This window comes from Manis pentadactyla, chromosome 11 (genome assembly GCF_030020395.1).
Source record: "Manis pentadactyla isolate mManPen7 chromosome 11, mManPen7.hap1, whole genome shotgun sequence".
Lineage (NCBI taxonomy): Eukaryota > Metazoa > Chordata > Mammalia > Pholidota > Manidae > Manis > Manis pentadactyla.
Genome location: NC_080029.1, coordinates 117,705,474 through 117,775,222, shown reverse-complemented (window position 1 = coordinate 117,775,222; position 69,749 = coordinate 117,705,474). Strand labels below are relative to the sequence as shown.

The window sequence follows — 69,749 nt, the reverse complement described above, 5'->3', positions numbered from 1 at the left end:
AATGTGTTATTTGTTTTCTTATTGTTGAATTTTAAGAATTCCTTGTACATTTAGGGTAACATTCCTTTATCATATACGTCTGTTGCAAATATTTTCTCCCAGTCTGTGGCTATCTTCTCATTTTCTTGATGAGTTCCTTTTTTCATTATTATAACACCTATTGTATGTATAACATGTTGATAATGGAAATCAAAATGAAAGGAAAAATTTTCTTGACTCTGTTCTTCTAAGGATGACCATAATGACAATAGTGACAAACATTCCCATTTTTGGAACACGTGCTGTGTTCTGGGTCCTTAGCAAATGTGTCAGGTCGCCTCACCACAGGAGCACTTGGGGGTAGATATTATTATCCCCATTTTACAGATGCTAAAATGGAGGCCCAGAGACATGAAGTGGCTAGATCCAGATCGCACACTAGTAATTAGTGGAGCCGATAAGCAACCCCAGCTCTATCGGTCCCTGAGTCCTTGTTCCAAACCCAAATCAGTCAGAGGCTTAGACAGTACATGTCTCTCCTGCCCCCAGGCCCCCTTAATTTATATCATCTTCCTTCAACTTCAGGAGATAGGCATCCCTGGGAGATGGGCATCCTTACAGAAGAACAAATGAGACTCTTGAGAGTTTAAGTGACTTGCCCAAAGTCACACAGGCAGCTGGTGTGCAACCTTGACAAGATGCTTCACAAGGATTCATACCTTGTGCTTTCAGATCCTGCAGTCCAACTCTTCCTGTTATTCCAGTGGCCTCTGAAAAGTTCTCCCTGGACTGGATTGCTGCTGTCCTATCTTGCTCTCTCTTTCCCCTGCCCACATACTTCTGTGGCTTCTAGAGGGATCATTCTAACCTGCCAATCCAATCACGGCCCTCCCCAGGGACAGTCACTCTGTGGTTTCCATCTGTTTTCTGGAGGACTCCCACTCCCCCAGGCTGCCAGCGTCCTATCTTCTGCCTCTGCACCATCACCCCTCACCCTCCACATGTATCGTCGGCTGAGTCAAGCCACCTGCATCTGTACTCTCTTGCGCCTCCAGGATTCTGCCCACCTTGTTCCTCCGCCTGGCACACCTCTCTTCCCTTTCACACACTGACTCCACCCGAGCCCAGAAGAGGTAGAGATGGCTCCTCAATCCAGCAGTGTGTGGAGGAGCTGGATTTTATGGCTCTCATCAAGGGTAGTGCCAAGTGCTTTGTTCAGATTTTATTTAAATCTCATAATAATTCTGTGGCAAGCATCACTAGTCTCATTTTACCAAGAAGCAAGCTGAGCCTCAAGAGACATTCAGTTACTTGGCTAAGGCCACCTACATGATGGGTATGCGGTAAAGGCAGGATTTGAAACGCTATCTAACTTCACATGCAACGGCCTTGACCCCGTCACTGACTCTGACCTCCCATGCCCTCCCCACCCTCTGCCCAAATTGCTCCCACTGCACCCATGCACTTCTCCATGCCCACACTTCATGGTGCTCTTTTCTTTCCTCTTTTTTTTTTTTTTTTAGCAGTCTCAGGTTTATAGAAAAATTAAGCAGAAAATGCATAGCATTTCCATACACCCTGCAAACTCCCCACCCAGTTTCCTCTATTGTTAATATCTTGCATTACTGCAGCATATATGTTATGGTTGATGAACCTACGATACGTTTTTAAAAGTTGGTAATTTGCACTAGGTTCCCTCTTGGTATTGCACATGCTACGGCTTTGGACAAATGTCTAATGCCATGCACCCACCTATTATGCAGAAGGGTGCCACTGTCCTAAAAATTCCCTCTGCTCCATCTATTCATCCCTCCCCCTTCTCCCCACCAACTCCTGGCAAGCACAGATCTTTTCACTGCCTCCATAGTTTTGTCTTCCCTGGAATGTCATATTGTTGGAATCCAACAGTATGTAGCACTTTGAGCTTGGCTTCTTTCCCTCAACAATATGCATTTAAGTTTCCTCCCTGTCTTTTCATGGCTTGATAGCTCTTGTTTATTTAATCACTGAATACTACTCCATCGTATGGGCATACCACAGTTTGGTGATCCATTGACCTACTGAAAGACATTTTAGTTATTTCAAGTTTTGGCAATTATGAATGAAGGAGCTATAAACATTCACGTGCAGGTTTCTGGGTAGATGCAAGCTTTCAGCTCCTCTGCATCAGTACTAGAAAACGAGGGCTGGGTCATCACAGTGCTCTTTCACCCGGTCCCTGAGCCTCTCCCAACCAGAACTGGAGAACTCTTGGAAGACAAAGAACATATCTTGTGTTTCTCTGTCTCCAGTATTTACACATAATATTTCCTCAATAAATATTTGTTGAAAGGAAAAATGTAAGTAGACAATCACCTGTCTCAGATTTTCCAGGACACTTTAAATTCCATGTCATTTTACTCTTTGCAACAAAGGTTATTTATTATAAACACAACCAAATGAAGATTGAAAATGCCTGGGTAAGGCTTTCTGTGTTAAAACATTTTACACTCTGGTCTCTTAAAAGGTCCTTTGCCAGACACTTACTGACTTCTGCCTTGGGATTCCAGTTATGGTGAGAGGGTCGCAGAGTGGGCACCAGACACGTTCTCTCTGGTCTTGGCCTGGGCGCTTCCCCAAACCGGGCATTCATGTTCCCTTTTAACACAAACAGGGCCTGACATAGCTGACCTCCGAGTTTCTTCAAGCAGGGCTGTTCTAGGGTTCCCCACCAGATGAGTGGCCCACTGCCTCCCTCCGGGGAGGACAGGGACTGAGAAAGCAGCTGTGGGGAAGATGACCCAGGTCTCTGTCAACCAGGGTTCCACTCACACAAAGGGGCCCCATGCCCCAGCAACAGGAAGGACAAGGAGCACGTTTCTCCCTTTCATGGGCACCCCTTTGTGCACCTTTCCTCTTTCTGAACCATTCGTTTAAGCATATTAATCATGAGCACATTCACTGAGCACTTACCATGTGCCAAGCACTGTGCTAAGTGTTCGTAATAGACTGGTTTAATAGTGACATAGCCCAGTGATACTGGGACTATTATCATTCACATCTATTGATTCAGTCCAATCCACAGATATGTACTGAGGGCAAATCGCCTGTGAGGCTCTATTTTAGGGCTATAGGAGTGAGCAATGTAGGTAGAGTCCCTGGCCTCATGGAGTTGACATTCGAGGACAGGAGACAGAAAGTAAACCATCAGTACAAGTGAGCTTTTATGTAATACTTTTATGTATTACCATACAAAGAAGCAGCAGAGCAGGAAGGGGTCAGGAGTGCTGGGGAGCAGAGCAGTGCCAACTTCAGTGCTGAAAAGGTAGCCAACTAGTACTAAAAAGGTGGGCTTTATTGAGAAGGTGGGGCTCTTAGCAACCATTTGGAGGAGACAGAGTTAACCAAGTGGATTTCTAGGGAAGAATCTTCCAGGCACAGGGACCAGCCAGCGTGAAGGCCCAGATACAGGAATGTGAGTGTGTCCGGCACAAAGGAATATCTGAGGGAGTGAGCAGGGTCGAGGGGCAGGGGGACAGCTCATGGAGGGCCTGCTGAGCCACTGGAAGGACTTGGGCTTTTCTCAGAGAGAAAGGGAAGCTGGGCATGGTTCTGAGCAGCAGAGTGTGACATGATCTCCTGACCTCTCTGTTAAGGATAGACTGTGGGGAGGGGCGGAACAGTAGAGACACAGAGGCCTTCTGGGGGCTGCTACAGTCAGCCAGCAGAGACAGGATGGCCTCTGGGACCTTCTGGTGGCAGTGGGGGGGGTGACAAGAGTTGGGACTTGGGATCTACTTGGAAGATGGAGCTCTCGTGATTCCCTGAGGAAGCTGTTCCTTCGTAAGACTGGAGGTGGAAGCCCTTCCCCGGGCCCTGTCCAGTGAGAGGTGGGAAACTGCAGGTCTGCTTCTTTCCCAGGTAGGCTGGAGATGCTGGGGCCACCCAGAAGTGGAAAGCACCCCCCACACCTCCCTCTCCCCGGACTTCAGGGGCCCCAATCCCAGTTCCGCTTGGTGTTACCATCGATGACACAACCATACTGCTTCCTGTTGCACTCCCCAGAAGCTGACCTCCCAGCCACCCGGGCCCAGCATTCCAGTTAAAGAGGAAGGGGCAGAACCAGAATCGGAACCCCTACCCTAGGGTCCCCAGACTCGAACTGGGAGGGAGCTGGGGGCTGAGGAGGTGAGGGGAGTAGGAGGAGGGGTTCCTCTCAGTGTTACTGTAGCCATTAGACATCTCCAAATTTTTGCAAAATCTCTGCTTCACTGCAGTCATTTGGCATTTAAGGAGCTCGTACTGTGTACCTACCCCCTAAACTAGGTGCAGTTTGCATATAAGATCATGAGTCCAGCGTTGGTGGAAACAGCAGTGGCTTTTGACTCAGAAGACCTGGGTGGTTGAGTCCTGTGCTGCAGGTACTAGCTACCCGACCACCATCACGCCAGACCTCTGCTATTGCATTCACTTTAAAAGGGGGACAGTGAAGAGAGCTTGAGGGCGCATGAATGTGAAAACAACTTTATAAACGACGGGACCCTGCACAAAGGTCAGGTGAATGCTCACTGGCTAGAGGGAAAGGCGCGTCCAAGCCCAGCTAATGGTAGGGAAGGACTCCCCAGGGTGAGGGTATCATGCACAAATAAGGATGCCATGGGAGCCCAGAGGGGGAATGACTCATTCAAGAGGGTACAGCAAAGGCTTCATAGGAGAAAGGGCCTTGAAGAATGGGTGGGATTCCATTAGCCTGAAGAGAGAAGAAAGGGCATTCCAGGTCGAGGGAACACGCGGGCGAGGCCAGAGGAAGGAACACACACCACACAGGGCTACCGGAGCTATGGGAGGGGCTTGGGCAGCGGAGTGGCAGAACCAGATTTGCCTTAGAGGTCACCCTGGCTCCTAGAGAGGGATGAAGTGAAACTGCGTGGCTCAGCTGCACAGTACCAGGCAGGAGCCAGCTGCGCTCCCCAGAGGAGAGAGGAAGCCTGCTGAGGCCCCTGGGTAGTTGGTATCTGCCAGGGAGAGGCAGATGGAAGTAGGAGGCCAGGGAGGGGGGGATGCTGGGCCGGCCTGAGCCAGCTGGCCGCCCCAGCCTGCTCCCCCTGCCTTGCCTACCTCCCCCCGCTGGGAGGCTCAAGACCTGTTTGTTTTCCTTGTAAAGAGGGGAGTCCTGCCCTTTGTGAGATTTCTGCCTGGGAAGGAGCGAAATGTCTACTTGTGCTGCTGCCTGGATTTCCAGCTATTGACACAGACTCTGACAAGGAAAGCAAAGGCCAAGAGAGGCAGAGACAAGGTGGCAGATTAAAAAGTTCTTCCCGGGTGGTTCAGCCCTGCCCAGGGAAGGCTGGCTGGAAAACCCGGAGAGGGACTCTCTCGTCCAGAGCTGCAGGCCCAGTTAGCAGTGGTGCTTTGAAAATGGTTGGGGAGTTTCTGCACCCCACCCCAATTCAGCCTCTCCAACTCCTGAATTCACTGCTTTTGTTCACTCCTTCCTTAATAACCAGGGCCACTTACTGGGACTGTAACTTCTTTGAGGCTCAGTTTGATTCCTAAACAGGGCACTCATTCTACCTGCTTCCTGGGCTTTGTTATAGGTCAGATTCCCCAAAGAACTGACACTGTGATGGAGCAGGGTTGTCAGATAAAATATCCAATACCCAGTTCAATTTGAATTTCAGATAAACAATGAAGGTTTTTGGGTGTTTTTTTTAGTATAAATCTGTCTCATGTAATATTGGGGACACACTTATACTAAAACATTATTTGTGGCTTAACTGAAATTCATGTTTAAATGGGTGTCCTGTATTTTTATTTGTTAAATCTTGACAATGGCGAAATGGAGAATGTTCAATGCAGGGAGTTTCCTAAGAGGCGCTCTCCGTGTTGTCAACCTGCCTAGGAGGGAGGGAACCGGAATGGGGCAGAGAGAGAAGTAGGGTTGTTAAGCTGTGATACAAGGGTCTCTGCTTACTACCCACCCTTTTCAGAGCTTCCCCAGACTGAGGCTAGGGCTGTGGGCCATTATACTCCCACGGCCTACCTGTCATTGGATTCTGGCTTTCCCGGAGTGGGTCTGACCTCGGGCGAGGAGGCTTTCCACTGCTGAGGGCTGTTGTAGGAGGGGGACTCAGCTCAGCACTGTCCGCTTGGAAGGCTCTCTGCAGCGGGTGCACGGGGGCTTTGGTCCTGCAGGGAGTGTGAGCAGCAGCCCACAGCAGCCACCATGACCCAGTTGTTACAACACACTTTGAGGAGACAATTGTGTAAACAGCTTATCAACAGCCTGACAACTAGTAATCAGTGATTTTAGCATCCTTCAAATAAAAGCCAAGTCATTAAGCCTGGCGGTCAAGGCGTCACCCGTCCAGGTCCAAGTTATCCTCAGTCCCTCAGCTCTTAAAGAGCTCTTTCCCAAATCAGGCCTGTTGATTTAACACCTGAGGGGGGTGGGGCATGTGCACAGCTGCCTGGCCCCCACCAATCCTCCTGCCCTGCAGCGTATTGATGGTTAAATCTGTTCCAGCCTTCAATTCTGCAGATACCCACCACCAGCATAGTACCTGCATTCTCCCTTTTCCAGGACTCCAAGGCTATGTGACTCACTGACCTCCAGCATTTGGGCCTGATATCCCCAGCTTCTCTTCTTTCTCTGTCTCCCACGAATGTGAGAGACATTTAAGATCTGGGAGCAGGGAATCTGGCTCTGGAAGAAAAATGTCTAAGTTTGGATTTCAATAAAGAGGCTGAGGTTTCTGAGCACATTTCACCAAAATGGTTGATGTGCTGTCCATATGAGGGACAGTCATTCACTCAGAATCACTAATAGTGCTTGAGAGCTTGCTGCCAGCCCACGTTATTCCACTTAATTCTCACAACCACCCTGTCAGGAAGGCACTACTAATATCCCCGTTTACAGATAAGGAAACTGAGGTTTACCAAAAGCAAGTGTCTTAACCAAGGTCCCACAGCAAAAAACCCAGGACAGTCAAGATTCAAAGTCCCCTTTGTCTACCAACATCTCTTGAGCTCTGAATAGTGGAGCGTGCTCACAATAATAGAGTAGATTGTGCAGATTCATCTGTTTATGTTCAGCCGTGATGGCCATGAGTCATTTTTATTTTCAATTGCTATTCTTATGAAACAGGTAAACAGCAAGGAAAAATAAAGCATCCCCAAAGCCCAAGACAGGCTGAAATTGACAGAAGATGTGCTGGTAGAAGAAAGGGTGTGCCAGTCAGGCTTCAGGTACAGAGAAAAGGAGACACTCTAGCAACGTGACACAGGCAACATTCAAAAGAAAGACTTAGCATCTGAGACACCACTGGAAGGGCTAGAAGAGGGGGCTGGGAACTGGGCTCCAGGAACCACGCCTAGAACTCTGCAGAACTCACCTGCCAGAGGGGTTGCCTATTTTTTTTCTTTTTTTTAAATTATGGTGAAAAAACCCAAAAACACATAACATAAAATTTACCATCTCAACCATTTTTAAGTGTACAGTTCAGTACTGTTTAAATATATTCACATTGTTGTGCAACAGACCTCTTGAACTTTTTCATCTTGCAAAACTGAAACTCAGTACCCACTGAACAACAAGTCTCCATTTCCCCCAAACCGAGCCTCTGGCAACCACCCTTTTACTTTCTGTTTCTCTGAGTTTGACTACATACCTAATATAAGCGGAATCATACAGTATTTGTCTTTTTGTGACTAGCTTATTTCACTTAGCATAGTGTCCTCAGGGTTCACCCATATTAATAGCATGTGACAAGATTTCCTTCTTTCTTAAAACTGAGTCATATTCCACTGCATGTATATACCACATTTCTAAAACCCATTCATCCATAGATGGGTTGCATCCACCTTTTAGCTAGTGTAGAAAGGGTGTGCCAGTCAGGCTTCAGGTACAGGGAAAAGGAGACACTAGTGTGAGTGATACTGCAATGAACATGGGTGTGCAAATATCTCTCAAGATCCTGCTTTCAATGTTTTTTGGAATATACCGAGAAGTGCAACTGCTGGATCAAATGGTGTATTTTAATTTTTTAATGAACCTCCATACTGGTTTCCATAGAGGCTTCACCCATTTTGCACAACCACCAACAGTGCACAAGTTTCCAAATTTTTCCGTATCATCACCAACACTTGTTATTTTCTTTCCTTTTTTTTAAAAATAAGTCACCATCCTAATGGAGTTAGGTGATATCTCATTGTGGTTTGATTTCCATTTATTTAATGATTAGTGATGTTGAACATTTTTTTATATGCTTGTTGGCCATGTGTATATCTGCTTTGGAGAAATACTATTTCTGTTCAAATCTTTTGCTTATATTTTAATCCAATTATTTATTTTTTTGTCATTGGGATTTAGGAGTTCTTTATATGTTGTGGATATTGCCTTATCAGATATATGATTTGCAAATATTTTCTGTCATTCCCTAGGTTGCCTTTTCACTCTGTTGATTGTGTCCTATGATGCATGGAAGTTTTGAAATTGCATATAGTCCCATTTGTCTTTTTTTTTTGCTTTTATTGTCTGTTCTTTTGGTGTCATATCCAATAAATCATTGCCAAATCCAGTGTCATGAAGCTTTCCTAAGTTTTCTTCTAGTGAGTCTTGGAGAGAGGGTTTTCTCTTCTGGCACAGCCAGGAGGATGGGAAAATAGATGGGCACCTCTAGGACCTCTAACTTCAAGGATACCTGCTGTCACCAAGATTCAGAGCTTAGAAAGCTGCCGCACTTCCCTCCCACCCCACTCCACCATCACTTACCCCTGGCTTTTAGGAAGCCAGTGACTAGACACTGGAACATGGGTGCAGAAAAACCCACCATCTCCACAAACATGTCACCTGAGAAACAACTAGGGTAGTCAGAAATGGTCTCTACCACACTGTAGATTTCCAGTCTTGCCTAGAAGCACATAATTTTGGAACCATATTTTTGTTCAGAGCCCTAGCAGCAAGGGACTCTAGAAGTGTGATGGTTAGCCATCAGCCTCTGCAGTTCAGGAAAGTGCCCAGTAAGGAGGTTGGAATGGATGATGAGTGACAGGGGGATAAGGTAATAATGGATGATGTATCAAAGTGCCAGGCCCTGCTTAGCAGAGTATGGAGCATTATTATATATTGCTCCCTTTCAGGCATGAAGGTACAGTGGGCTCAGGAGGCAGGGCAGTAATTGGCAGGGCAGTGCAATGGCTATAGGCACCAACTGCAGCTGGGCAGGACGGGTGAAGAATCCCAGATCTCCCATGTATAAGCTGTGTGACTTGGGCAGGTCAGTGAGTCTTCCTGGGTGTCCATTTTCTCCTCTATAAAAGGGAGAGGAGGACAGTGACCCAAAATAATCCCTAACTCTCTCTTGGGCATCTGGCCATTACACTCAGGTCGGCAAGATGTGAGTTTCAGTCAGCTCCCCGACTAACCTGCTCTGGGCCTGTGAGTGTAGACCTCAGCCTCTCTGAGACTCCTTTTCCTCTTCGGCCATTTCACAAGAGCAAATGCTTACTGAGAGCCAAAGGACTGCCTAAGCATGAAGACAACACAAGGTGTTCTGCTGTAAAGCGTCATCTGGACCCCTCCCACCGTGTGGAACTGCTGCCGCCCCCTTTCTCGAAGCAGGAGAAAATTCTGAAGTCACAGCTGAGAATGTCTGCACAGAAATCATGTAGTCCAGTGATTCTAAAACTTCATTTTTAGTCCCCAAATCTCCCCTTCTCCACTCCACTCTGAACAAAACATTTCACAGAACCTAACCTGTAAGACAGAAAAAAATTGAAGCTGTCCCATTTAAAGTCGGGAAGGGGATCCCTGCAGCCATGTGAAGAGTTCATTCCAATGCTGGTCTGAACTCATTAGCTGCTTGTGCCGTGGTGGACAAACCACTTAATTCCCTCTGGCTGTTTCTTCATCTGTCAAATGGGGATCATTTCCCTGCTCGACATGTGTCCTGCCTAGGAGTCCACACATACGACGGTGCTTTAAGCTGAAAGCACAAAAGCAAGGTGGGGTTGGTTTGGTTTGTACCTTGCCTCGTTCTGCAGATGTTTTGCACCGGGTGAGTGGTCAAATAATAAGCCGGACCTTCAGACTTTCAATTTGAGTCTTTTTTGCAATTCTACTCCAACATCAGAATCTGAAATGGCCTCTCTGCTGATCTCCTCCTTTCTTACAACTGAAGCCCCCTCCCTCTTCTGTCCCCGTCTCTCCATGTTCCCACAACTTCTGGGTCTACCTGCAGCCTGGACCTTCAGAGGCTCCCTCACCCTCTTCTCTCTATCCCCGGTCCCTTCCCCAGCCCACCCGTCTTTGGTTGCCCCAATCTCTCTCCTGCAGAACCTCAATTCCAGGAAGGGCAATTCCTCAAAGAGGACAAAGCATATGCCATTCCTGGGCCACCCTCACCCCCCAAACTCCACACAACCTAATCCTGTTTTGCCTTCCACCTTGACATCTTTCAGAGCTGGGCCAACAGCTACTTTTCACTATTTTCCAATGTAGCACAGACACCAAGAGGGCCCAGGCTGTTGTCCACACTTGTAGAAACTACCAGGAGATCCTAGGACCTTGTCTAGAGCCAGCCCTTCATAGAGAGACTTTACTTGAATGACCACATAATTACTAATTTGTAGGGCAACCTTTAAAAATGGCTGAAACTCTACACCAGGTAGGATTCCAGAGCTGGTTGGTTTTAATTACTTTCTAGTAGAGACAGCACAGAGAATAGACGCAAGAAAAGGAAAAGGATCTGAAGACCTGATAAAGGATTTGAAGATAGATGGTCTGAGTTCGACCACCACTCTTTCCCTTCCTGCACACATACTTTCCTTCTTGTGTTATAGTTGCTTATCTGAAAAACAGGGACACAGAAAACTACCCTACTTGGTAAGATTAGATGAGATAGCGTATGTCAGGGTTTTGCAACCTCAGCATTACTGGCACCCAGAAAATGTGTGAGGAGTTCAATCACCCAGCGGCTCTACATCGTGATTACAGCCACCATCATGTTTTAATGCAAAACACCAGTGCAAAACATTTAGCACCACGATTTTTTGTGGTGGGGCCTGTTCTGGGCACTGTAGGTTGGTTACAGGCATCCCTGGCCTCCACCCACTGGATGCCAGTAGCACCCCTCCCATGAGTTGTGACAACCAAAAATGTCTCCAGATATTGCCCAATGTCCCCTTGGGAGCAAAATCACTCATGGTTGAGAAGCACTGGTATATGTGAACATACTAGATAAACAAACTCTTCATTATTATTGCATGTATGTGATAAACACACATTAATATATTCATTTACTGTAAGGACATAAAGTTGACAGCAGATTTGGAAGTGAAGCTTCAGGCAAATACTCTCCCCTCCCTTCACCCCCACCCACCATCAAAGACCGGGTATGCTTGGTGAGAGTCCTGCTTTAATCATGCAGGCTGGCCTACAGCGCTCCCCTCTACTGGCCTGGGTCATTCTTGCAGCATGGGCCTCACCTTGTGAAGCTGATGCATTAATACCAGCAAAATATTTCTTAATCTCCTAAGCCTTAGCTTTGAATCCTTAAAAAGAAAAGAAAGAACCAGCACAAATCTCTTAATTAGGACACCCAATCTCTTCAATAAATATTTACCTGGTTCCAGCAGGAGGCATGCAAACCCTGCGCCATTAGTCAATAGAGGTCAGCAAAGTGCACCCGAGGAACAGTGGGATGCAGTCTTGCTTGGCTGTAGATGGAGTGTTGGGAGACAGTTTCCAGTCCTAAGCTTCTGCTCAAGACAGGTGAACAAACATATTCCCTGCCTACTCTGCACACCTGCTCCCAGCGACGTCCCAGGTGGACATGTGGGTTCACTGACAATCACTGCCTGGCTTCCCTACCTTTTAGAGAGAGGTAGTGGCCTCCTCTGCCAGTTGGGCCACCAAGAAAACCAAATCATCCCCAGTGTTCTCCGGGAGTGTCCTGGCTGGGCAACTGTGCCCTGTCTGGAACGCTCCCCCTTCCTCTCCAGTTAGCCACATTAAGGGTCACCCTCTACAGGGAGCTTCCCTGATTGTCAATCCCCACACTTCTACGCTATACTATTCCCCTGGGTAGACTCTATTTAACAGTTGGGGTCTATGCACAGCCTGGAATTAGAGGCTGTCTGGCTTTGGGTGTGTCCCAAAAGTAAAGGCTTAGGAGTTTGGCACTCAAAGAGATCTTCCACAGACTAGGCTTTCTGTAAGTTCTCACCTGGTAAGCAATCAGGAGCTAATATTTCCATTTTACAGATGTAGAAACCGAGGCTCTGAGAGTTTCAGGGTCCTGCCCAGGATTTTGCTGATCCTCAGACCTCCTGATACCCATGCTGGGGCTGTCACCCAGCACTGATAGGGGGATTCCTCTCTCTCATGACCTTAGGAGCCTTCAGGGACAGATTTCACTTGAGCCTGAAATGGAAGTGGGGATAAGGGCAGGGGCTGCAGGGAAGTGAGGTCTTAGCTCCCTTCTTCAGGGAACAAAAACGCCTTGTCAGGTAGCAAAACACAGGAAGGACCCAAGGAAGCAGCAAGGATGCCTGGTGCAGGTTAAGGGGTTGGGGAGGCCTCCTCTTAGAGGCTTTGGTCTTCCTGGCCCCCTGTACCCACTGCATCTTTGGGCCATGCTCCTGGCTGAGCTCCGGCTCCACCCTTCCAGGAAGTCATCTGAGGAGCCCTCTTCACAACTCCTGCCTGCCCTCAGAATCAGACTACTTTATACTCATCTACTTCACTGTGTGGCTTCTCTTCTAGGAACTCCTATGGGTTTCACTGCTAATCAGATTTCTCTGCCTCCATCCCACCTCCCACCCCTTTCCCAGGGTTTAGTTTTGGATTGCCATGGCCCCCATGCTTTCCTTCCCCTCCCCCACACACCCAGGGGTCCAAGGGCATCTGAGGACCACGGTAAAGAGCAGGAATTGCACAGAGGGAGGGGAAGGCCCCGCAACCTCAGGAGGGCCTTCAGGGAGCTCAGGGGAAGGGAGCTGAGAGTTCCCACTGGGTCTGGCTACCACGCAAGGGCAGGGACATCAGAATTCCTCCACTCTGCAGGCACCCAGAAAATGTGCAAGGAGATGAATCATCCAATGGTTCTACATCATCATTATGGCCACCATTGCTAACTGCTATTGATCACTTAATGTCCCAAGTTCTGTTCTAAGTATATCACATGCATTACCTCCATCGATCCTCAAAACAATTCTCTGAGGTGGACAGGATTGTTATCTCCACTTTACAGATGAGGAAATGGAGGCTTAGCAAGATTAAATAAATTCCCCAAGGTCACATAGCTTAGACCAGCCAGAGAATTGGAAGAGAGGTCCTGGGAAGTCCCTCCACCTCTCAGAGTTTAGTCCCCTTCTCCAAAGGGAGATGGCTCCTGGATGAGCTCTCTGGGACTTCCTGGGGCCCTCAGGTTTCCTGTGGGCTATCCTGCAGCACTGATCTGCATTCCTAGGAAAACCAAGCTTGTAGAGGCAGCAGGGTGTGTTGGTGAAGACAGTGGAGCTGAATTGCCCGGATTCAAGACCATTGAGCCACAGAAGTGACCTTAGGCAAGTCACTGTACCACTGCATTCAATTGTTCCTCAGTAAAACAGGGGTGATACTGATAGTACCCACTTCATCCATTGTGAAAGGATTAAGTGTGTTAATATTTGTCAAGTGCTTACAACAGTATCTGGCACAGAGAAGCACTATGTAAGAGCTTGTTAAATAAATAAAAATTCCCTTTCCTCTTGCTCTGTGGTGAGGTGCTTGCTTGTGGAGGAAGGCCTGGGATGACTGGGGGTGGATGTTGGGAGACAGAATTACCCTAGCAGTGGAGCCAAAGGCCAACAATCAGAGGAGCCTTGCAGAATCCACTAAAGGGGGATGGGTGAGGGAGATTTCTCCTGGGCAGTCCCAAATAAATGCCTCAAAAAAAAAAAAAAATCAAAGCCAACGGAGGCTGTAGGGGAAGGGAGACAGGGAGAGGTCCACAACCCCACCCAAGGTACTGGGATCAGTTCCTCAAATAGAAGGCCACAGCCTGGTGGTGACCTGAGCCAGACCCTTTAATTTCTGGAAAAGGGAGAAAACATATATTAACACTCTATCTCAAGTGTTTGACAATTACTTTTAAAGAACCAGAGGAGCATCTCTTGAAGCTGGCCAACAGCTGCTCACCAATCACCTTGCCCCCTAACTGAGTGGCTGGGAAGCCTCTGTTCTATAAATCCGGGCCGGGCTTTCTGTCTCACCCGGTGACTTTTTTTTTTTTTTTTTAATGTGCCAGGAATTCCTCTCCCACGTGGGGTGGACTCCGAGGTACTCAATTAAGCAGCCAATGAAAAGTCAGCTCTCCGGTAGCAAATGACCCTGACACTTCTTGTAACATAAACAGTTGAAACGTTTCCAATTAGAACTGGAGACAGAGACGTTTGAACTCTTTCTCTCCACTTCCCTCCTTTAAAAAATAATTGTCAAGCGGGTTGGACAGGGTGTTGTATACGTGTTTTTTTCTTTTCTTTTTTCTTTCTCAAGCATATAAGAAACTTATTTGTCTTCTTTTTCCTAATTTGCGTGGTGTCATGGGGGCAAGGGGGGTAGAGCAGTGGTGAGCTCAAAGGGGTGCTGGCCTGGTTACTTTTCCTTCCCAGCCCTCCTTTCTGCTTGGACTCCGGCAGCCCAGGGTTGCTGGAGGTGATGCTGGGTGATGCGAGTGACCCAGAGATGGAAGCCGTGACCCTACGGAGACACTCAAACAGGGTTGATAATGAATGCAAGAGTGAATTAGTATGAATGAATGAATACCTTTCTTTCAGCAAACTGTCGCACGGACCCAGCTCGCGTAAGCAAAAAGGGCCCCGAGGTTGCCTGGGAGCCCGCTGCCCTGCATTCGAAGGCTGACACCTCTGCCCAGCTTGGGGCAAATTATGAGCTTTCTCAGCCTCTCATTTTCACTCTGTAAAATAGGGCTACTAGCCAGGCTGCTTCCGTCGGGAGTGAGGCGAGGATGCTACCAGCCTGGGTTGCGATGCCCATCCCTGTACAGAGCAACTATTACTGACTGTGGGCCAGGGTCCTGCAGCTGGGCCCTGCCGAAGAGGCGGTGCTCTGTAAACCCAAGTCCATCACACGCAGCTCCGGGCGCCTCCAAGGTGCCAGGCCCGGAGTTGGAACAGGGGAAAACAAAGCGTGAGTCGGCCCCGTAGTAGGGCCCTTAGCTCGTGAGGTCCCCAGGAGTGCAGACGTCCGGGCAGGAACAACGCCCAAACCCGAGACAGGCTGCTGCGCTCTTCTGCGTTCAGTCCGCGTAGACCCTGGGGGCCGGAGCTGGTCTGCTGACTGCGGGCGGGCGCCGTCGGGGCCATCCGGAGTAAGACGGACAGAGGGAGGCCCGACGAGGCGTCGCGTCCCGGGCATCTTGAAGGCATTGTGTTTAATAAATCCGGGCGAGACGCGCACCAGCTCTCCCCCTTCTCCTCTCAGCTCCCAAATCGAGACCTGCTGCGGGATTCCCAGTTTACGGGGTCTTAAAAGCCCCTTCACTTTGATTAGCAGCTTCAAAGAGCTGTCTTTAAAGTCCGTACCCTCTGCCCCCCACCCCCTGCCTTCTTACAGGTCGCCCCTCACCCCATCACTACTTCCAGACTTCTGGACAACAAAACACTTAATGCAAGTTTAAGGTGTGTAGTGGAGAGATCTTCAGGCCTCCTGAACGTGGGCCGCGGAAATTACCTGTTTCAAGCTTGCACAGGAATCGGAGAACCGTGGAGTTTTGGGGTTTTTCCTTCTTTTTTCTGGCTTTCTTTTCTTCTCTCTTTTTCTTTTTTGGTTTGTGTGCATGTGTGTGTGTGTGTGTGTGTGTGTGTGCGTGTGCGTGTTTTACCTTTTATTATTTAAATTGATACGTTTCATTACTAGGGAGAAAAATAAAATATTCCTTTGATACACAAAATCAAATTGATATTTAGCCTCTGCTTACTTTTTTATGCATGACTCCTTTATACCACATGGTAGTGACAGATTGTTTGAGCTGGAAGGAAAAGCCATTCAAAGCTAATTAAGCAGCCATTCCAAGCACTATTTGCAAGCGGGAGGCTCAGAAGCCTCGGCATTTGTCAGCGCTCCCCCAACCCGCGTGGTTTTGACTGACAGCTCCCGCGGCCGACGGACAGCTCCCGGCTGTTTTACCAATCAGCAACAGAGAGCCCCTTTGGAGGCCTCTGATTGGTCTTCTTTGCCCAGCTAGGGGGCGGGGTCGACGGCCCCCACGTGGGGTCCAGAGCGAGAAAGGGGCGGGGCGGGTAGGAAGCGGGTGCGCCCACCCGTGACGTAAGGGGGAGGGCAGAGAAGGGGGAGGGGAAAAGGAAGCTCCAAAGAGGAGCCATTTTGTGTCTAATGAATGCTGCGGCCAGATGCTCGCATCTGTCGAGCCGGGCTTCTCTCCGCACCCCCTTTGGTGCGCTCCGCACACGATTTATGTTTTTATTTAGGAAAATAAATAAATGAAGAGAGGAGCTGGTTTCAGGGCTGGCGGCCGGAGCGAACGCTAGGAGGTTCAACTCCGAGGCGGGCGCTCACGTGTAACTCCCTGCGCACCGGCCTCCAAGCCGCCGCTCGCTCTCAGCTCCTCATTAAGATGCTAGAGCGAACTTTGGCTCCTAATGAGGGGAAAATATAGATCCGGGGCCGCGCGGCCGCCGCGCGCGCGCCCGCTACCGGCCCCAAGGGTGCGTGTGGGTTCGCGGAGGTGCGGCGGAGGGACCTGGGGGCCCGCTTGGATCCGCCCACGCGGCGGAGCACGCGGGGGCCTGGGGCGCGGCCATTCCAGCCTCCCAGCTGCTCTAGGACCGCTTCCCCACCCCGGCCCGTCTGCCCCGGCGTAACCCTGAGAGCAAGGGATCGAGGCTATCGGTTTGCGGGCAAACTGGCTCCTGGAGTCCAGTGGCCTGTATGCCCGCACGGGGAGTCCCAGAGGCGCGCTGGCGGGGGTGGGCGAGGGGCGCGCGGGGGGGTGGGAGGCGCTCTGTGCGTTAGCACCTCCCTGAGCGTCGAGGCTGGCGGCCGAGACACCCACAGGCTCGCACACGTGCCCCTCCACAGGCTTTCGTGCCGCCGAGACACTTAGACGAGCAAGCCGGGTAAAGCGGGTCGGAACTTGGAGCTCCCGGGAGACGGCAGGGCGGGGCCGCTCCCCATCTTCTCTGTCGCTCCCCCAGCCCCAGTGCTCTGAGCCGCGCCGAGGGTGTTAGCTGCCCTCCAGAAGGAGCCCCGAATAGGGACAGTGCGAACTGAGCTCGTTGTCCACGGGCGGCCGGGCCTTTCCATCTGCGCTGCCCGCCAAGCAAGAGTTCCTCAGACTTCTCGCAGGCAGCCGCCGCACATCAAAGATGCTGTTTATTTGGCTTTCTGAAAAGAAAGGCGAAAGAACAAAGAAGAAAAGCTGGAGGCCAGCGTGGAGGGTGGAGGGTGAGGGTGGGGGTGGGGAGAAGAGGGTAAAGAAAGGGACAACCTCCTTTTCCAGCAAAAATTTAAGGTGGGAGGCAACTTTGGGAGCCACGATTTCATGGGTCCTGAATCTTGCGAAGTGAAAACATTAAAGTGACAAAGTGAATGTTTGTTTTATACTAGCTAATTGGGCTGCTTTGCAGACCTAATGAGATTCGAGGGAGGAATCGTTCGCCTCCACTGCAGAATAAACTGATACATTACAACCAGCCACAGGTTTTGAGGACTGTACAGCTTGTCTTTTTTTCTTTTGTTGTTACTCCTCTGTCCTCTTTCCCCCTCCCGCCAAATTATTATTTGCTAGTAGATCGTGGGAAAAAAAAGAGAAGCTGAAAAAAAAATTCTAGCAGCACAGGACTATAATATATATCTATTTATTATATGTCTTTTGGTTAATTCCTGATCTGAGGAGCGCTGTTTTTCACTCCCATGCGAAAGTCACCAGCGGGTAGGGCCTGATTGCTACTTTTCATGCATAGTTTTAGACACAAGAGGGCATTGTGACGTCGTGCCCGAAGGCGCCCAGTCGCAGGCCGAGTCCAGCTGCCCCACGTGGGGACCCTGCACTCCCATTGGCCGGCGCCAGGCGAAGCTGCCACATTATTTTGTTACTTTTCAGTCCCTATTTGGAACTGCTCTCGCGGCAGTTCAGACCTCGTGCTCGTCCCCTTCGCTTGTCTGTGTGTGGTATCCGCAGGTCCGAGGCACTTTTTTGGAGGTGTGTGTGCGTATGTTTGTGTGTGTTTGTTGGGTGTGTGTGTTTGAGGGGTTTGTCGGGGCGCGGAGAGGGGAGCCGAGCCGAGAGGAAGGAAGGAAGCCGCAGAGCTCCCTGATCTTGGGCTGCTTCTCCCCTCCGGCGTTTTCCTGCCTGTGCGCTCCAAGGCGGCGGTGGCGGCGGCGCCGAGCGCTCCTCGCTGGGGACGCGGCACTCGAGCTGGGAGCAGCGGCGGACCCCTCTGCGGAGGCTTCCTGTGCCCACTGGAGTTAGGATGCCAGGGCGGTTGATTTGCACCTACTGAGCCCGGAGTTTCCTCCTCGGCCCTGGGAAGGGCTTGCAGCGGCGGCGGTGGCAGTAGCGGACGGAACAGCAGGCTCTCCTCTCCGTGGGGGGGGCGTCGAAGCGCCCGCGCCGGGCTCCCGCCCTCACCCTCCGGCGCTCCTGCGGCCCCTAGCCGCCACTTCGGTGCTTGCCTCCTTCCTCTTCTCGCCGAGAGCCGCCCCTGGGATCAGACCCGCGCGCCGCGGATGCTGGGGCAGTCCTGGAACGCCCCACTCCCGGCGCAACGCAGTGAGTGATCCGGAGGGGGCCCGCGCTCGCCCGCGGAGGGGCCCCCGGCCCCAGGACCCCGCGCCGGACCCGCCCTGGAGACGACGATGTCCGCGCGGCCCCAGGCCCTGACGCGCTCCACGCAGCCGGGGGAAGGCGGCCGGCCGCAGCCCGCCGAACCCTAGGCGCACAAAGCCCGCGCCCGCCGCCCGGCCTCGGCGCCCGCCGACGACTTTGCCGCCTGCTCCACGGCTCTTTGTCTCCACTTGGGGCGGGCGCCCGACTCTGGGATTTCGCTGCGAGAGCGGGCTGGGGGGGCCGGGGGCGAACTCTCGATTTCCCGGCCGCCCCCTGCTTGGGCTCGGCTCCCCCCTCCCCCGCACCTCCCCGGCCCGGGATCTCGGCGCTTCCAAGCTCTCGGAATCACGACCTCTCCCTGCCATGTATCCGCAAGGCAGACATCCGGTGAGTAATTGTAACTCGGGTTATTTAAGCATCTATCCAGGCAGGCCAAACGGGGCGGTTTATCTGGCACCTTCATTTTGCTTGTTGCTACCTTTATGGTGTGTGTGTGTGTGCGCGCGCCCACACAAAGGGGATGGCGAAGGGGGGCGCCGTTGAGAGAGGAGGTTAATTCCGCCCGAGTGGCGTGGGGGCTGCTGCTCGTTTTCGTGCATCTCCCCGCCCCCTCCTGAATTTCCCAACTCGCCCGGCGGGTCTCTCTTGTCGCGGTCTTTCTTGGGAATGGAAGCCCCTTCATGAAAGGGATGGGAGCCCCATGGCCAATAGGGAAGGATTGGGAGCTGAGAAACTTGCTGGGAAGGTTCTGGGCTGCGAGGGTGGTCTCCCTGGCTGGGCGGGGGTCGGGGGGAGAGCGGGGGAAGCCGCGGAGGGGCCCTGGCAGCGTGGAACCCTGTCTGATGCCCCCGCGCCCTCCCCCGTCTTGTCCTCGCTGGCTACAGGCTCCCCATCAACCCGGGCAGCCGGGATTTAAATTCACGGTGGCTGAGTCTTGTGACAGGATCAAAGACGAATTCCAGTTCTTGCAAGCTCAATATCACAGGTAAGACCCGGGGTGGTGGGGGGCGTCGTCGCCTGGGCTTCTGCCACCTCCTCGCGGGGATGGAGGGGGCTCCCGCCCCCGGGGCGGCGGGGCAGCCGGGGCCTCCGTCTTTTGTTTCCCCTTTCCGAGCGCGGCGCCTTAACCCTTTGCTACCCGCAGCCTCCAGGCTCTTCGTGCTGCCCGTAGGGCCCCGGCGGCCTCCCGGCCGCCCCATGCCGCCCGTGGGGCCCCCCAGGTTCTGGGGTCGCGAGCCAGCGACAGGGTTCCGCTCCCTCCTCCCACCCTCCCCAACCGCCCCCCCCAGACCCCCCCACCCCGGGACCCCGTAAGTCCACTTGCTCGGCCGCGGGAAGTTTCAAGTTGTTTCACTGTCCCTGCCCGTTGAGGGGACCCAATTCCCTTCCGCTCCGAGGCTGCGGGAAAATGGGGATACCCCCGGGGCGAGGGTGTCAGGGAAGTGGAAAAGTGGCTCTCAGAGGCCCTTGGGATGGGGCCTCGGAGGAGGCTGTGCGGGCTCCAGGCCTGAGCCTGCCCCTCCTGCCCTCGCAGCCTCAAAGTGGAGTACGACAAGCTGGCGAACGAGAAGACGGAGATGCAGCGCCATTACGTGATGGTGAGAGGCGACGGGCGGGCGGGAGGCGACCCGCAGGGGCCCGGGGAGACTGAAGCGGGGTCCCTACCGCGGCCATCCAGGGCCGCCTTAGGCTCAGGTGTGATCCGAGGGTGCCCTCCGACCCTCACCAGCTCTCCTAACCTGGGGCAGAAAGAGAAACCCAAGTCCAGGCCGGGCTTTCCTGCACCACCTTTGTGCCCCCCTAATTTGTGTTTTGAAGATTCCCTAAAGAGCCGCGTGCCCTGTCTTGGCTCCTAAGATGGGACTGGATCAGCTCGCGACAGGGTTGGATAAAAATCTCAGAGACCTCCCGGGAGTGTTTGGAAACTTTGCCGCTTTGCAGCTTTGGGATGTAGCCAGAGTGGGACATAAGCCCTCTCCGCCTACCCCTTTGGTGCGCCAGGGTTTTCTGAGAGTTGAGGAGCTTTTTAAAGCCCTCTGCCTCCACTCCTCTCCTTAGTGTGAGCCCTGAAATGAGAATCTTGTCAGCTCTGGGGCCGTAAGTAGCCTGTGTCCCTTTTCCCCAGTGTCTGTTCCAGGCAGTTTAAATCTTCTTCACTGAGAGGGCATGGAAGGCACTTGAGCGCGCCCCCAGCACTGCTTTCCATATAAGAGGGCTTCGACACACTGCTAAATAACTCTCAGAGGATGAGAGGGTCCCGGTGTACACACAATTCCCTGTTGAACCCCAACCTTGTATAAACAGGATATATGGCACATGCGGTGCTTGTGGGAGGGAGGACTGAGGGCTTCCTACTGTATCTAATGTGCTATGGAGAACACCGCTGGGCCCAGTGTCAGCTCTTAAAATCCGGTATAGCTGGCTTTGGGGTTTGTCTTAAACTACTTTAGCAAATATATCATAAAAGTATGATTTGGCCAAAGCCTTCCCAGGAGCTGATTTTGGAAAGTGAACAGATTTCAGTGTCATCTGCTAATGGCAGTTCTTTTTACTTTTAGTACTATGAGATGTCCTATGGCTTGAACATTGAAATGCACAAGCAGGTGAGTGCTTTTCTCTTTAAAAATACATCTCATTTTTAAAACATATGATAATGGATTTCTTAGGGTCCTTACAGTTTGAAAATGAGCCTAGTGCTCCTGGTCCTCCTCTCTCCTCCAAGAATGAATGGATCCAGTCCTTGAAATGTAGGGTCTGAGGTTATGTTGATGTCTTGGACATGCTGAGCTTTTAACTTCCAAGCTTGTGAAATTAGTGCTGTTCTTGGATCTTGGAGAATAAAAGTACAAAGAAAAGCTGTACCTTCACATCTGCTTTATAAACTGAAAGCTAGAGGTGGCTGACTGCTTTTATTTGTTGGAATGCACAGTTCTCCAGAGGAAATGCAGGAGGATTGTGTGTGTGTGCATGCACATGCATGTGCAAAAATGTGATGTTCTGCCTTGATAAGATTAAACTTCAAGAGTCTTAAAAGCCAGGCTGAGCTGTCAAAATTTAAGGAAACAAGGTACTAACTGCTTAAAAATATAAGCTGGAATGAAATACAACTCTAATACCTTTAGATTTACGAGGCAGCTTTCTCATCTCTCTCTTAATTTGAAGGCAGCCTCATTCCCCATTTCCCAGAGAAGGAAGTTGAAGCTAAGAGGTGCGGTAACTTGCCCAGGGGCAGCCTAGCCAGGACTTTAGGGATGGCTGGGAGTGGAGCTCAGCTTTGAAATCCTGAAGTCAAACCAGTTTAGCTAGTGTGGTATTGTTTAATGGGTATGTAAACTACCTTGTATTGTCACTCTTCTAATAACAGTATACCTCAAACCGAGCAAATAAACATCCTTTATCTCAGGGCATATCAGTAACTAGTCCCGGGTGCTAAGGCTGGGCTGTGGGAGAGGCCTGTTTGTGTATTTGTGTTCCAAGGAGAGGCTGCCTGTAATTTGGCTTGGCCAGCAATTAGAATTGACTTGGCTTGGCACATAGAAATGGCTCAGGCTGGTGGTTCTTTGTAACAATTGGTGTTCTTGAAATCTCAGAAGGGTGTTGACTCATTCTACCCTTTGGTGCCCGTGACTTGAATGGATTTTCTGCTCTAAATTAACAGTCATTTAGAAGGCTTAAATTTTGCTCTTTCAGGGGGCAGGACCCAGGCCAGGTGACTCCAGGGATGACTGTAGATCCTGGCCTGCTCCAGTGGCTTCTCATAGAGCCTTTTGAATCTGTAGTTTCCTTTCCTGTCCTGGAGGCAGCCCCAGTGTTGGGTGAATGACAGCCAGAAAGGGGCTGAGTATACTGAGCAGTGTGGGAAGCTAGCTTGTGACTTCCTGAAGGATTAGCTCTTTAGGAAGACACATGAAAGCTACCAGGTTTTTACTTCTTGACCCACAGAAATCATGAACAGACGGTGCTTTATATGTAAAGATGTTTCTCCTCCGGAGAAAGAGACAGCTCCTGCTCAACTTGAGGGGGAACTGTCTGGGACTGACTCACATTCCAATAAGAATGTAAGCTGTGGAACTCGGGTCTCAGGTGTTCAAGGACCTAGGGGTGTTGTGCAGAGTGCCACCTCTTCCCTTTCTCCACCCTCTTTTTTTTTTTTGTCTCAGCGTTTACTATCTTGGGTGTGTTTAAAGAGGGTAATTGCACCCAGGTTTAAAATTTATAGCAGCAGTTATTCTAAGAGCTTCGTAATTAAGGTGTAATATGTCGTTGCATGTTGAGGTCTGCATGGGTGGTGTTCCCTGTGTCTGTAAGTGGATGGTTCCTTGGCACAAATAATCCACCTTAGCTGGCAGAGCTAAGCTGTTCGTGGAGTCCTGGGGACACTCGGAACCCAGGAAGAGTTAACCATCTGAACACCCCTAGTGGTGGGGTTTGCACCAAGGGCAGCTGTGTGCATCTGGGGCTTCTGGCCCTTCCCCAGACAGGACTCTTAGGGGGAGAATGCCTGAGGTTTGGCTCCGTGGTCTCTAATCCTCTCAGCTGCTAGAGGCAGATAGCTGGATTATTTGCCCTCTTACAGGTGGGGCAATTGAGGCTTCAGGAGGGCAGAACGGGGACTCCAATCCAGGCCTCTGGATTCCCCAACCTGTGTGTTTACCCTGCTGGCCACTCACCTTTGCCTTCCAGTCTCAGCTGCCATTTGCTTTCCAGCACGAATTTGTATGCTCTTCTGGGGTGCCTTTGCAGGGTTGATGGTAACCTCTGAGTTGGGTGAAATTGCCCTGTGGCTGTGTAGGAACAAAGAGGCAAGGAGGTGAAGAAACCCCGCGCTGAGAAATGCAACCCTGACCTAATGGGGCTGGCCACTCCCTGGGCTTGCTGGGTTCTACAGAAGAAAACCCGGCCACTAATTGCAGTGTGGGTCTTGGGTGCATTTGGCAGGATGGTGGTTAGGCCTGAGCAAACAAGTTTATCAGCTGACCTGTTTAGCGGTTGACTGGTGTTTTATCTGCACACACAATCAAGTGACTGGAGTGCTTGAATTATTCATGCAGTGTCCTGCCCTCTAGACTTGACTGTTCGTGTGATTACATCTGCCTGGAACAAACAGGCCGGATTCTTCATCTTTAAGCTCAGGGGTCGGGGTGGGGACTGTCTGTACTTTTAAATAATAGACGTTCTCCACAGCTAGTGCCTCGGGAAGAGTGGGGGTCCTCAGCCTGCTCACACACACACACCCCACGTACACATCCTCACACACGCACACCCTCACACCACCACCACCACCACATTTTTTTTAAAAACTCTTTGCTGGCTCTGTGGGAAATGCCTATTAGGAACCTCAGGTTCTGCCAGAGTATTGACAGAGGTGCATTGAGCCTGTTTTTATTTTACCAAGAGGTTAAACTTACTGTGGCTGGCTCCTGTCCTGGGCTGTTTCTCTCTCCCTTTTTTTTCTTTTTTCCAAGCTGTCAAATTCCGGAGAGGTAATAAATGGTTTCTCCTCCTACTCCTCTGCTTCCCTCCTCAATCATGGCAAAGCAGAGATTATAGAATCACAGGCCTGGCCTGAGACTTCAAGAGTCACCCACTTGCACCGAGCCCCTGCTTCCAGGCAGAATGTCAGGGGCAGTGCCATGAGGCCAAGGAGGCGATGGTGGCTGACCAGCTCATCCATTCCCATCTTGTTCCTGCTGAGGCTCTCCACTGTTAGCCATGAATCACAAAGCCCGTGCAGACACTGGCCCTCCAGAGCACCTGTTGTGCGTTGACTTTGAGGCATGATGCTATAAGCTTTGAGAAGCTGGGCCAGGCCATGTCTTCACCGCTGGCCAATGAGCACTGAGGTTTTGAAAGAGGCCTTAAGGCATTTTGATTTTGGGGCTGCGTCTTGCCAGCATGTTACAGTCACTTTCCTCTAAACAGAGCAACCCTGCCTTTAAACTTCTGGCATTTTGGAACTAGAGAGCCTTTGGTGTCTTATCCAAAACTTGCATGTTACAGATTAGGAAACTGAGGCCCAAGAGGGGAACTGATGAGCCAGTCTTTCAATCCCATGTTCCCAATCATCTGAACCCCAGGTCTCTTTTTAGCAAGACTCAAGAAATGAGGAGTGCTCGTTTAGTAACTAAAAGCACCTTTAATTAACTATTGCTTCTTTTTGCGTTATCTCAAGAGGTTGAGGCTACAAGCCTAGCTCCAACCAAAGTCCAAAGTACCCCATTTCAGGCTGTATAACCATATCAGCTGAACCCTGTTTACCCACAGTCCTCATCCAAATTGCCAGCTATTTGCACAGCTAATGACCTGATGTGCGTAGTAATAAACAGAATGCCTCGCTAGCAATCCCAGAGCTAAGGTTCTTGGGTGAGGTAAAGTGTTAGACTGAACTTTTTACCAGAGGATACAGAAAGCTGTTGGGGTGGCCATGAATACAGGGCCGAAGAGGGAGATGGGAAATCTCCACTTGTCACCTCCCCTCTCTGGGTCCTCTCAGCAAAGTGAGAAGGGCTGGGACCAGATCTGTAGGTACAACAGCTTCATGTTCTGTGGTCATGGTGAAGGTGTGGGTGGCCAGAGAGAACCAGCAGGGGGCGAGGTTGCGAAGACCCTGCCCAGGAGTTGGCGGCTCCGTAGGGAGAATGTGGGGCTGCCCTCAGGGTTGCAGGGGACACGGGACCTTACAGGAGGGCGGTGCCTGTTTGTGTGGCGGTGGGGTGGACCTAAGAAGAAATTACCTGGAGTACTGTATTTTGGCCAGAGTGCTGGTGTCTGAGAACTCCTCCTGCACACCCTGGTTTCTGTCTTCTTGTGTTCTTCCCCAGTAGTCGTTTTTCCTAGTCACACGGCTCCTCTCACAGCCCTGGGTGCCTGCCTTGGTTGGCTCTGGGGTCAAGCCAAGCTCAGAGCTCCCTTCACCCTGTCTTTCTTTTCACCCTAGCCTTCTCTGGACCCCCTGTTCTTTATCACCGATGGAGTCATACCGGGTGGGGGTTTGTGAGCTTCTCTCGTTCTGTTTCTTCTCATCCATGCGATCACTGAAATGATCTAGGAGCTGGGTAAATGGTCCTTGTCTTCACTTTAATGATCGAGGAAATTGAGCTTTGGTGGGAACTTGGTCCCTTGGGGTAAGACTCTTCCCATGAACCCTCCTGGGCCAGGAGTCTTCTTTCTCTTTTTGGCCTCCTCCGCCCACTCTAGTTGAGGAAGGGTCTAGGCCCTTCTTTGAACATTGTTATAGGACTGAGTCAGTCATGGAATGAACTCCCTTTTCTGTCCTGCACAGGAAAATAATTTTCTGTCCCTTCTGTCTGTGCAAAAGACTGGGGTGCCAGGAACAAAAAGACAAATGAGACCAAATCTCTGGGGTTTCCCCTGTAATCTGGCCCACATAGTGCCCTTCCTTATACCTCATTATCTCATCTGTGTGGGGATGGAGGAAGCCCTCTGCTGAGGTCTCTTCTTTGCACTCAGCATGTAATAGGTGCCCAGTAAACATGTTGCTTTTCCTTTACTCAGAATTACTCCGGTTGTCAGAGGGTGGAATTCTGATTCCCTGAGCCCCATGAGCAGGAAGTGGGGGGTTTTAATTGTGGGCTGGCCGCCTGCTCTGCAGGCTCCCTTCTATGGCTCAGCATCCAGTTTCTTCATCAGTAAGATGAGGGGTTGGATTCATTCCAAAACGGTTATTAGGGGCCTGGGATGTGCTGGGTGTGGGCTGGGGCTCGTTACACAGACAAATAAGATACCATTCCCTCCACTGCGGAGACAGGCATCTAAATAAGTCATTGCAGTGCAGTAAGGTGAGTGCTAGAATGGTTGAGTGTCACAGGAGGGGCACCCAGGGCAGAGAGCTCGCTCTTCCCGGGAAAGGGGAGTCGGGGCAGAGAAGACTACACAGAAGGGCCGTTATTTGAGCCTTGGCTTAAAGGGAGGGCTGGGGTTTATTAGGCAGAAGCCGGCGGTGGAGGCTGTTCTAGGGTGGCAACAGCTCTTGGAAAGGCAGCGAGGTGTGTTCCAGAAGCCACAAGTCCACAAGTCTTAGGAATGGTGTGTGGTTGTGGGCGGGGGGTGGCGCGGGGGGAGCTCCACTCAGGAAGTGAGGCGAGGTGGTGACATTTTGCATCTGCTCACATTCCCGACTCTTTGGCTCCCTCTGTCCCATGTGGCTCTCCAGGGCTGGCCCGCGTCCATCTGCTGGGGGCTGGGGGAGGGGGTGCTCCTGCCCACTGTGGCCTCCCCTGCCCGCTTCCCCACTGTAATATGCTGGTTTGAACTTTAGTCCCCCAAGTGGCATTGTCTGCTTTCTCATATTGGTAATTCTGTAATGACTGGTTCTGACCTGCCCCCTCCCCCATATTTAATTCTCATCAGCCAGCTCTCCACTTCGCTATTAATGATAGCAGCCAGCAAAATAGCTTTCAACATGCCATTGACAGTCTGGCTTAAGAGAGCACTTGAAGTAGTGCTAGACAGCTGAAAGCACCCATAATTGTGTACCAGAGTGAGAACTGCGTGCTCAAGGGCCTTGCTTTTATATGCTTAAAGGGACAATATCTTGTTTTCAACAAATGCTTTCTGGGACTCTCAGCCAAGATGCTGTCTTCCCTTCTCTCTTTGCTTTATTTCCTCTTGCTTTTCCAGATAAATGTTCCTTCTCAGGTTGGGGCGAAGGAGAAACTTAGGGAAGGGGGAGCTTCCTGCCTCCTTGTGAGTAAGAATTTTACACGGGGGGGTGGGGGGGGGGGGCCGGGGTTGTGTGGCTGTGCAGACGGCTAACCATAGGCCAGCGCCTCCCCCAGGGTCTTAAGGACTGGCTTTTCTGGAGGAGGTAATGGGGCAGTTGCAAGTCTCTCCACCACTGATTTTGAGTTCTTTTATTTGCAAAGGATGTTGCATAGTCAGCTTGAGGGTGGGGCTGGCAGGCTTCTGGAACTGTTGGAACTGTTTCTGGGAATGATGGGGCAGAGGCGACTCTTGGGGCTGTGGGGGGGGGCCTGCCTGGGGGAGAGTCAGATGAGAGACCTCTAAGCCCCATTCAGATCAGATTCTAGGAGGCTATTCATTGTGCAGCAGCCCCTCTAGAAACTACAAGGGTGGGTAGGGCATGGACTTACTCTGTAAGTGGAGGTTCCTCCCAGCCTTAGGGGATTAATCAGGGACCCATCTACTCTGGCCTGAAGATCTTGCCCAAGAACAAATGCCCCCCTCCCCTTCACCCCAGCTGACTTCATTACTTTGAAGATGCAACACAACCCTTTGGGAAGAGGTTCCCTTTACTCCGCTGTCACCAAAGCATCCCTTTACCACTGTGTCCTTTGAAGGGTAAAGAAAGAACCAAGTTCCCAGTATTGGGAAGGACCCATAGTGTGGGGCCTGAGAGGGTCTGGCTGTGTCTATTACCTGGTTCTCCTGGAGGCTGGCTGCACCTAGCCAAGGCTAGGAATGTGGATGGCCTTGGCTCGTGTGTCCCTTCCAGCCACCTACCATGTGGGTGACACAGATAGGTTTGGGCTCCTGGAGCACCTGCTATCACTGCCGTTAAATAATCCCCAGGAGAAGACCTTTATTGAGGACAAAGACTTTGAAAAATTTAATCTTCCACATGTTGTAGGTTATAATAACATAGCCCTTTCGTATTTCTGTAGTACTTGGTTGTTTGCAGAGCAGATTAGACATTTTCATCTTAGGAACCTAAAATAACAGGCATTTGGGTCCAGGACAAACAAACACCAAGATAAAAGCTTCGGAGCATGATATGAAGTGCCCCGGGGTGTGAAGACCTGTGTACCTCCAGGGCTCTAGAGGGCTCTGTTTTCCAACTGGGGTGTGGAATGTCCAGGCACTGAGTTCTGAGGGGCAGGACATTTTGAATTCACTCAGGCCCCAAGCCCTGCACGCTGCTTGGCCCACACTGGATGCACAGTGTACATCCTGTGGGCTCGTGAAGGGTTTACATTCCAGTTTGGGGGGTTCTCCCTGACCCTGTATGGCAATATGGACTTTCTGGGACAGAAACAAGGCCATCTGAGAGAGAGAGGCCTGATGGTTGCAAAGGTTGTGATTGTAGAAAGAAATGTGTCCTAAACCATTATTTTAAAGTGTCTTTAACACAGCTAAATTTTTTTTTTTTCCTTTCAAGCTCTGGACAGCTTAAATATGACAGGAGAAGGAAGAAGGGAGCAAGGAAAGAGAGACTTGGGAGGAGAGGAAAAGCAGAGATACAGGAGAGTAAGGGATGGGGAAGAGGCAGGCAGAGCACCCCGAGTTTGGATTATGAGAAGAAACTGAGTAGCAGGAAGCACGGGTCAGTGGCTTGGAGGTGACTTAGGAAGCTCCGCTAGTCATGCCTTGGCCGTCTGTCTGGCCATGGAGGAGTAAGAGTTAAGCCCTTTCTCACTGCCCTCCTAAATCCTTGATAACCACTGTTCATAGCTGGTTTTTTTAAATTATGAGTAAGAAAATATACTAGCCCAATGGGACAAATTCCGTCTTAGCTTGCCCTGGAAGACTACTCTTCCCTCAAATGCGCAAGAGTGCTTGCCACAGTCCTCAACACTGGGAATCCCAAGAGCAGGCTGGGGGCAGAGAGGGGCCTCTTCCTGATTGGCTGACCGTGAAGGCTTTGCACCACCCAGCCGATGTGTGGCCAAAAGGTTGGAGGAGGGGGTGTTCTACACAGTCGCCAAATGCCCGCTTCAGGAGAGCCCTCAACAGGTCTGGCCTGACCCTCCTCGGTCAGCATCAGATAACCTTGCCAGGGGCGATTCAGGCTGAGTAAGTGCAAAAGGCAGTTCATTGTGGATCAGTGGGCGAGGGGTGGAAGTCAACCTTTGATCTACCTGACTTCCTGTCCATGGAGGGGTCGGACAGGCTCAGTGGGCCCAGGAAAAGCTGCAGCGATACCAGATGGTCTAGAGTGAGGAGCTAAATGGCCTGGTGGGCATGGAGTAAGTAGGATATGGAGCAGAGCATCAGCCAGAGGGTGCTTCAGCTTTTCCTGAAACCTGTCCCTGTTGCTATTCCAGGAAGCGGCCCCATCCTCTGAGCCCCCTCAGCAGGGGAGAGGGCTGCAGTCCAGTTCTCACCTTGCTTTGCCCAGGAGTGAAAATACCAGGGAAAGGACTGGAGGGGTTGAGGTTGGCGGTTGGTACCACCCTGTCTCCTACCCTCAGTCCTCAGGACCTCACACCTCATCCCAGAGAAGTGGGGGCTCCCCGTGAAGCCAGCTTGAATTGGGGAGAAGCGTTAGAGTCTCCAAAGCACTGCCCCGCCCCTGCCAGGGTCCTGGCCGCCACGCCACCTGAGACGTGGGTGCGGAACTAAGGCACCCAGACCGCAGGAACTTCTTAGGCAGGGGCCATCTGATACTGCTGTCTCTTAACGCATTGGGGTTTCTTTTGGTTTTCTGACCTGGGTCTGACCCAGCTTCTCCGGGACCTTTACCTGGCTGTCCCTGACCAAGTCCCTTTCTTAAACTCCTGTGATGCTCCAGGAGCACTGGGTCGTTTCCCAGGCCTCCTGGTGGAGGCGTCAGAAAGATAAATGGGTCACTTGTAGGTTCCTGATGATATTGTTTTTGCTGGCACCATTGTTAGAAGTCGCCAGTCCTCAAAGGGAGATCTGGGAAGTTAAGTGCAGAGTACCAAGAGCTGTTGAGGGGTGACTCTTGATGGCTGAGAGGCAGACTTTGAAGCCAGACAAACTTGGGCTTGAGTCCTACATCAGAACTTGCTGGCTGTGTGACTTAGGGCTGACCGACCTCTGTGAACTTCAGTTTGTCATGGGGATAAGAATATCACCTACCAGCTAGAGCGGTGCATCCAGTAGCAGTTTCTCCATGAACGGGAACGTGTATCTTGCTGTCCAGTATGGTAGCCTCCAGCCACATGTAGCTCTTGAGCTCTTGGCATGTGGCCACTCTGATGGAGGACCTGAGTTTTATATTGTGTTTTAATTAATGTTAGCTAGCCACACGTGGCTGGGCAGCTGTAGGGAGTGTTATGAGGATTACAGCTGCTTATTAGCGCAGTCCCTTGCAGGTAGGAAGAGCTCAGCAAGGCATTCTCACGGTGGGACAGAGGCCCGAAAGTTACCAGGCCTCAGCCAGTGAGGACAAGTGTTCCAGATGTTTGGAAGGCTCCTCTCACAGCCCTTTCTCATCTGTTACCTGTTGGCTTTACATGCCAGCCCTGCATGTGGACATCATGAACACCACCTAACAGGAACGCTGATGTGTAAAGAGGTTAAGCGACTTGCTCCTGGTATCACTGTGGAGCAGTAGCAGGATCAGAACTGGAAACCAGGTCTGTTTCACGCCTGGGTGGATGAACTTGGTCTGTAGGCCATATCAAAGTGTGGTCCTAAGTGTTCTCCCCACGTGTCCACCCCAGACCCACCTGTACTTTGGGGCTTTGATTCCAGTGCTAGGAAGTCCCAGACAAAACCTTTTTAAGAATTCAGTAAGCTGAACATCAGCCATGTGTGGGTCAGGGCTTCTCAACCCGGGCACTGTTGACAGTTGAGGCTGGATAATTCTCTGTGTGAGGCTGTCCTGGGCATCCTAGGATGGTTAGCAGCCTCTCCAGTCTCTACCTACTAGCTGTCAGTAGCAGTGCCCCAGGGGTGACACCCCAAAATATCTCCGGACAGTGCCAGATGTCCCCTGGGGAGCAAAATCGTTCCTGGTTGAGAACCCTTGATGTAGGGGGAAGAGTTCTGGCTGTAGAGCTGAGAGAGTTGGAATTGCCGCACTTGGCTTTGTGACCTAGGGCAGCTCCTTGCCCTCTCTAGACCTCATTTTTCCTTGTCTGTAGAATGAGATGTTGAAAGTGGTAGTGGTTTAGGAGGACATTAGTTTGAGAAGGAGCTGATTGTATAAACAGGTTTCTGAAAGACTAATCTTGATTTGTAGGGCCTATGAAATGCCACCACCCCTGCCATCCTTGTCTGGGGAGACAGGACCCTCTGACCCTTTTAATCTAAGGAAGGGACGTGCTCTTTGGCTGTGAACTGGGTGGTGGGTAGGTAGAATGGGATTCTGTTCCTGCCCAACGTCAGTCTGTCCCTTCTCCCTGCACCTCATTTCCCTTATGTGACCCAGGATTTCCAAGAGCCCCTGTCCTTAAAAAGTCATAGCCCGTGTTTCATTTGTAGCACTGACCTCATGGGGAGACCCCAAAATTTCACGAGCTGACTTTACAAGGGTAATGTGACTTTTACTGCCTGTTGAGGGGCCAGGGGAGATTTGCATAATGTTCCAAGGGGGATTAGGTGGCTGGGGGTTGCCATGGCAACCCCACAGGGATGAATTGAGGATTTTTCCTCCTGAAGCGAATTAGCCAATGGAGTCTGGGAAGGTGGGGGAGGAGGGCAGGGGGTTATCTGAGGGAAGGGAGGGGATAGAGGGATGGGGGTTGACGGTGCCTGGGATGAATGGGCAGTGCTGGGGGAAGGTGTAATCTGAAAAGGCTTTCTCTGTTCGATCTATACAAGCAAAAGCTCTTTGAGGGCCAACCCCTGGAGGGGGGCGGGATGGGAGGGAGGCAGAGTTTAATGTGTTTGGGAACCAAGAAATTAAAGTGAACAAATATTTAAAGATTATTGGATCTTGTTAACAGGAAGCCCTGTGGATGGAAACTGAAAGCCTGAGAAATGAAAGTCTTAGAGTCTTAGAGCCAGGGAGGGACTTGGCTGTCATCTAGGAGTGTTGTCTCCCGACCCCCGTGTCCCTTTTGGGTCACCACTGAGTGCTGCTGTGGGTGGGGCACGCATTCGTGCATGACACCTAATGCACTTCTGAGAGCTCTGATCATTATACTGGACCCAAATCTGCCTCCTTCATGCAACAGAAACTGAGGCCCAAGTGTGGGACAGATTGGTGCCAACTCTTTCTAGCATCCATGATCTAGATGCTTCTGCTACACCCACCCCCTGCTTCCTCACTCTGTTTTACCACCACACTTGCCTTACTCCCTGGGCTCTTGGAAGAAAATGCCTGAGATTTCTGGTAGGCAGAGAAAGGGAGGGTGGAATTCCTTTCAGGGGAACCCTGGGGAGGGTCCTGTCTGTGCCCTGACACCCAGACTCTCTGTCCTTTCGTCTGTCCCAGCTGGGTAAGGGCAAGTGTGCTGTATCCTCTCTGACATGCTCACCCCTTGTGAAGGGCACAGGAGCCAGTCACCGAGTGTCCACCATAGGCCGCTCCCCCAGGAGGCAGGATCCTCGGGTCATGCTGGGGCAAGACCTCTTCTCGTCCCAAACCCTCCCAGCATAAAGAATTCAGCAGGCTTCCTCGGAAGGCATAAATATTTAATGGCATTGTAGTTATATATAATTTGATCAATATGTCAGTGCTAAAAGGGCCTTTAAGGAGGCTTACCTATCACTGGGTTATCTCCCCAGCCCCTTCAGGAGCAGGGGTCATTATCTCCGTCAGCTGCTTAGTGGATCATTTATTTGCCCCCTTCATAAAGACACTGATGCTGCTTTCCCCCAGAGCCCAGGGCGGGGATAGAGTGGGGCCTGGGAACCCCATGCCTGCTTTTGCAGAGCGCTCACCCCTCTCTGTCCCTGGGCATCCCTCCCACTGGTCATAAAACACCTACTTGCTTTATTGCAGTGCTTTCTGAACTGAGCTCGGGAGAGAACTACCTGGCAAGGAATTTCATCTTCTACTCCAGCAATTAAGGGCCTGTCAATTTAGAATTGCCTAAAACTGCCTGGACACATTGTTCCAGAATCTTCCAGTATTTGATTACTGGGTGATTGTGCACCTGGCTGTTGGCGTCTCCTTCTGCACACTCTCCACCCTCAACTTCTTTGGTTCCTCTGATTTTAATTCATGGTGAAGTAGATAGACTTCACTTTGAACACCCCAGGACTTGAATCAGACAACCAGGTGAAACCAGATTCAAATTCAAGAGCCACACAGCAGACCATGTCCCCACCCTACACACCATTTCTAGAGGAACCTGAGGTCCAGCAACCAGGATGATCTTTCCAAAGGTCGCATGACATGTCAGACAGAGCTGGGTTGAAAACCACCATTTCCATGTGGCTTTGGAGTATGTCATGTTTGAACTAGGCAGGTGTCTTTTCCTCATCTCATTTTTCTCAGCACGTACCCCTAGACAGACCCTCAGACTTGCAGTCCACTGCTCTTGCCAAGGCACTGCCTGATGCCCTGACTGTCCCAGAAAGAACTCCTTGCTTTAGAAGTGCAACCTGGAGCCGAGTAGCAGCCCCTTCCTTGCTAGCTTCACAGACATGGAATTGCTGTACTTGCTGCTAAACAAGACCTTGCTTGGCTGTCTTCAGCTCACAACCAATCTTCCCTCATGAATCACAGAGCCTGGGGACAGCAACTGCTTGACAGTTACAGATGGGACATCACTGGCCTTGCCTGTTCTGTGACAGTTGTGTGGCAGTTCCTGATGGACACATTTGAATGGTTTGTGCTGTGAAGAGTGGTCCTCGGGACTGAGCTGCAGCCCAGCCCCAGCCTAGCCCGCCACCCATCTCAGGGTGGCTTGCCTCTTCTCTGTCCCTCCTTTAAACTCATGCCCAGCTCCCTTGTACTGAGCTCTCTCTCTCTCTCTCTCTCTGGAGGAAATGATGTATCACAGAGCAATTCAGGAACGTTTAACATTCTAAAGCTCAAAGTGATGGCTTTTGGATCTTCTAAGTTATCCAAGCTTGTCCCTGCGTTTGCAGACAACAAAATTAAAACCCAGAGGAGGGAAGTGATTTGCCTAAAGCCATCTCAGCTAGATGAACAGAGATCTGGGAGGAGAAGCCAGGTCAGTTCTGCATGGCTTTGGGTTATAACATGCTCTTTAAAGAGGCAGGTTTCTCCCTTTCCTTGTGTTTATTTGGCTGACATTAAAATAAAGTATGCATCCTCAAAAGCTGACAGGTACAGATGACTGGGCAGTGAAAACTAGCAGAGAGAGTATCTGGTAGAAGTGGCTGTGGACTGTCTTGATAAGCCAGTTAAAAAAACAAAAAAGCCCAAGACTGGCTGCGTGCTGGAGACCAGGTGCACGAGGTTGGGGAGTGAGCACCAAGAGTGGAGATGGCTCGCTTAATTCAGAGTCCTGGGTCGAAGGCCCCAAGTATGGTAAGCAGCAACCAGTGTGAAGTCTTGAGTGTTAGAGAAATATACTTTCAGAATATTCAAGTACCCTCAGTTTACAGCAAGATGGTTAGAGGTCCTGCTTTAATGAGGAGATGATCATGCAAATGGGAGCTACTAAGGCGTATTGAGCAGATTGCTCTTTGGGAAATTACACTTGCCCCCCACTATCTTGTTTTCCATCATTTATTTGCCTAACAACCTCGACAGAGGCTCAGGGCAGATGTTACTCCCAGCACCCAGTTGGGAGCACAGATTCTGAATTTCGCAGGATCTCTGCACATGCTTCTCCGAGCTGCACCTCTGTCTGTGTCTAGTGGATTAGTTTTTTCCGAGGAACAACATTTTTCTACCAGCAAAGCTGCCTTCTTTGAGCCACACTTGAAAAGAAACTTTCAAAGGCAGAATCACCTTCCCCAAACACCTTTTTCCAAAGGAAGCGGTGCTCCCAGCGCCCCCTGCTTACAGGTTCCGGCTCAGGATCTGGCTCGAAGGCCCTGGCTTGGGGGGGACCAAGGTGGAGGGGAGGACGCAGGTGGGCCTCAACAGCCACAGCAGCCTTATTGATAACAGAGTCCCAAGTTGCCGAAAGGAGTTCTCCAGTGTATGATCTAGTTCCAATTTGTGATTTGTGACCTGTCCTGATTGCTGAAGTCACATGTCTTGATTTTTTTTCCTTTTCTTGGAACTAATGTTTAGAGCGTGTTTGAGTTGGATCAAATGCTGTTTTAACAGCTGTTCTAATCGGAAATACTGTCAATTATTAACCCTGACGGTAGTTTTTCTTTCAAAAAATACTTTTCTAAGCTCTCAAAATGTTGAAATTTGACTTCTTGGTAGGAAGTAGTTTAGTGAAGTCGCTTAATTGCTGAGCATCAGTTTCCCCATTTGAAAAATGCAGACTTTGATATAATAAGTACCTTCCCTGTAGGGTTATTGTGAGCTCACATGTGAGATGCCAGAGCAGCTGGGCAGCGGATGTTAGCCATTATTATTGTTAAGAGTGTTCTGTCCCCCCAACTTTCTATTTCCAGGAACTTCTCTACCACAATCACCACGCTCAAAAAAATAAGCATGCCAAAAACCATTTGACAAGCAGTTTTCCTGTTGAGTCTTTTATTCACCAGTGTTCTGAGACTGTTCTCAGGATTGGGTGGCCTATGTAGAGATGGATAAGGCTTAATCCATGCTTCCACTTTTTTTGGAAGACAGGAGGGGAATAGCATAGTTACAGCTGGGGTGGACGGCATTTCCATGCTCTGTCTACCCTTTATCCTCCAGAAAAACCCCTAGACCCAAGACAGGGAAGCCCTGGCTTATTATGCAAGCTCTCCAAGTATAAAACTAACCTTACTCCTCTTGCCGCCCCCAACCCTGTACAACCCTGTTTGGCGGTGTGCCCAAGTCCTTCCTGCACTTTCCAGCGAGTTGGGCCCCCAAGAGAGAGCCTGAATGCCCATACCCCAGGCCTCTGGAACGTTCCATATCTGTGTGGCATTGTGGTAGTCCTTGGTTGGTGTTTGTAGTGTTGGGGGTGGGAACTGCTTTCAGTGGTGTGGAAGGGTGAGAGAGAGAGAGGGAACTTGCTCTGAGCCCCCCACAGGGCTTCCAAGCAGCCCGTCCGTGGTCACGTGGTGGCCTGGATGCCACGCCTTGAATTGGGCACTGCCACATGAAATCCCAGCAGGTATGGATGCTCAGCTCCAGGTCTTGAGGAAGATCACACCTGTGGAAAGCCTGTGGCTTCATGTTTGCTAAAGGACATGGGAAAAGGGAAGGTCAGCAACTATGCATTTTTTTTCTCTTAAACTACCAAAGACCCTGCCGCTTGACCTATTTGCTAGAGGAAGTAGGCAACAGCTGGGAACCCATTTTATAACCACCCACCAGAGAGTTTCCGAGAGTTGTAGTTGCTGAGTAGGCCAGAGTGACTGGGAAGGTTCCCAGCCTGCCCCTGCCGCCTGCCTTCCTGGCTGTGGGGATGGGGCAGCAGCCAGAGACCCCGAGAAGGCTTGTGATTGCTCTGGCTTGATCGCACTCCCTCGCCCTGTGAAGGGCTTGGCCGCTGCCCACCCCACCGCCCAGCTGTATGTCAACATTCAGTCCACCACTGCCCTTCCCACAGATGCCACGCACACCGGGGCGGGCCCAGATCCATGGCCGCGGGCATGGCGCAATCTGAAGTCTTGAGAAATAAAATACAGGGAGGCCAGCGAGATTCTTTTGGCTAAATATTTATTGAGCACCTACTATGTGCTAGACTCCGCTGTGCTGGTCATTTGAGGTGAAACGCCTTGGACCCAATGAGTGTCCTAGGCAGGGAGGCTGGTTTATTTAGTTTATTTCTGTTTGTTTTTTGTTTTCAACATACCTTCCTATCTATTCTGACCTGGCACATAAATGTGACAGTTAAGTGACCATGTTGCTGTGTGCAGGTTTGGTTGAGATGGAAGATCAGCTCATTTTTGCTAGAACTCCTGCCCTGTACAGCCCTGACTCTCTTATTTCATTCCCTTCCCCACTATCAATGGATTTAGGGGAGAAGAAAATGAACAGAAATGAGAAAGGACCCTGTTTTAGAGTAGTACTCTTCCCACTTTCCTAGATTAATAATTTATACAATAATTACTTAGTAATCTTCCCAGGTTCCTTATATATGAATGATGGGCATCTAGTGGGTGAAGGCCAGGGATGCTGCTAAATATAGCACAGTGCACAGAACAGCCCCACACAGCAGTGGCTGGCCCCAAATGTCGGCAGCACCGAGAGTGAGAAACCCTGACGTCCAGCGCCCTTGCTGGAGTACGCTCCAGATGTGCAGATGTGGCCTGAGTCCTGTGGGTCTCTGCCAGGGGTCACACTCCCCCTACCCCTAGAAGTTTGGAAGTGGGAACCATTGTTAACACTCAGCTGGTCTGAGGTACAAGGGACAGTCCTTCACAACAAACAATTTGTTCCTCCCCAAATGCCTACAGTGAGAGACCCTGTCCCTGTCCCTGTCCCTGAGGATTCTGTGTGTTCAGGAGAGTAGTGACGCCTGGCCCGCACCCAGGGGGCCCCAGTGTAGTGGACAGGCTGTCTGGGTTGGAGCCTGCCAATTGGCCGGCAGCCCAGGACCTAGGGCTTTTGCTCATAGGGCCGCGAAAGCTTGCAAAGCCCCTCAGGTTCCTAGTCAATGGCCTGTCTCTTCACAAACCAGAGGCAGCCTCAGTAATGGCTGGGGGCTGGGGGCTGGAGGGAGGAGGGGTCTCTAGCCCCAGGAATTCTCCCAAGGCCTAGGGTCTGTTTGTAAGCCTTCAGACAACATTGTTTTTCTTTTAAGTGCACAAGGACTTCTCATCCAGAATCATTTGACATGCAGATGGATCACAGATTTTTAAAGACTGTTGTCATGGTTTTGTCTCTGAAAGATTGCTATGTGCTGAGGAGAGCTTTGAAGCCAGCTCTGGGACCTCAGTCCTGGTGGCCTCAGGATTCAAAATGAGATAAGAAAAGCAATTCTGAGACACGTCTATCAGTGGTTCTAGCCCTTCCTGTCTGGACTCAGTTAACCATTTAGAACCTGTCTTTTTTTCTTAACCACTATTGATCTGAGCTCTGCGGTTCACATAAGATATGAGTGACACAAACAGTTGATGTTTTTCTAAATGTGATCTTTTCTGGAGCATTGTTGGGTGGGGCAGACAACTGATCTGCCTTTCTATGATCAAGTTATATGAAGGGTCAGGGAATCCAATTAGTTACCCTGTGAGCAGCTTCGTAGAGAAGGCAAGTGCTTCACCCTGACAAAGGAAGCCTCCCTGGTAGGATTTCAGGCTCAGCAGCGCATATACGGGGGAGGGATTGGGCTGGTGGGGCAGAGGCTCTCTAAGCTATATTCCACGTGTGAGGCAGCCCCAACGAACCCTTTGGCACCTGTGGCCCCAGGGACTTCCCGTCACTTGATTTGTCTGAATCTGTCTTGCTGTTGCCATTGGGCGTCACTGGGCAGAGCAGTTCCTCCTCCACACGCTGTGTTTGCTCTTGCAGTGGGTCTTACGGGGGCTCACGTGCGGCGTGGGGTAGGGGGGGTTCTTCTGTGTGCTTTGTTTTCATTTAGGGCCTCTGTCTAGAGGAGGCAAACTGTATTCTGAACCAAGTTCACAGGCCATCTCTGATAGGAAACTGGCACTCCCTGACATGCAGGCAGCCTGGTTTGCAGGAGTTGGAAGCTGTTTCTTCAGGCTGTGGGTTTAGGAAGGCCTCCTGGCAGGAGGCTGATGGAGGGTGGAAAAGATGGAGCCCGTCGTGAGGGTCTGGTGCTTAGGGGGAGTTTGCACCCCGACTTGTCTGGTATTTTAGCTATGTGATTTGCTTCACGCAGTCTGTCTTCCTTTGCAGACAGAGATTGCGAAGAGACTGAACACGATCTTAGCGCAGATCATGCCTTTCCTGTCACAGGAGGTAAGACCTTCTTTTACTGTGTTCTGTTCTTTGCAAAGCAGCTCAGCTGCCGGCCAGGCCTCAGCGGAACCCAGCCCCTGTCAGTCCATATCGACTGAACTGACATCCCCGGGATTACAGAACCGGCACCAGCAGAGGGACCGTTTCTCCTGTTTTTCTGTGGAACTGGTTCTGTGCCTAAGACCAGAGAGGAGGGTCCTGGCCTGTGCCAGCGCTGCAGGGGGCAGCGGTGCCGCTGTGCCTCCCATGCCCTGCCTTAACCAGCACTCTGTTTCTGCCTCCCTGCCCCAGTACCCATGCCTGAAAGCGTCTGGGAGCAAGGAGGCCTGGCCAGGCAGTGCCGGGGGCCAGACCCTGTTAGTGGAACCAATACCCAGAGGGGACCCCAGCCCTCAGGACCACGTCCTTGCCAGAGGCATGGCGGTGGGTCATGGTACCTTCTAAGCGTACTTCCCAAGGGGCCACTTGAGGCAGGGACTGAGCTGGTGGGTGCTATGAGGACAGCATCTCCAAGGAGGCACCTTGGTTCAGAGCAGACAGGTGGGCTGTCTGTTTCCACCCCGTCAGGGACTGGGACCACCTCACTTCCCTCCTGGAGTCCTGGGTCTCTGAGTCAGAGTAGTGGGCAGTGAGTGAGTGAATCCACGTATAAACAGGATACAGTGATGTCCAAGGAGCTGCAGCCCAGGAGGGGAGACGGCTGTACACCAAGCGGGTGCTACCTTCAGGGAGAACGGAATGAGTGCATCAGCAATTTTTTTTTTTTTTAAGTAGACTTTAGTTTTTAGAATAGTTTTAGGTTGATGGCAAAACTGAGTGGAAAGTACAGAGATTTCCCATATCCCCTCACTGTCAACATCCCAAGTGGTGTGTTTGGTCTGATTGACGAACCTGTATCAACACATCGTCCCTCAGAGCCCACAGTTCAGGGCTCATTACACCACCATGTCTTTCTCTTTCTCTCCAGTTGGTCATACGCTCATCTGTTGTCTGTTTAGATAGATATAAATTGAATATATATAGATACACATACTTTTCTCCTGAACTCTGAATGTAAACTGCAGACATTCTGACAACTCAGCATTCATTATTTTAGCTGCATCTCCTGAAAGGGGGGCCGCCCTCCTGCGTGACTACAATACCATTACCGCATTTAGAAAAGTAATCATTTGATAATCTAATAACCAGCTCTTACTGAAATTCATGGAAGGAAGTTTTTGTATGTGTGGTGGAGGGAGGTGGTTGACTAATAGCCATCTTTTGGCTCATTTATATTTGAACTTGAAACAATTTATAGGAAGTTTTGATTACAAAAGTAATACATGCTCATTGAAAAGGGTTTAAAGAAAGTGAAAATGCCCTGTCCCTGGCCTGCCTGTGTCCTGCTTCGGGTTAGTGGACCTTCTGTCCCATGGGGCCCACCCTGTGCTCCTTTGTCGGGGAGGTGGCCCCATCTAACCCACGCCCTGTTCCCTCCAGCACCAGCAGCAGGTGGCGCAGGCCGTGGAACGTGCCAAGCAGGTCACCATGACGGAGCTAAACGCCATCATCGGGGTACGTGGACTCCCCAATCTGCCTCTCACCGTGTGTATAGCCCTTTTATTCCTCTCATTTACCATAATCAGAGAGCACCCCTGACCTTAGCTGGCCTCAAAGAATGGCGGCCCCAGGGCTCCAGCTTCCCCGGGCATCTTACAGGTTTGGACCCATTCAGGGCTCTCTCTCCATTGGCTCCCGCATTGCCTCCCAGTCCCCAAATTAGAGGGTGTCCAACATGCCTCAAGTCCACCTCTAAACTCATCAGCCCTGTCCTCTCCTGACTTTTAGTGACCCCACCATTGAAGGCAGTAGGCTCTTGAGTCACCTTCAAGTCCAGGCTGGCTGACAAGGGTGCCCAGCCTCCCCCTCCACTTGCCCCAGGGACCTGCCTGCCCTGTGTCCCCTCTCTGGCAAAGGCCTGCCCTTCTTTGGCCACCTGGGATCAGAACCGTCTCTGCTGCACTGTTTCTTGTGAAACGTGCCATGGAATTTGGGGTTGGGCTTTGCTACACCATGCCAAGCTGCCTGGCTGAGCAGTCATCATGTGCCATTGTGAATTCCAGCCACAGATACCTGGATGGGTCTTCTAATGTTCTAGAAGTCCTATCTCAGCTGAAAAGAGGAGAAATACTGGAGTGCTTTGTGAGGCCCACTTCTAGTGTGACCCTCTCAGTGAAAGGAAGAAGCCAGATCTCCCCCCTTTTGTGCCCCTACCTGGCTTGCATCTTTAGTGCATAGTACCTTTCTCTGGCTTGCTGCTTTTGTGCAAGGCTAAGGCTGTTTTAGAGATGATCTGAGCAGAAACATTTTTTTCATGTAACTGTGGGCAAGGCTCTTGGCCTCCCGGTGTACCTGTCTGCCCTCCATCCCTGAAGGGGGCGGTGAGGTCACTGCTTCCCGCTCACAGACAGCTGGGTCAGGGTCTCTCTCCAAGGGGACTTCCGAACAATATGGATTCCAGGGCACTTGCCCCAGAGTTCTTTCCCATACATCTGGGGAAAGGACTGGGAATCTGTGCATCTGAAGTTTTCCATTTTTCCAGTTCATTCTGAAGGGTAGTGACACTTGGGAGGCAGTGGCCTGTTTGGCTGAGGTCCCTTCAGCCCTAACATGCTGAGACCCTGGTTGGTCTCCATTCTTCTTGTTCTTATGTGAGGTCATTATTTCAGCGTAGAACTGAAGGCCTTAGAATGTCCTGCTTGGGGAGATAAATGATGGCTCTTGGCTTTTCAGTCTGGGGCAGAAACCCAAAGACTGGTCTTCTAGCTGTGGTTCTTCCCTGTGTCACCTTGAGCAGGTCCCCTCTTTTCCTTGGGCCTCAGTTTCTGCATCTGTTGCAGGAGGGGGTGGATGGACCAGCCCATTGCTCTGGGCCCGGACGCTGGGAGGCCAGGGCTTCAGGGGAAGAGTGACGCTGGTGGACCCTAACCCCCCGTCATGCCACCGGGGCCTCTGGTGGTGGTGTAGTTCTGTCCCAGTTGGAGCCCTGGCAGCTGCTGACTGCTGCTTGGGGACAGCATGGATGCATTGGCCTGGTTGGAGGCCTAGCAGCATTGGGGGAGGAGCAGAGAGGAGTCTGGAAAGGGGAACATGAGTTAGTAAGTGCTCAGTGTTCAGCTATTGAGCTGGGAGGCAGTAGCCCCAAGGGAGAAATCAGAATATCGGAAAATGTACTGTCTCTGAGATCATCTAGCCCAGAGTTCTTCAGCCTGGGCACCTAGTGACATTTGGGGTCAGATACTTTGGTGTGGGGCCTGTCTTGTGCAATGTAGGGTGTTCAGCAGCAGCCCTGGCCTCTACCCACCACCCCCACACAGTTGTGACACCCAAACATGTCTGTAGACATGGCCAAATGTCCTACGGGATTGGGGGAATGGCCCTTAGTGCAGAACCACTGTCCTAGCCAATGTCCTTGTTTTACAGACAGAAGTGATTCATGGTCAGGAGCCAAGCCAGGCCAGAGGCCCAGGGGCTGACTCCCAGCCCAGGGCTCTTCTCTGTCTCACCCCGTCCCTGGTCTAGCCCTAGTGTGGGGCCTGCGTCCTCTCTCTCAGTGAGCAGTCCATGGCTCGGTGGCTCAGGTGATAGCGGTAGAAGAGGGGTGCAGGGGTGGGAAGTGCATTGAATTCTGCCTCCTGAAATGTCCCCTCTTCCAGCTCCTCATCTCCATTTTCTTTCTGGGCAGCTCTTGGAAGTTTCCAGACCAAACCCTCCCTCCCATTCTTGCAGTGACCACCGTGGGTTCCCCTCTCCTGCTCTGCCTCCCTCTTTGGAATTAAAATCCTTTTATGAAAATAATTTTTTTTTTTTCATTCTAAGAAAAGAGTGACATTGGGGAAGAAGTGTGGCTTGGATTAGCTCCACTTCCTTTAAGTAGTATTTAGGAAGCTGCAAGTTAGGTCAAGGCAGCTCCAGGCAGATATTGGAATTCAATTAAAGCCAACGAGTGGGGCCTGTGACCCCCATTTTCAAGGTAATTGCTTCTCCAGCTCCGAGTGAATGCCGCCGTCGCCCTGTCATTAAGCAGGCAGCCGTCTAATCGCTGTGCCTGCCAGAGCCCCACAAGGCAGGAGTCGGGGACAGCTGAGGCACGCTCCCACTGGGGAGCCAGGCCCGACTGCACCCCCGCCAAGGAGCCTCGTCTCATCAGGGAGGAAAGGGGACTGCAGGCTCATAGCTGAGCTGACTCAGGAACGTGAGGTGGTGGAGAGGGTGGCAGGGAGCCGGGAAGGCCGTGGACTGTGGCAGAAGGGCGGGTGTTTTGGCCCCAGCAGGAATGAGCAGTGACGGGAAGGACTCAGCAGCTCTGAGGAGCAACTGGTAGCTTCCACTGTCTTGCTGCTGGACTTGCCTCTCTGGAGGGAGAAGTAGCTCGGCCCCTGGTTTGGGGGTTTGCAGGGCTTTAGGTAAGTCGCTTCGGTCCTCCAGGCCTCAGTTTCCCCATTTGTGAAGGGGTGGAGGAGGGCTAGGCAAGTTTCCTGTGATGTGCCCATTTGGTCAGTTGTTCATGGCTCTCTCGGGCATCGAGTGGAAGGCTTCTGGGGTGGCATCTTGGCTCAACTCAGAGATGAGAGATCAGTTGGGTGTGTCTGGCCTGCGCATGCCTGTAGCTAGTGGCATATTTATTGCATGGATTGGAGTATTTCTCTCCCACTGAGAAAGACCAGGATCCAGTGCCAGGTTGGTGTGAGGGGAGAGGCGACCAAGGGGCAGATGGAAGGGACCCAGACTTGCTGGCCCAGCACACCCACTCCACTGTGGGGCCACAGGGACTGGAATATCCAAGTAGGGAAGATAGGCCCAAAGCTGTCTCTCTGCTAGTGAGGCTTGGCAGGAGCTAGTTACTGTGGACCCATTACTGTTACATGCCCCTTTTTCTTGGATGCAGATTATTGGGGAATACTTTGAGGGTCAAGATTCTTGAACACAAGGGGGAAATTTTATCCCTTGGCAGCAATGTGCAGACAGCATCCCCGGGCAGATCAGAGACCCCGCAAATGGCCGAATCAACCATTTCCAGAACCCTTTTTTCACATCGCTCTGCTCCAACCCAAGATGACTGAACCTGGTGGGTAGAGGGCTGACTCCCCACTTGCCCACTGACAGATTTGGTCTGTATTCCCTTGCAAATTAATAGTGAAAGAGACCTTAAGAAGTGCTTTTGTTTTTTTAAGCCGGGGATGAAGAAGAGGAAGGGAGGTTTTAGCTTGTCACAAACTAAATGGTATTTTGAAGCCATACCGAAAGTTCTGGCAGCCACTCCAGGGCACACTGATGAGCTGGGCTCAGTGGTCAGCTGTCACAGGAGGAGAAGGACGGCAAGAGCGTGCCTTAGGGTGCCTCTGTTCCTCTCAGCCGGGCAGCTGTGGTGGCGAGAAGTGATGCTGGGTTTGAGTCCAGGCTCTGGTTGCTTCCTGCTCAGCAGCGTCACTCAACCTGCCTGAGCCCATCCTCTTCTCTGACGTGGGGTGAACAAGGGTCGCTGTGAGCAGTAGAAGCTGTTGAAGAGCGCAGGAGCAAGATTCAGTGGGGAGCTGTGGGGCCGGCCCAGTGGCCACAGGCAGCAGGAGGGACACTGGGAGGCAGGCAGTATTCACTTCATGCTGTCAGGACTCTGTGCTTCCTCTGGTGAGAGTTCTTGGTGGGTCTTGAGTCTGGAAATGCTTAGAAAACTTCACTGAGTTTAACCCAAATCAAGAACCTGAGAAGTGAAGCGTTAAATCAGCTAGCAAAGGCTTAAAGGGTGATGTGCATAATCCACAGACTGCAAGCAAGCTCTTCCCCATCAACCTCTCCTGTAAGTGGCTGTACCTCTGAGCCCAGGGCAGGGGCACTTGGCACACGGGTGGAGGACAAGGACATACTTATGCCCCACGGGACACGTTCTTTGACATGCACGTGGTTCTGGCATGAAATGTGAAAGGGGGAGACGTGAACACTCATGAGTGGGCTTGTTTCCAGATGCCTAGCCCCTCTTTGGGGGCTGGAGGTAGTGTATTGTTGACTCCCTTTCCCATGATGGCTGGAGAAGTCTTGGTATTAGAAGGAGTAGTAGAAATTGGAGACCAACTGTTGGAAGGCAGTGAGCTTGGGGCCCTCTCGGACCATGGACTTGATGCTGTTCTCCCCAGTTAGAAATAATGTCACCCTGCCACTCAGATGTCACTGCATTTCAGCACATTATCCCCTGAAGTCAGGGAGGCGTCACAGGATAGGAAGGCCGTGCTCTGCCCTGCCTGTCTGTAGGCAGAGGGACTAGGGCCGTGGCGTGGAATCGGCAAAACCCGTAGACCAGTGGCAGCCAGCTACCCCGCCCCACTGAGGTGAACACTGTTTCATTCTCTTGCAAGCAAGACTTGTCAGACCCTCCACCCAGCAAGCCCTAGCTCCTACCCTCGCCCCCAGAGAGAAGCTGTAGAGGTCAGCTCTCGTCTCCCCGCTTCCTGGACCTGCTGGGTGCTTCTGATTGTACCTTTAAACCACCCAAAGGAGATCTTGGGGGATTTCTGGCTGTGGAAGGGGGCTCCTGTTCTTAAAGATAAAAAGTACGTGGATATTTCCTTTTGGTTGCAAGGAAGATGCTCCCGTATAACGTGTTGCAGCACAAAACCCCCCTCTAAATATTGCTCAGTAGCTTTGAAAGCCTCTGTTTTCCAAAAAGCCAACTGCAGCCTTTGTGCCACATTTTCCATGCTGGTTCACTTGTTCATGTTTCAGAGAAGCACATCCCCCCACTGATGCTCCTTGTCCCAAATCTCTGTTCTAGCTACATCTAATTGGGCCTGAGAGAGTAAGCATGGATCTGGGAGGTGATGGTCACTTTTGGAGAGAGCCACTCTGCCAACTTTCTTCCTAGCCTTTCCGTGTATGTCTTTTCTAACATTGTCACTCATTTACCCAGCAAATGTACACTGAGGAAACACGCCAGGCATTATTTGAAGTGCTGGGTGGATAAAATAAGGTTCCTGTCTTTCTGTAACTCCCAAGTTGCCAAGCATTATAAAGATGAAAAACCTGCAGTCTAGTCTTAGCATTTGCTAATGTTAACTGAGCACCTACTTTGCTTTTACATGTAGTAATGGTATCCTTATATGGCCCGAAGAGATGGGCTGCGTTCTGGTGTCCATTTTGCAGATGAGGAAACCGAGGCCCAGAGAGGTCCACTGACTCATGGAAGGTTTCCTAGCTGATAAAATATAGAGGTGGACACCCACCTTGTCTGGCTCCAGTCTGAGTTGTTAGAACTCTTAGAAAGGAGAAATCTGTTCTGACCAGGATGATGGGGAGAGCTTCCAGGGGAGCTGGCATTTGAAGTGGGCCAAGTTGAGCCTGGAAGGTTGGGTAAGAGGGCAAACCTTACCTGGTCAGGGAAGAATCAGGGTGTTCAGAGTTATTCAACTACATCTTTCCGTGAGTACAAATCTTAAATAAGCTCAAAAGAGTAGCAGATCTCAAAGCAGAACTGTTCATGGGAGGAGTTAGCCCTTTTTTACCCAAGCAGCAGACCCACTTCTTTGAAGCCATCCTCCCCCTCCTCTTTCTCTTCTCTTCCTCTAGTGATCCACTGTCAAAAATGGGTTAAATACTTCAGTGTTTGCTTTCTGGGGTTTTACTGTATAGCATGGACAGAATTAAAGGGCCTACCAGCAATTGGTGTAAAAACCAGAGGGCCCTGGGCAGAGACTCATTTTAAAACAAGGAGCCTAGGTAACACTGGGTGGGTTTGGCTATACCAGGGAATAGTATGTAACCATTGAAAAGGACTCGTTGATTTGCACTGAGCGCTCTGAAACTAAAATCTAGTTGTAGAGCAGTAAGATTAACAAAAGCCCATGTGTATAGAAATACACTTAAAACTTGTAGATTCTATAAAGGAGAGTCTAAACAGGTTAACAATCTTACTGTGGGGGTAGGATTAAAGGGTAATTTTTTTAGAAAACCTTTTTTAATCCATACTTTTAATATTTTCTAACAGTGAGCATGTATTATTTTTGTAATAAGTCATTTTCTTTAAGAAAAAGGTTGGGGAGCTCAGGTGTAAAGTCCTGTTCTAGAAGAGCCGGAGTCCCCTGCCTGGAGCACTGGGCTCCCGTGATGCCAGCTCCAGGAGTCCCTTAGCTTTGTTTCTGCTCTGGCATCTCAGGGCAGATTGGGGTCAGCCCACAGTGGGAGCACCAGCAACTTACATAAACTGCCCAACAACAGATGTCCCGGATCTTGACTGATGGCCACAGGTCCCAGCTTATTACCCAGAGCTGAGAAACAAGCCCCCTGGGGTCAGGGGTGCTGTGGTGGCTGTGTTTGCTCTTAACTTTGGAGTGGTCAGGTTGGCAGTTTGTGGTTTAATTGGGGGAGACTGGGGCCCTTAAATCCTGTGTTGTTGGTCAGGGGCCTGAAAGCCAGTTCCCTTTAATAAGCGAGCTTGTCAGATTTTTGTTCTTTGTCACTTTCCCCTGTCTGCCCCCCAACTCCTCTGGCTTTGGGGGTCTCTTTAGAAACATTCTTTGAATGGGGTTGGTGGTTGACAGATCTGAGTCCAGACCCCACTCACCAGTGGTGGGACTTGGCTAATTACTAACCACCCACTGCAGCCGTCAAGTGTCAGTGTGCCATCTGTAAAATGGGCACAGCCCCTCCTTTGCCAGGTGGTTGGAGAGTCATAGATAATATTTGGAAAGTACCCAGGCATTCACTCAGCCATTCAGAAGATGTAGGTTCCCTACTCTTGGGAAGTTGAGAGAAAGACGTGTGCATAGGTGGCTATCAGCACTCCCCAGACCCAGCCACTCCTGAGAAATATTTCAATCCCTAGAAAACATTTGGCTGTGGTATAGCCTAACCCTGTGGTTCCTGGCACGGTCTTAGGAATGATAAGATAAAAGGCATTTTATGAGAACTAAGGCTGCTTCCATCAGTCCCTTGGGTGTGAGACGAGGACAGGGAGAAGATTCTGTAGCTGTAGTGCTTTGCGAGGCTCCTCAGGCTTCCAGAGCCAGGATGGGAATCTTTGCTTGGGGCTTGTCACCCGTGCTATTGATGATAATGCTGAGTTAATGCCTGTGGAGATTTTAGGACAGTGGGGGGCCCATTGTAAGCCTCTGGTAAATGTTAGCTGTTGTTCCGGGGTAACCTGCCGAGGTCATACAGCTAGTTAAGTGCCAGAGCTGATCTGAATCCTGGTCTGTCGGGTTCCAAAGCTTAGACACCTCTTGTTACCCTCCCCTCTGCCATGCCGTCCTGTGACATTAGCGTTTATTCCCCTCGATCCCCTACTTTTCTGCGGTGGCCTGTCGCAGCTCTGTAAGGCAGGCCTGGGGTTCCTCAGAACTAGGCAGCCCTCCCCAGGATGCGGGCCCTGGGTGGGGGAGGCCGGCGGCTGGTGTCTGAAGGCAAGTGACGGGCGAGCCAACGCATGACTTCTAGGAACTTAAGAACAGATCCCCTCGCGGAGGAGCCCTGACGGCTGTGTGGTTTATAAGTGCGCGCTTCATGTGTCTCAGACACTGAGAAACTGCCCTGAAGCTGGGGCGGGGGAGGAGCCGAGTGTCGGAAGCATAAATCCAGTGTCTGCGTTGTGGCCCATTAGCAGCCTCCCTCCAGCCACGCCGCATGCCGGGCCGCCGGGCGGGGTGGGCGGGGTCCGCGGGGTCCCGGCGCCCGCCCGCCGCTCACGCGCCCGCCCCTCTCGCAGCAGCAGCAGCTGCAGGCGCAGCACCTGTCGCACGCCGCGCACGGCCCCCCCGTGCAGCTGCCGCCCCACCCGTCGGGCCTGCAGCCTCCGGGCGTCCCCCCCGTGACCGGGAGCAGCTCAGGGCTGCTGGCGCTGGGCGCACTGGGCGGCCAGGCCCACCTGGCGGTGAAGGATGAGAAGAACCACCACGAGCTGGACCACAGAGGTGCGCCGGGCGGGTGGAGGCAGGGGTCGGGGTCGGGGAAGCTCCAGTGGCCCCACAGCAGGCGCTGCTGCCGGGACCCCGGGACCGGAGCTAGCAGATGGCCTGGAGTCAACTAATGAGCCGCTGGTGCACGGAGACCAGAGCCTCACTCCCTAGTCTCTGATGTCCTGGTCTTTTCCGCCCTGGCAGACAATGTGGCTGCGTGTCCGCAGCGCCCCCCACCCATTCCTGTTCATGGGGGCCGGCCCCAGCGCATCCCTCGGAGATGCCTTCCCAGCCCCGCTGAGGGCCATTTGCAATCCCCGAGAGCTGAAGAGTTGGGGTCCCAAGGCCAAGCCCTCTGCTGCCTCTTCTCTTGTATCCTGCCCCTGGAAGATCTTTGTCCTCACCAAGATCATTAGTCCTCTGAGGACAAGGGCCAAATCCCTGGAGGTAGCTATGGCTGCACTGCAGGGAGATGATTGCAAAGACTTGGAAAGAGCTTCCCCTGACCCTCACCCGGCCCTGACTGGGTGTACCCCAGAAGCCGTAGCAAATAGGGCCTGAGGGGGCTTGGTTGGTGAGGGCTCCCTGGCAGACCCTCTACAAAAACTGCTACCTGATGTAGTCTGCCCTTAGAGTTTCTTTTTGTTTTTGTTTTTTTGAGATGTAATTGAAATACAACATGGTGTAAGTTTAAGGTATACAATGTGATGATATGACTGGCCCTTAGCTGTTTACCTGGGGCAAATGGCCAGCACCATCCAAGCTCCTCTGGGCACCACTTTTGGGCACCAGGGGCCTGGAGCGTCACCGTCCTACTCTGGCCACGGGTTGGTGACAGATCGTGGGAACCAGAAACAGAGTACCTGCCCTTGCAGGGGGATGGGCCCCTTGGCAGAGGAAGAGGGCCTCCCCACAGCAGTGGGGAGAACCAGGGAGCTAGTGCGTGGCTGGGCAAACAGTCAGGCTTCAGCTTCCTGGGGCTTCTTGGCAAAGAAACAAGAGAATGGTGTTAATGAAAAAACAACAAAAACCACTCCACATTCCTTTTATTTTTTAATAATGTTCTCAACTCCCAGATCCTACAGATATTTTACATAGTGTGATCCTTCCCAAGCTTGCAGCTTTCAAAACCGCTAACAGCCTTGGTGTCCTTGGCATGTCAGGGAGAGCTAGGCCACGGCCCCTCCGCACCCCCAACCCCACCCGGGATTTGAGGGACTGGGGAAGCGTTGAAACTGGGTGGTTAATTGCCAAGCTGAGAAACCTCACCTAATGGCCCTGCCTCGGCTGACCCACAGTGACTCAGAATCAGGCCTGCTGCCCACTTAAAAACCCTTGAACTAGCAAAGCATACAAGCCAGCTGGATGAGACTGACCTTTTTCCTTTCTTTTTTGTCTTTCTGTCTTGCGGGGGGCACTGACTCTCCTCCTGTCCTGGCCTTTCGTCCCCAAAGAGAGAGACTCCAATGCGGTAAGTGTCAGCACTCTGGAACCTGTGGGGCGTGTTTGTTGATGGGAGGAGAAGGGGACCACGTGGGCTCCTGGGGCAGGGGGAGGAGGGTGTCATGAAATAGGAGTTGTTGGCACAAGTTGGAAGTGACCTTCAGTTGGGGAAGCCCTCATCTCCAGGCTTTTAGGTCTGTCATTTGTCAAATGAAGTGCTTAGGCTAAATGACTCTTAACTCCCTTCCATATGAAAGGTGATTGACTGGAGAGATTGGCTGGCCATCCCTGGGTCCTCCACTAGCGGTTGTGGAGTCATGGGGTGGAATCCAGGGCTTAAGACCTGGGTGTACATGCTGGGCTTCCCCACCCCCACATGTGCTGTTCCCTGTACAATCCTGTAGCATCCTCATTTCTTCTAAACCCTTAAGGTTTCTCCCTGTCTGGGCTTTAACTTGTTTTAAGAAAGTGCTAGCACGTGAGTATTAAGGCCAGGCTGCCTGCGTGTCTGCCAGCTCTGAGATTTGTTGTAAATCTTTCTGATCACACTGAGGCTCAGAGGTTCTGTTTCAAGTGAATAAGCCTTCTGAATAAGTGCAGTGGAGTCTGGATAAAAAAAAAAATTCCCCAGCGATTAGCAGAGCTGTTTTATTCCTCATCGCCGTCCTTGTATCTGGGGCTGTCTAATCTGTTAGGATGGTTTTGGCTATTACTTCCAGCTAAGTAGGACTTGGAAGGTCAGGCAGTTAACTAACCATCTTGACAGTGGCTTCCTCTGTCAGCTCCTCCCTGCCGACCCCTGTCCCCTCCCAGCCCTCCAACCAGGCTCACTTTTTTAAATCTCCCATTAGCAGCAATTCTCTCATTCCCTCTTGGCTTGCCTACAGATGTGCAGGTCCACGTTTGGACCCAGGAATACCTAGATACGTAAGAAAGAAACAACAACCTAAAATCCATTTTGTTTGCTTTAGTGTTGATCCTCAAAAGGTAGCATTTTCGGAGAGGCGGTTTGCCTAGATAGGACAAGGGCCAGACTAGACACCTCAAGGCTTAAATCAGCTCCCAGCTCCATGGGGCACGGGGGAGCTCTCTTGGCCTCTTCAGGCCTCAGTTTCTTTTTATGTAACATGGGTATATTCCTTCCTGGCCAGCCTCTCAGCTTAGTTAGGAAGACCCCTCAGAACAGGACCTGGGATCAGGAGATTACCTGGAGATAACCTGGTTAACTGCTGCAGAGCAAAGTGGGAGCTGGAAGCCCAACTCCTTTCCTGTCTTCACGTCGTCCTCATCCTCATCCTCATCCCTCTTTACTTTTGGCTTTGTGCCCCAGACTGTGAAAGCTTTCTGCTAAAAGAGACTTGGGGGGACCCCCAAGAGCTGCGCTCTTCACTCCACAATGCTTTCCAACAGCCATGCACATCAGACTCAGAGAGTAGAGGGCACACTTGGGCTGTGGCAGAGTCCCATGGGAATGAGTCAAGACACCATGCTGGGGCCAGGCGGACTGCTCAGGGGAGAGGCCAGAGGGCTGTGCGCATGTGGTGATGGTGTCACAGGCGGGAGAGACTGAAGTAATCAGCCCTTTGGAAAGCCAGGTTGTCGGCAGATGAGGCCCCCAGCAGGAAGGACAGGGCCGTGGCAGAGGGGCGGGGGGGCGGTGGACGACGGGCTGGAAGCTGTCCCAGAGGGGTTGGTCTGGAGTCCAATTAGAGGTAGCTTCATTCATATTTCCTTGCCTAGCCGAAGCAATAAAAAATACTTAGTTTTTGGCCGCCTGCCAGCCAGAGGCGGGCTGGATCGATGCCGCTAAATGCCTGACATGACTCTCTCCAGTAGCAGTGAGGGTTTTCAGCCTGACTGCATGAGAAGAAAGAGCTTGCTGTTCTCCTGCGCCCATACTGGGTCGTGAGGAGAAACGCGAGCAGCCCGCACGCCCCCCTCTCCCCGCCCGCCCACCCGCCTGAGAGGAGTGGGGCCAGAAGCATTTCTGCTTTGCTCAGGGTGGCCACTGTCGGAGGAAATGAAATGAAAGGACGGTGATTTCAGTGGGCGCTTGCGGCAGCTAACTGAATTGCGGCTGTGCACCTCGCGCTGCCCTTCCACGGCTGTGGGGGGGGCCGGGCTGCGGTTCCATTATAACCTCCATTTTTTCTTTAAGGCTTGATAACTCTGCCATTTTAATTTGCTTCAGGCAGAAACTTGGCAGGGAAGGGCTGCCCAGAAACTAGCTTAGGAAAGGAAATTAAGTTCTGTGGCTCGTTCCCGCACCTCCCCTCCAAATGCCGCCACTGGCCTTCAGGAAGGTGGGGCAGACGTGAGGCGAAGACTCATCCAACCTGCCTTTGATGCCCTTTTCTTTGAACAGGCGTCCCTCTGTGTCCCCACATGGCCTTGTCATGCCCGTCTGTGGGGATGTTGGGGAGCTGGCCTTTTTCTTCCCTGCAACTGAACTGCAAGCTCCTGGAAGGCAGGGAATGTGTTGGCCCATTCCTCCGTGCTCAGCAGCTAGTCCAGGCCTGATCCGGGACAGGTGCTGTGTGAGTGCGGGCAGGTGTAGTTTGGTCTCTTAGAAAGAAGTAAGCCTCAACAGTCCCCCAAAGGGGCAGTGATACTACCCTGTTGCTCAGAGGTTTGCTGGCAGGTACCCCTGCATGTAGCTCCCCAGCCTGGTACTCTCCAGCCACATAATGCATGCCACCTGTGACCACCGGTGACACCGCGAGCCAGCAGGGGCCCCTCCACGGGCAGCTGTCCGCCTCCAGGACGGGTCTGTTCCCAGCTCCAGGGGCTGCCTCGGCTGTTGGCGCATCTTCCCTTGTCCTGGGCCTCAAGTTCTAAACTTTTCTAGTTCCTACTTAATGTGTAGTTGACGTGAGAACTTACTAGGCTCCTCCAGGCCTGAAAAACTTGGGTTTCCTTCGTGTTGCCTCCTGCTGAGGACTTAAGGCACATTTCCCAGCCTCTTGGGCCCCTTCCTTCCCAGCACTGCCAACAGCGTGGCTCTTCTGCCCTTAGGCTTTTTCCCATCTTTCAGAGGGAAAGGCTTCAGATGTTGAATTTTTTGTTTCTTTATTATGCTGATACTCATGTAAAGTTGCGGGAGGCCACACAATAGAGTAGTGGGACATTGACACAAAAGGCCAAGTTGCCCACCTATGCCTAGGAGGCCTGCTGGCACCTGACTTTACCCTTACCTGCCCATCTCCCCAGTCCTGTCAGGTTCAGCAGATGAAGTATTGAGCATGGCTCCAGTTCATTGGCTCAGCTCCATCTTTCAAAATTTGGTGCAAATTCTGCTTATCCCATCTTTGAGCAAATGAGTAGCAGGCAGGCACAGGATGGGTGGTGAAGGAAATATGTGACACCCACCCTCATGGAGATGATAGTCTCATAGGTCAGAAGCTCACTGCAAGGTTATTTAATAGCAGCAGCATTGCTACAAAAGAAAATTGTGATGCTCTGGGGGACCTGGTTTAGAGAGTTGGGAAGTCTGCCTTGGCAAGGCCCCAGTGGAGCCGGACTTGAAGGGTACACAGGACCTCGGCTGACCACCTGAGTCACCTGCACTTAGCCATGTCTCCGCATGCGTGGAATGTACACATTAAATCTCTCTCTTGCTTCCAGAATAACTCCGTGTCACCCTCGGAAAGCCTCCGGGCCAGTGAGAAGCACCGGGGCTCTGCAGAATACAGCATGGAAGCCAAGAAACGGAAAGCAGAGGAAAAAGACAGTCTGAGCCGATACGTATGTGTGAGGGTTCGGCGGGAGTCCCTGGGTTTGGGTTGTGTAGGCCAGGGTGTGGGAGAACCCCCGGGGCTGAGTGTGGGTGAGTCAGAGAGGCACAGGTGGGGGCAGGAGGGCGGGTGGCCTGGGTGGGGAGGTCTCGTACACACACATTGTGAGCATGTCAGCCGCAGCCAGGAAGGAATGAATGAGGAAGTTGTCCTGGCCTCCGTAGGGTCTGGGAGAGCTATGGGTGCCTCCCCCGATGGCCCGACAACTCTGTGCTGCCATTACAGCCCTCCCAGAGGGCCAGTCTGCTCCAGGGGGGGCATCCCCAGTGACCCCACTTTGACCCACAGTGTAGTTGAGGTGTCTGCTCTGCCGGGCTGTGCAGGGGTGAGAGCTGGGACGGGGAAGAGGTTGGTTCAGTGCTGGGGTCCAGTGGTCTCGTGACAAGCCCCGTGGCTGCTCTGTGGCTCTGGCTGCAGTGCACAGCTGAAACCTCAGCCTCGTTTCTGGGAGACAGGGCTAATCACCACGCCCACGGGGTAGTGGAATAGAGGGAACAAGGCTAGCACTCTTACTGGTAAATGATGGTGCAACCAAACCAGCTGGAAAGGGCTGCCTGGCTCCAGAGAGACAAGTTAAAGGGAGCTTAGAAATTCTGTCATGGAGCAGGTGATGGTATGGCTGCTCATGGGTACAGAGCCGAGAGACCCAAGCTTGGAGGGCTGGGCTGGGGAAACACCGAGGTGAAGGGCTGAGTGGAGAGAGCCTGGAAATGGGTTAGGCTGGTTCAGCACCTGGCTGGTAGAAGCAGGGGTGGGAGGGCACGGCCTCTTACTGGCTCCTCTGTTTTGGTTGCAGGACAGTGACGGAGACAAGAGCGATGATCTGGTGGTGGATGTTTCCAATGAGGTAAGGGCAGGCCCCGGTTGCTGGGCGGCTCTGGGTTTCGGAGGTTTAAAATTGTACCTTCCCTGGGCCTATTATATCTTGGCTGCTGTGCCAACATTACCAGCAGCCTGAGCAGGGTGATAAGGTCTTTCGTGCTGGGGCATCAGGCTGGTCAGCAGGAGCTGGGCAGGGCTTGCTGCGTGGTGTCTGGGCATTCATGGGCACCGAGTGGTTCCTAGGATGGGTTTCCAGAGAGGGACGCCTAACGATCCCCAGATAGGACCGTCTGTTCCTCCAGGCCAGCTCTGTTCTCCCCATCACCCCTGGGATCTTGAGCTGTGTGCTGTGAGTCCCCTGGGATCAGCCTCAGCAGCGAAGGAGGAGCTAGAGGGATCTGCATATGGCCGGGAGGCCCAGCTGCCAAGATTTAAGTCCTGAACTTAGGTTCGATCTTGGGCCATCACCCCCACAACTCTGCTCAACCCAGGCCTCAGTCTCCCCATCTGTGGGATGAAGGATTCAGACTAGATTATTAAGAACTAATCGCCTCCACTCTGGAGCCCCCAGTCTCTCTCAGCCACACTCCTCTTCCCATCATTTGCCTGCTCCCTTCCCATTCCCAGAGCGGGGATGACTCTAGGCTAAGTGTTACTTTGGGTGCATTTCTGCATCACTTGTGTCTGCAGGACCCAGCAACACCTCGGGTCAGCCCAGCACACTCGCCTCCTGAGAATGGGCTGGACAAGGCCCGTGGCCTGAAAAAGGATGCCCCGACCAGCCCCGCCTCAGTGGCTTCCTCCAGCAGCACACCTTCCTCCAAGACCAAAGACCTTGGTCATGTATGTGGGGTCTGCCCCTGGCGCCACAGAGGATGGGAGAGGACTGGGGCGGGTAAGGGTGAGGAAGAAGGTTCTGGAAAAGGGACTGGACCTGGAGTGGCGCTCATTGGAGGCCAGAGGGGTGGCGTACAAAGAATATGGGTTGGGGTTTGACCTGAGTTCAAATGCTGACATTCCCACTCACTGGCTGGGCCTGATGCTAATTATAGTGAGTTAACATTTCTAAACTTTGGTTGCTGCATCGATAAAATGGGAAAAGTCACTACAGTTGCTGTCAAATGAGGTTGGACAGAATTGAGGCATTGGGCAGAAAGTTCAAAATGGGGGCTGGTGCTGGGCTTCACGGGGTGACTGGCGCAGGGCTTGTGTTGGCTCTGAATGCCCAGCTCTGGGGAGAAAGGAATCTTCATGGCTTCCTGTGGTCTCCACATCTTCCCTCTTCAGAATGACAAATCCTCCACCCCTGGGCTCAAGTCCAACACACCAACTCCAAGGAACGATGCTCCAACTCCAGGCACCAGCACGACCCCAGGGCTCCGGTCAATGCCGGGCAAACCTCCAGGCGTGGACCCGATAGGTATAATGGGTAGGCACGACGGCACTGGACTGACTGTGCTTGAGGGGGAGGGGTGTGCCCCAGGCCAGGGCTGGGACTGCATAGGCAGGCCAGAGCACCAGGGGATGTGTTGGAGTTGGGGCTTTCCCAGGCCTGCCTCTGGGGGTACATATGGTCAGGTTTGAGAAGGAGATGGACACCTGGTGCTTTAACACTGACATCAGGACTTACTGGGGCCACTGCTGGGCTAGGCATGTGGAAGGAACTTCACACAGGTCAGGATGTCCATGGTTTGTACCCACCTCTGTCTTTAGATCTGTGAAGCTCTGAATAACTGGGCTTCCACGTCCTGCTTTATAAAAAGAGGTGGACACATCTCTTATCTCGAACCTCCTTGGGCTGTGGAAATGGAGATCCCAGTTAGGTGGGTTTAATCTGAGAGGACTGCCTGGAGCAAGCAGCGTTAGGATGTAGGAAGGACTGCTGCTGGGTGGGACCTGTACTTTTTCCTGGAAGGAGGGTGGGGCCCGCTCGCCTTGATGGCCAGCTAGCTGATGCCTGCCTCCCTGCAGCCTCAGCCCTGCGCACGCCCATCTCCATCACCAGCTCCTACGCAGCACCCTTTGCCATGATGGGCCACCATGAGATGAACGGCTCGCTCACCAGCCCCAGCGCTTACGCCGGCCTCCACAACCTCCCGCCCCAGATGAGTGCGGCCGCCGCCGCCGCCGCCGCCGCCTATGGCCGATCGCCAATGGTGAGCTTTGGAGCTGTACGTAGACCTTTTGGCTCCTTTTTTGGGGGGCTGGGCAGCGAGTGGCGGGGTTTGGGGGGACACTTCCTGCACACCAAAGAGGACCCCCGGAGTCTTCTGACCAGTCAGCTGCCTTTTGTGATAGAGTATGTATCAGAAACAAGAAAGGAACACACACTTTGGGGTCAGCAGACCTGGGTCCCCCCCCCTGCTTGCCCACTAGCCACCGTGTGACCTCCCACAGTGCAGCCTCCCCGGGTCACCCTTTTCTGTCTGGGAAGTGGGGCTGACACCTCTTCCCAGTCTCTGTGGGGATGGGAATACCAAGATGAGTCAGGGACTTCCCACATAGCAGGGGTTGATAACCGGGGCTGCTTGTCATACCAAGAGTTGGGTGCTGTTGCTGACGGGCAGTTTGGATTCGGGCTAGCAGAGTAGGGCCCTTTTTCAGGAGATGGTTTCTCTCTTTACCTTCCATACCTAGGATGGCCTCCTGTCCACATGAGAGGCACACTGGGGCACCAGGGGAGGGAGCAAAGGGCGATGGGGCTGGAGGATACTGGCTCAGAGCTGAGGGGTCTAGACTGTCACCCTGTCCCTGCCACTGTCCTGGGCAAGGCACTTGGCCCACCCGGGCCTGTGTTCCTCCTGAAACATGGGTTTGGCTCTGCTTGGCTGTCCTTTGGGCTCTGAAGAGGCAGCACTGTGTGGGCAGCACCCAGGAAGTGGCAAAGGAGGAGTCCGGGCTGGGGAGATGTACAGCGGCACTCTTCATTCAGAGCCGGCTTTGTTGTGCCTTGCAGGTTGGTTTTGACCCTCATCCACCCATGAGGGCCACAGGTCTGCCCTCCAGCCTTGCTTCCATTCCTGGCGGAAAACCGTAAGCTTTGGCCATACTTCCAGCATGCCTGTCCGGGAAGCCAGGGGAGAATGAGAATGCGCAAGCCCGCGTCCACACCCACCCACCCCCGGCCCTGGGGAACCTCCCCTAGCGGAAGCTGCCTGCCCCTCTAGAAATACTCGTGGGCCAGGTAGTAACCCCTGGAAACTGCTGCCTGGCCACACTCGCCATAAGCCCAGGGGATCCCTGTAAAGGGGAAAGGAGAAGGGAGTTGAGGGTGTGGTCACTGGGCCCCGGGAGACAGGGAACAAGTTCTTCAGATGCTGGGGCTTCCTAACCAACTTGACATGGAGCCGCTCTGGCCGTCGGGGCTCTTTTGGGTTCTGCCTGCTGGAAACGCCTCCAGCTGGCACCCACAGTAGCCCCAAACAGTGGGCAGGCCCTGCTGCCTCACCCCCAGCTCTGCTGTGTATTCTACAAGTCATTTAGGGCGAGGGGTGTGGGGAGCAAATGGATTTCCCTCCTGACTACCACTGGCTCCTAAATCCAGATGGCATTCAAGCTGGGTCCTTTCCAGGGTTGGCATGTTAGAGATGTTAGAGATGTGGGAAAGGACATTCCAAGCCACATGTGGGACTAGTGACCAGGTTTGGAGCAAGGATGTGTAAGCAGAGACAGAAGTCAAAGCTGGGAATGTTCACCAGTCCCCACCCTGGTAGAACAGGTCCAAGAAGGTTGGGGTTCCTTGGGGCCCCTGATATTTGGGGAGGGGGCACCAGGAGGCCGGGAGGCTAGTTGGGGTAGAGCTGGCTGGCCTGGGCAGGACCTGTGGGAGCTTGGGAGTGCTGGGGACGGTGGCAGTGACGGTTCTCACCCTTTCAGAGCGTACTCTTTCCATGTGAGTGCCGATGGGCAGATGCAGCCTGTGCCCTTCCCCCACGACGCCCTGGCAGGCCCCGGCATTCCAAGGCACGCCCGGCAGATCAACACGCTCAGCCACGGGGAGGTGGTGTGTGCTGTGACCATCAGCAACCCCACGCGGCACGTCTACACAGGCGGCAAGGGCTGCGTGAAGATCTGGGACATCAGCCAGCCAGGCAGCAAAAGCCCCATATCCCAGCTGGACTGCCTGGTGAGGATCCCAGGGCTGTGGGCATCTCCTGTAGCTGGCACAGGAAAGCAGGCAGCCTGGGCCAGGGGGAGCTGCCCATCCACCTGGCCTGGCTCAACCCTGCACTGGTGGGTGAGTGAGCAAGCTGACTAACCTCTCTGAGCTCTGGTTTTACCGTCTAAAAGTGGAGATGATACTGACCTCCTGGGGTTGGTGAACTGTGTGAATGAGGGATGGGGGCAGCCTGGCAGCAGCTGTGAGCAAGAGCAGGATATGAGCAGAGGTGGCGAGGGTGCTCGGTGTCTGGACACAATGCTCCTACCCCGGGAGGGGAGGCAGGCAGAGCTCAACACCACTCTTTTTCCCTCCAGAACAGGGACAACTACATCCGCTCATGCAAGCTGCTCCCTGACGGGCGCACGCTCATCGTGGGTGGTGAGGCCAGCACGCTCACCATCTGGGACCTGGCCTCGCCCACGCCCCGCATCAAGGCCGAGCTGACGTCCTCGGCTCCTGCCTGCTATGCCCTGGCCATCAGCCCTGACGCCAAAGTCTGCTTCTCCTGCTGCAGCGATGGGAACATTGCCGTGTGGGACCTGCACAACCAGACCCTGGTCAGGTGAGGCCCCAGAGAGGAGCAGGGCTGCCTCGTCCTCAGGAAGGTTGTGCTGGTCACCCTGCCTGGTTGGTGTTGCTGTGACTGGACCTGCCTGAGACGCCATGGGGTGGCCAGGACAGTGTGCGCGAGGGATACCCAGGTAAAAAGCCGGCTTGGCCTGCCTCACGCAAGGGGGCAGCTGTGTGCCAGCCGCTCTGTGTGGGCAGGGGATGGAGGGCTCCTTCACCCAGGAGCCTGCAGAAGCTCTGGGGAGAGGTGGAGCTGCAGTAGGCCTGGGAGGGCGGAATTCCGTTGGTGCCGTAGATCCCTGGCACCCACCCTCCTCCCGCTTGGCTGACACAGGCAGTTCCAGGGCCACACGGATGGGGCCAGCTGCATAGACATCTCCCACGATGGCACCAAGCTGTGGACCGGTGGCTTAGACAACACTGTGCGCTCCTGGGACCTGCGGGAGGGCCGACAGCTACAGCAGCACGACTTTACCTCGCAGGTGTGTGGCTCTGCTGCCCTGGCAGAGCAGCGTGTCCCCTGGTCCCAGCGGGGGACCCGCAGGAGGGGGTCGAAGGGGCCCTCCCAGGCGGTTGTTGCAAATGGACCTGAGACCAACCTGAACAATCTGGGACGGCTTCCTGTAGGAAGTGGCAATGAAATAGAATCACTAAGGCCTTGGAGTTGGACATACTGGAGCCAAATGCTGAGATTTCATTCCCTGCCCCTCTGCTTTTGAGCACTTTGGACTTTTTCTCATTCACAGGATGGTGGTACTAGTCACTACCTCATAGGTTTGGTGAGCACCAGAAATGGTTCCTGTGAAAGTCTTAGCATAACCCTGGCTCATAGAAAGCATTCTGTAGCAGCTAGGTATTATTACTTGTGTTGCTATTTTTAATTGCTCGTTTTAATATGGTAATCTTATATATTTAATATTTTAGTGTTTTATTTACTCTCTTAAGAAAGGGCAAAAAGTCAACGAGACAGAGTCACTTTGAAAGTGAAATGTCTATGCCACCTCTGACTTTGAATCCTGGCTCTTTCACTTCCTTTCCAGAGTCAGCGACCTCTCAGCCTCAACTTCCTCACCTATAAAATAGGGGTAAAAAATGATATCCCATACCCCTGGGTTGTTGGGCTGAGAGAATGGGAGCTTTGCTTTGCAAATGGCAGGTGGAGAGGTGTGTGGGGAGCGATGGGACTCCGCCCTCAAGGCCCTGAGCAGGCCTTTGAGGAGCCCCTGGGCCTGGAGGGCACAGGGTGCTGAGCTCAGTCCGGTCCGCCCTGCAGATCTTCTCGCTGGGCTACTGCCCCACGGGTGAATGGCTGGCCGTGGGCATGGAGAGTAGCAACGTGGAGGTGCTGCATCACACCAAGCCTGACAAATACCAGCTGCACCTGCACGAGAGCTGCGTGCTGTCCCTCAAGTTCGCCTACTGTGGTGAGCCTCACGGGACGGGGGCCTCGCCCGGCCTGCTCTGTGCGCAGAGGAGGGGCCCAAACTTATAGGAGGGGCAGAGTCCCAAAGTGAGCTGGCTTCCGGAACCAGGCTGCCTGACCCCAAGCAGCATTTCCCCTGCTCGAGTGCAAATATTAGTGCAGGGCGGGTACCAAGCACCCATACACCAGGCCAGCATCAGTGTGTGCCGGCCTAGAGCCAAGGAACAGTACTCAGCCTTGTGGCCAGTTCCTCCAGGTGGTTGAGACTCCTTGATGGCCGGTGGCCCTGGATTGGCATATCTGCTCCTCCACTGGCGAGCTCTGCAGCCTTGGGCACAGCCCATCCTCTGAATCCCAGTGGGTCTCTGTGGCCCGGGAGTAGCTTGGCACCCGCCCTGGGGTCTTGGGTAGCTTTAGCATTAACACAGGCGGAGCCCTGGCTGAGTGCCTGCAAAGTAAGGGACCTGCTGACCACCAGCTTCAGCCGGGTGTCCAGATGCTCAGGGCTTTGCCATTTCAGTATTTCCTGCTGTCTTCCAGTAGTAGCATTGAGAAGGGTCAGTTAACTTGAGTGGCTTTAGAAGGAATCATTTAGGGCAGGGTAATTGGTGTGAATAACTATAAATCCTGTTTTCTGTGCCAACCCTGCCCACCTCTGCCCCTTGATTGCTGAAAAAAGCTGTCCGGTGGGTGTCCACGTGTCTGTTATGTGTCTCACTTACAAAATGCCTCTCACACAAGCGGAGAGTTGGCTGAGTACCAGTTAGCAGTTCACAACGGGGTTTCCATGGCAGCTGGCTGGGGCTGGGGCGGGGCTTGCTTTAGGGGACTGCAGGCCGCTGCCTGACCTTCCTTTGCCTTGCACCTGCAGGCAAGTGGTTTGTGAGCACTGGGAAAGATAACCTTCTCAATGCCTGGAGGACACCATATGGAGCCAGCATATTCCAGGTACCATCCACCATCCCAGCGCCCCTCTTGATTCTGCCCAGAGTCGGCCTGTCTGTGGGAATGGGGTGGGGATAGTGAACTTGCCCCCGCCCCTTCCAGCCCCTTCCTGAGTGGAGCCCTTGCTGGGTTCTCCAAGGGCGAGGGCTTAAGCACATCAGCGGAGCGCTCTGCTGCTAGTGACCTCTGACTCCTCAAGGGCTTTCAAGCAAGGGCTCTTGAAGGATTTCTAGAGCAAGGAGGAATAAAAACATGCTCTTAGCCCTGGCCTGCACACTGAGCACTCACAGAGGTGTGCTGGGCAGTAGAGCAAGCCGAGCAGCTTTTTTCAGTGCAGTGTTCCCTAAAACTCAAGTAAGTTTGCATTTCATTTCAAATTTCAGTGAAAGGAGAGATGTAGGACTGGAGAAAAACGGTCCAGAAAGAGATAGGAGAGAAGAAAGAGGCTTTTCATGATTTTTCAAGATCTGGGGCCCACTGTATTGTACTCTCTCACTCTTTCACATGCCCACTTGCTCACACTCACGTACTTGCACACACATAATTATGCTTTCGTGCGCTCAGCCAGTAGCCACTTTCTGGAACCATGCCGGCAATGTCTGGTGTCCAGTGTGTTACGTGCATAACTTTGAGCATCTCTCTAGTTACAGTAGATCCTTCAGAAGTCAGGTACAAAGCCTTTGCTTAAGCCCGCAGGCTGAGTATCTTCTGGTCTGCAGATTCCTACTCCCAGCTCAGAGATGCTGCCTCTGATGTGTAAACTCTGAAGAGAAGGCTCATGCTAACGTGCTCTGTTTTGAGCCTCACAACTTAAAAATCACATTGCACTCTGTTAATGAGCTTTTCCTTGGGAGAAAGTAGGAGGAAGGGATGCGTCTAACTGAAAGCACGTCTTTGGGCTGTATTTGCATTCGTTGCTGTGTGCGCCCGGGATCGGAGCTCCAGCGCAGGGGAAGGGTGATCTAATGCAGAGGTAACGCCGAAAGCGTGTTGAATACCAAGACAGTGAATTTCTGCCTTCCTTTCTCCCCACATCCTCCTGCCCCTCCTTGTCTTCCTCCTCCAGTCCAAGGAATCCTCGTCCGTCTTGAGTTGTGACATTTCAGCGGATGACAAATATATTGTAACAGGCTCTGGTGACAAGAAGGCCACGGTTTATGAGGTCATCTACTAAACCAGGACTCTAACAGGGCCGTCAGACTCTGGGGGAAACAGACTCGGCCGTGACAGGGAGACCCCGCAAGGGGCCCCGCGGATGGCGGAGGTCGGACGGTGGGCGGCCGCAGGTGCCAGGGCTGAGCGCACCCGCCCCGTCGGGTCGGATTCCTGGGCGTGGATCGCTGTGTCTCACAGACTCGGATGGATCTCTCTCCCCCTCCTTCCCCCTAAACCATCCTGGCAGATGCTACGAATAGATCGGAAGGCTGGTTGCTCCAGCCCCCTGCAGACACCCTCATGAATCCCTTTCCTCCCCGTTTCTTTCGATCTGTCCCCTGCCCTGGGTCAGAGACACTGGAGTGGACCCCGTGTCTGTGCTGGGGGAGGGGGGTTTCATTCTCCCACTTGTGCAGCGCACAAAATTTGTGAAAAATGTAAATAATAGACTCCTATCTCGGACTGGTCAGTGGGGGAGGAGGCCCCGTCCCCCCGGCAACGCTAGCCGTGTGTTTCGCCTGCTGTATTTGTAATCCACTCATGGTGGTGGCTTTTTTTTTTTTAAAACAGAAGTTCCCATCTGGGAAGGGGAGGCGGGGAGGGGGAGGGGAAGGGAGCTGCAGCTGGTAACCGGACCGACTGTAAGGGGCCGCCGGAGGAGTGTGCCTCCACGTGGACTTGGAATTGGCCGAGGTATGTCAGGATTTTGCGCCTGATGAACTGACGGATGGACAGAGCCTGCGATGGTGCCAGCCTGACATGAACAGAAGGTCGCCTTTCTCTGTGGCCACCACGCTCTGCCTGCCCCTGGCCCACTCTCGCCTCCCTCCCTCCCTCTCTCAGGGGTCCGACCCTTGCTCTCTCTGTCTCTCTGTCTGTCTCTCTCTCTCTCTCACGTTCTCCTCCTCAGCCTCAGTCTCTCTTTGGTGCACACTTAGTTACCGCGACGACAGATGGAAGTTCACAGGAGCTCCATCTCCGGCCCTTCTTAATCTTTGGACACAACCTAAAAAGGACAGAAAGTTAGGAGAAAGCATAGCGACTCAGCTCAGGGAGCTACCAGAGAAAAACAGCAACTGATGTGGGTGCTTTTTTTTTTGAATAAAAAGAATTAGAAGTGATGTCCTTTTACAAAATGCCTTCTCCCCCTTTCCTGCCTACGACTCCTCCCTCTCTCCCTAGATGGGAAAAGATGTGTTTAACCAGCAGGGTTGTGAGTCTGAGGGATTCTCTCCCCTGCGGGAGCCTGGGCAGGACCTCGGGGTGGCAGGGACTAGGACCCGGGGACGGGGGCTCTGGTCCTGGCACACTCGGTGACTCCTTGCAGCTCTCAGTCTCTCTCCTGACCCCAGACAGTTACAGGTAAACATCGTCTCCTGCAGGTACCACTTTTTGGTACCCCAGATGTTCTGAGGTATTAGGATTTGGGTTGTTTTTTCCTTTAGGTCTTTTTTTTCTTTCAAACAAAAGTTAAAGGTCATTGTGAGTCCTGGTGGTGGGCTCTCCATGGATGATGTAGCATATGGGAGATAATTTTTATACTGCATTTTTATGGATATTTTATAACGTGTGATTCTGCCTGGTAAGAAGGCAGCATGGGCTCCAGGGAAAGCTGCACCCCTCGGTGACCTTGCTCATGCCCAGCAGCCTCCCTGACGGAGGCGGCGGGCACGGAGGCTGGCCAGGCGCCCTGTGCCTCCCTGAGGTGGGGTGGGGGCCATCTAGAGTGTTTCTCCGTCTCTGGGTCTCAGATTGTTTGTCTGCCACCTCTTGTTAAGGCTCTAGCCACAAGGGAGGGTGAGGGTAGAAGAAAGTTGATTCCTGAAGAAAAAAGAAAATGAAAAGTCATTGTAATGAGCTGTTTTTATATTTTTAAAAGTTGCTATTTAAAGGTTGGCTTGATTGTTGCGTTTTAATTGCCTCCCCCACTCAGTTTGCCAGTCTTCCCCCAAAAAGAGAGCTGGGGCCACTGTCACCCTCGTGTCCTAGATCCTGGGCAGTTTCCTTTTTCACCTGTAAACATAAGCTCTTCTCATTTCAAAGCACTACCCATGTGTTTCCCCCGTCCCCAAGCCAACAGTCTGATCTTGCAGGACAGTTAAGGGGCTCTCATGATACCATCCCTGTGCTGTCCCCTGGTCGTGAAAGCACCAAGGAGTGGTGGGGTGGGAACTGGGGGGGGTTTCCTCTGGCCAGGTGGGTAGGACGGAGGGGATGGGCCACAGGTTTACACCAAATTCCTGTACGGCTGAAAATGCAAGATCTTTAGGCAAAAGAATGAAATGTGATGAACTTCAAGTGAAATTGCAGTGTGTCTGTGAACATGTAGACGCTGAAAACCTACATCATCTTTTGTAAGTTTTACAAATGTAGATGTGGGGGGACCCCCAATCTCTAGTTCACAAAGGCGTGCTTTTGAAGGCATTAGGGGGAGGGATTTGCAGAAGGAGCAGATAGAACGTGCAGGTCAGGGCCCCCAGAGACGCAGGGCTGGGTTGGGGTGGGGGCCAGGCTCTTGTACTTTATGTACCCATTACAGAAATCTCTCCCAGAAATGGGGACGAACATGGTTTCCAACTCCTTACTTTGTCAGTCATAAATTAGCACAAACAATTGCCTGCTGTCATTTCATATGAGAAAGGGAATTTGCCATTTTAAAAAAGGAGTGATTATTAGAATAAAGCACAGTCTGTATTCTAAGTGTTGAAAGGATAGCTGGACTGTACACAAAGGGGTCATTTTGCTGGAGAGATGTCCTCTCAGCTTAGAGAGGAGAAGCTTCTGACACTTAGGAAAAATGCTGATCTGAGGCCGCAGTTTGGCTTACAACTCGGTTGCACGAACTTTAGTAAAACATCACCCTTTTAGACCAGTTTTCTCATTTGTCCAGATTATACATTGCAGCGGAGGTCTAGAGGGCCAGATGGCAGGCTTTGGCCAGAAAATTCTGTGTACACCCAGGACTTGCCTGGGGGTTGCCCATCGTTTGCCAAGATAGGGTTGGAGTTGGGGCTTACAGGCTCCAGTGGGTGCGAGAGGAGCATGGCTGTAAGGGAACGCTCACCTCCAGTCTTCTCCTGGGGGTGAAGGCCAATATTCCCATTTCTGAGAAGGGCAGGTGGTCCCTGGACGCCTGTTCTACCAAGGTCTCTTGGGCACAGCCCAGGAACGGAGAGATGAGCATGGTTCCGTTGTAGCCATAGAGGCCCACAGTTGAGGGTGAGGGCCAAGGGAGGGAGGTCCTTCGTCTGACCTAGGTAAGTGGTGGTGGGGACAAGTCCTTCAGCCCTAGCTGCTGGTGCCTTGATTCCTGCGTCTTCTCACTGCACTGTCCTTGTACCAGCTCCCAAGCCTCTGCACGCTGGTGCTCACACCGCCTGCTTGCCCCCCTTGTCTGTCCCCCTAGCCCCTCTCAGCCTGGTAGAAGTCCAGAATCTGAGCCCCCACTGCCCTCCTGAGGCCAAATCTGCATTTTCAGGATTCCTCTGATGGTTTCCCCTCTTGTAAGCTTGTGAGGTACTCGTCTAGTCTATGGGGAGGTGCCCACTCACTGAACAAATCGATTGCCGTCCCTAATACTCCCAGGCTGCCCGTGCCTCTGGCTCACCATGGCAGTAGAAGTCTTGATACCATTTTTCTAGCCTTTTTTAAGTCACCCCCTAACCTTTTCTTGAAAAAATCCAGACTCATACCAATCACAGCGTTTGTAACATTTCCCTGCACCTCCTCACTTGGCGGTGTGCCCAGCTAGACTAGTTTCCCCGGAGAGCAGTGCACAGCACGTTATTGGTGCAGGGCAGTACTAGTAAATAAATGATGAGTTTTCACTGGTTTTTAAAGATACCCTCCTGTTTCTTAGGTCAAGCAAAGCACCCGGATGCTCATGACCGAAGTCCAGAGAAGTGAATTGACCTCTGGAGTTCTTTCAGCTCTGTTGTGCTGTCTTCACGCAAGGCCAGACCAATCTGTTTTTAGAATGGAGAGGGCATTGCTGTCAGAAGGCAGCTTTCATGGATTTGGTTCACTCTGAATTACCACAACTGTCCAGGCCACCCCCTCTGCCCTGTCAGTCACTGCTCTTTCCCATCGCCCGCCCCTAAGTGGTCCTGACCCTAGCACGGGCAGCGATTATCCTAACTTGGAAGGTTCATGGGAAAATACAGAAATACAGAGCTCTGGAAGCTGGAGGTAGAAAGGTCCTTCCCAAGACTGCTAATGTGATGAACTGGCCATTGAATATTTTGTGATAATGAGGTGTATATTTTTCGAGAACAAAGTGCTTGAAAAGGAACATTATTTTTTAATATAAAATATAGCAGACAAACCTGATTGACCTTTTAAAAACTTGAATGGTTATGTACCATTTGATTTTTTTATGATAATATTCTGGTACCCGTGAAGCAGTTTTAAACTATACCAAACTTGGACCTTTTGGATTTGGAGAAAGATTTATACTGAGCCTCTGATTTTGTAAGTGGGACAATGAAGGCCCAGAGAGGGCAAATGACTTACCACACATCACACAGCCTGAGCTGAGATTACAATTTATAGCTCCACCTTCCTAAGCCCCTAGCACATTTTCTGGAAGGGAGGGCAGGAAGCTAGGAGGGAGCTGCCCTGGGGGCAGAGCTGGATAATGTTTGGAGGATTAGGATCCAGACGATGAGGCCTCTTGACTCTTCTCCAACAGTACTGATGAAATTTCTCATGGAAGGAGGACAGCCAAGAAAAGTCACAGAAACTAGCCTACTGCCTAGAGAACCCAGAACTTACCGATCGCACCCATGCTTCTATCCACCCATCCATCACCCACCCACCTTTCTAACCATCCTTCTATCCACCCATCCATCCAATTGACATTTATGTTGTGAGAATCTAATATATGCTAGGTTCTAGGTGCTGGGATGTAAAGATCAAGAACACAATGCCTGTCCTCAGCTTTCAGCCAGCTGGGCGAATGATCACATAAACTGACAATTTACTACTTTATGAGAAATGTGAAGGGACAAACCAGAAGATACCACAAACATAGCCAAGACATTGACCCCGGCATGGAGAGTCCGAGCAAGGGCAGTTCCTTGAAGGAGTGAACTAAACAGACCTGAAGAATGCAGAGTTGCCATGCCAAGGCGAGGCAGGGAGAGAGGTGTGCTGGGCAGAAGGAACAGCGTGCGCCAAGGCCTGGGGTGTGAGAGGGCAGGGCCCTACCCCGCAACCCTCTCCGTCCTGACTAGTTCTGGCTCCTCCCCTGCTCTGGCCCGAGGCCAGCTGGCTGCACCGCAGGCCCTTCGGCCTCTTCCTGGCTGACCTCCGGGGGCGGGAGCCAGGCTAGGACTCAGGCTGAGCAGGCTGGTGAAGCTGACGAGGGACTTGGGCAGAGGCCAGAGGCAGGGGGACGGGGAGTTGTAGGGAGTGGGCTGCGATTTGGGGATGGAGAGAATGCTCTAGGGCCCTGAAACAATTGGCCTTGAAGTCCTGGGGAACTTGGGCACCGGATTATGGGACATGGTCAGTCCCTTCTCTGGGGGAGGCTCCCATTTAAACTCCCTTCTACACTCACAGCTTCATAAACTGCACATTTGTCTACTCCCCCTGCTTGGAGCCGCTCACTGGCCTTCTGTACAGCACAGTATCTAAGCTCCTTGCCTGGGTGTCCCCGGACCCAAGCCCTTGATCTCCAGAGTCACAGTTCACCTCCCCCATTTCACTGTGCACACTGTCACACACACCCCGACACCCTGAAAAGCAAAGCTTTCCAATTTCACACTTGGTTTGTGATTCTCTTTTACCTGGAAATTCCCTGCATCCTTCTGTGAACCTCTGCTTATTCTTTAGGATTCAGCTTCATGTTACTTCTTCCAGGAAGCCTCCCCTGAACCCCTACTCTAGTCTGAGTTGGTGTGTCTCCGTTGTGCTCTTGAAGCATCCTTTGCCAGCTCTATGTAGCACTTACTAAGCATGGTTCATTGTGACTATTAGTTTAATGATACCATCCTCTCTCCTAATGTCTGCCTGACCCTCCCACTACAACACTCTGAGACCAGGGACTACGTATGTATCTTCAGTACTTAGCATGTAGTAGCCACTCAGGAAACATTAGTTGAATGAATCAGTGTGTGATGAAGAGA

At 52.1% G+C, this 69,749-nt stretch overlaps 1 protein-coding gene across 15 annotated transcripts; it reads left to right on the top strand.

Moving 5' to 3' along the window:
- The first annotated feature begins 18,077 nt into the window (after positions 1-18,077).
- On the top strand, positions 18,078-65,517 carry TLE3 (TLE family member 3, transcriptional corepressor). 15 transcript variants are annotated; one of them, XM_036907865.2, is made up of 20 exons: positions 18,078-19,199; positions 19,697-19,797; positions 20,347-20,410; positions 21,371-21,415; positions 39,325-39,387; positions 40,867-40,941; positions 49,121-49,322; positions 50,762-50,778; positions 54,375-54,494; positions 55,341-55,391; positions 56,057-56,209; positions 56,654-56,795; positions 57,338-57,537; positions 58,323-58,399; positions 59,243-59,603; positions 59,843-60,090; positions 60,433-60,580; positions 61,372-61,522; positions 62,393-62,469; positions 63,533-65,517. In XM_036907865.2, exons 1-20 carry the CDS (start codon positions 19,176-19,178, stop codon positions 63,638-63,640), a joined length of 2,427 nt encoding a protein of 808 aa, XP_036763760.1. In that variant the 5' UTR covers positions 18,078-19,175; the 3' UTR covers positions 63,641-65,517. The 15 variants fall into 15 exon arrangements, with proteins under 15 accessions (XP_036763760.1, XP_036763759.1, XP_036763758.1 ...); XM_036907864.2 differs by having other exon boundaries at positions 49,118-49,322; XM_036907863.2 differs by having other exon boundaries at positions 40,867-40,971; positions 49,118-49,322; positions 56,654-56,786; positions 57,338-57,522.
- Positions 65,518-69,749: the final 4,232 nt, after the last annotated feature.

Excerpts from the sequence above, each read along its gene's own strand:
- TLE3 (XM_036907861.2), top strand. The coding sequence starts at position 19,176 with ATGTATCCGCAAGGCAGACATCCG. Across the intron at positions 19,200-19,696 it reads ATCCGCAAGGCAGACATCCG|GCTCCCCATCAACCCGGGCA; the intron begins GTGAGTAATTGT and ends CGCTGGCTACAG. Across the intron at positions 58,400-59,242 it reads TCCATTCCTGGCGGAAAACC|AGCGTACTCTTTCCATGTGA; the intron begins GTAAGCTTTGGC and ends TCACCCTTTCAG.